Consider the following 72,089-nt stretch of genomic DNA (forward strand, 5'->3'; position numbering starts at 1 on the left):
ACTGACCCCCTGAGGAACACCACTAGTCACTGGCAGCCAACTAAAAAAGGGCTCCTTTATTACCAATCGCTGCCTCCTGCCTGTCAGCCATTCCTCTATCCATTCCAGTATCTTTCCTGTAACAACATAGGATTTTATCTTGTTAAGCAGCCTCAAGTGAGGCATCTTATCAAATGCCTTCTGAAAATCCAAGTAAATGACATCCACTTCCTCTCCATTGTCCACCCTGCTTGTTGTTTCCTCAAAGAACACTAACAGATTTCTCAGGCAAAATTTCCCTTCACAAAAACCATGCTAACTTTTGACTTATTTTACCATTAATCTCTAAGTACCCCAAAACTTCTACCTTAATAATGGACTCTAGGGTTTTCCCAACCACTGAGATTAGGCTAACTGACCCATAATTTCCTCTCTTTTGTCTTTCTCCCTTAGAGTGGAGTGATATTTGTAATCTTCCATTCCTCCGGGGCCATGCCAGAATCAAGTAACTCTTGAAAGATCGTGACCAATGCATCCATTATCTCTTCCCAATCATCCTAGTTTCCACTCACTTTTGCTGCATTATATGCCCTTTCTTTGGCTTTTATACAGTCCCAAACTTCTTTTGTCAGCTATGGTTGTTTAGCCCTGCATTTGAGAACTTCTTCAGTGAGCATATCTACCTGTGCCTTGTGAACTATTCCCAGAAACTTCAGCCATCTCTGCTCTGTCGTCATCCCAGCCAGAATCCTCCTCCAATCCATTTGGGCAAGCTCCTCTCTCATGCCTCTGTAACTCCCTTTATTCCATTGTGATACTGATACATGTGAGTTATGCCTCTCCCTCTCAAATTGCAGAATGAATTCAAACGTATTATGATCACTGCCTCCAAGGGTTCCTTTACGTTAAGCTCCCAAAAAAAGATCTGGCTTATTACACAACACCCAATCTAAGATGGCCTTTCCCCTACCCGGCTCGAGCACAAGATGCTCTAAAAAGCCATCTCACAAATGTTCAACAAATACCCTCTCTTATGATCTGATACCAAACTGATTTTTGCTGCCCCCCATTGTAATTGCGACATTATCCTCATTACATGTCCTTTCCAGCTCCCTTTGCATCTTGGCTACTATTTGGAGGCCTATATATGATTCCTATAATGGGTTTTTTACCCTTGCAGTTTCTTAACTCCACCTACAAGGATTCGACATTCTCTGACCCTAGGTCTCCTTGTTCTGAAGATGTGATTCCATCTCTTACCAACAGATCCACACCACTGCTTATGCCGTCCTGCCTGTCCTTTGGATACAAAGTATATCCTTTGATGTTAAGCTCTTTCAGCCATGACGAAGTGATGTCCACAACTTCATACTGACCAATCTCTAAGTGCTCCATGAGTTCTACACCTTATTCCAAAATGCTACATGCATTTAAGTACAGCACATTCAGTCCTGCATTCTTCACCCTTAGAATTTTACTCTTTGCTCTGTCTACAGTTGTACCCAATCATTGGCTTGTCCTTCCTTACATTCATATTACATATTACATAATCCATTTGTAAACCTGGCGCTCCTCCTCATTCTATCATACTGTTTTCCATCCTCCTGCCACTCCCAAGAGCTCTAGCAAACTTGTCCCCAATGGTAATCATCCCCCCTTGGGTCACACCTGCCCAATGATCAAGAAATTGATACTTTCTTACATTCTACTTGGTCTTGTTTTAAAATTCAACCCTTTTGGATAAATTTAAGAGTCTTACTGGAACAAATTACTGGAACTCAACTTCCACATAACCCTGTATTATTTCTATTAGGTGATATTGAAGGGATAAAGCCGAAACTTAAATTGAATAAATATCAGAAAGAATTTATAAAAATTGCATTGGCAGTAGCTAAGAAGACTATAGCAGTTACTTGGAAATCTGATTTGTATTTAAGTATGAATCGTTGGAATAATGAAATGGCTAGTTCTATTCCACTCGAAAAAATTACTTATAATTTAAGAGATAAATATGTAACATTTTTGAATATTTGGCGCCCTTATTTACAAAAGATAGGATGGCATATTTAAGTGCTCCGATAAAGATCTTGGTCCCTTGGGGAAAGTAACGAATAAGTATACCAAATTTATTTTGAATTCCATGAAGCATGTGGAAACCTTCCAATACCCAGGCGGTTCTTCTTTTTTTTTCTTTTCTTCTTTAGGTAGGACTATATATGGGGGGGAGGGTAGATATTATCTTTTCATGTATTCTTTTTGAAAACTCAATAAAAATTATATTAAAAAACAAAGAAATCTGAAGCAAGGCCCCCTGCTCGAATTCTTCAGCCATGCATTTATCTACCACCACATTTTATTCCTATCCTTACTGTCACATGGCACAGGCAACATTCCCAAAGATTACTACCCTTGAGGTCCTGCTTCTCAACTACCTTCTGAAGCCCCTGTAGTCTGTTTTCAGGACCTCCTCCCTTTTCCTACCGAGTGGTTGGTGCCGATATGTACCATGACTTCTGGCTGCTCACCTTCCCCTTTCAGGATATTGTGGACACGTTGCGGACTCTGGCACCTGCTAGACAAACTGCCATCTGTGTTTCCTTTTCCCATCTACCTGTCCCTATATTCTAGAGTCCCTATTACTGCTGCCATCCTCTTCAGTTTCCTGCCCTTCTGAACCACTGGACCAGACTCAGTGCCAGACGCATGGCCACTGTTGCTTCCCCCAGGTAGGTGGACACAGGCTTAAGTTTCCTCCACGCTGTCCCATCTTCGGAATCAACTACAGAGTGAATCTCCCTCGACACGTTAGAGTCAAGTTCCTTGTGTTTCTGTCCTACTGTAGAGACCAGGAGACCCTCAAGGAAGAACAAATCAAGAAGGCATCGGATCGTTTCATTCTTTGATGCCATCAAGCAAGCTCTGTACCATTGTCGATGTTTGTTGGTGAGTTCTCTACCAAGAATAAACCTTGTGGGAATTAAGAGTGAGGAAGAAATTGACCCCATGAACCTTTTCCCACTAGTGACTCCCCCCTCCTGCACTCTCACCACCCCCCACCCCTTTCTGTAACTTCAATGCCTCTAGAGAATTAATCATACTCAGGCAGGGATCCCTAACACATCTTGACTGATTTCTACCAACTCTGTGAAGCCTGCCTCTCCGGAGTTCTGTTCTTACTTTGGGCTCCCTGAATGTGCTGCTCCTGGGAAATTGTGCCCCACCCTCCTACAACCAGTCTGCTGTTGCTGCACCATGACCTAATTCTGCATTTATATACAGTATCCTTCCAAATTCTTTCTTTAATCTTCTGTTGTGATTCTTGGGATAATAACAGACTTGTAGAAACATGGAAAACCTACAGCACAGTAGAGGCCCTTCGGCCCACAAAACTGTGCTGAACATGTCCCTACCTTAGAACTACCTAGGCTTTACCCATAGCCATCTATTTCTAAGCTCCATGTAGCCATCCAGGAGTCTCTTAAAAGACCCTATCATTCCCGCCTCCACCACTGCTGCCGGCAGCCCATTCCACGCACTCACCACTCTCTGCTTAAAAAAAAAACTTACACCTGACATCTCCTCTGTACCTACTTCCAAGCACGTTAAAACTATGCCCTCTCTTGCTAGCCATTTCAGCCCTGGGGAAAAGCCTCTGACTACTCACACGATCAATGCCTCTCATCATCTTGAACACCTGTATCAGGTCACCTCTCATTCTCCATCGCTCCAAGGAGAAAGGGCCGAGTTCAATCAACCTATTCTCATAAGGCATGCTCCCCAATCCATGCAAGATCCTTGTAAATCTCTTCTGCACCCTTTCGATGGTTTCCACATCCTTCCTGTAGTGAGGAGACCAGAACAGAGCACAGGACTCCAAGTGGGGTCTGATCAGAGTCCTATATAGCTGCAACATTACCTCTCAGTTCTTAAACTCAATCCCACGGTTGACAAAGGCCAATGCACTGTATGCCTCCTTAACCACACAGTCAACCTGCGTAGCAGCTTTCAGTGTTCTATGGACTCGGACCCCAAGATTCCTCAGATCCTCCTCCACACTGCCAAGAGTCTAACCATTATTTATTTGGCGTATTCTATTGGCTCCCTGGTAGCGGTAGAGATACCGAGGAGCAGACTGGGAGGCAGATTTTGGAAACGTGCAAAAATAACAGGGTTGTTAACTTCCCTAATATTGATTGGCACCTGATTAGTTCCACTGGTTTAGATAGGGAACAGTTAAGTGCGTCCAGGACGGATTCCTGTCACTGTATGTTGACAGACTGACTGGGGGAATGCTATACTAGATCTAGTATTAGGTGAACTGGGTCAGGTCACAGATCTGTCAGTGGGTGAGCATCTAGGGGACATTGACCACCGCTCCCTGGCCTTTAACATTATCATGGAAAAGGGTAGAATCAGAGAGGACAGGAAAATTTTTAGTTAGGGAAGGGCAAATTATGAGGCTATAAGGCTAGAACTTGCGGGTGTGAATTGGGATGATGTTTTTGCAGGGAAACGTACTATGGACATGTGGTCAATGTTTAGGGATCTCTTGCAGGATGTTAGGGATAAATTTGTCCCAGTGAGGAAGATAAAGAATGGTAGGGTGAAGGAACCATGGGTGACAAGTGAGGTGGAAAATCTAGTCAGGTGGAAGAAGGCAGCATACATGAGGTATAGGAAGCAAGGATCAGATGGGTCTATTGAGGAATATAGGGAAGCAAGACAGGAGCTTAGGAAGGGGCTGAGAAAAGCAAGAAGGGGGCATGAGAAGGCCCTGGCAAGTAGGGTAAAGGAAAACCCCAAAGCATTATTCAATTATGTGAAGAACAAAAGGATGACAGGAGTGAAGATAGGACCGATTAGAGATAAAGGTGGGAAAATGTGCCTGGAGGCTGTGGAAGTGAGCGAGGTCCTCAATGAATACTTCTCTTTGGTATTCACCAATGAGAGGGAACTTGATGATGGTGAGGACAATATGAGTGAGGTTGATGTTCTGGAACATGTTGATATTAAGGGAGAGGAGGTGTTTGAGTTGTTAAAGTATATTAGGCGGATAAGTCCCCGGGGCCTGACGGAATATTCCCCAGGCTGCTCCACGAGGCGAGGGAAGACATTGCTGAGCCTCTGGCTAGGATCTTTATGTCCTTGTTGTCTACGGGAATGGTACTGGAGGATTGGAGGGAGACAAATGTTGTCCTCTTGTTCAAAAAAGGTAGTAGGGATAGTCCAGGTAATTATAGACCAGTGAGCCTTACGTCTGTAGTGGGAAATCTGTTGGAAAAGATTCTTGGAGATAGGATCTATGAGCATTTAGAGAATCATGGTCTGATCAGGGACAGTCAGCATGGCATTGTGAAGGGCAGATCGTGTCTGACAAGCCTGATAGAGTTCTGTAAGGAGGTGACCAGGCATATAGATGAGGATAGTGCAGAGGATGTGATCTATGTGGATTTTAGTAAGCATTTGACAAGGTTCCACACGGTAGGCTTATTCAGGAAGCCAGAAGGCATGGGATCCAGGGAAGTTTGGCAAGGTGGATTCGGAATTAGCTTCCCTGCAGAAGGCAGAGGGTCATGCTGGAGGGAGGACATTCGGAATGGAGGGTTGTGACTAGTGTCACTCAAGGATCGGTTCTGGGACCTCTCTTTTCGTGATATTTATTAATGACCTGGACGTGGGGGTAGAAGGGTGGGTTGGCAAGTTTGCAGACGACACAAAGGTTGGTGGTGTTGTAGATAGTGTAGAGGATTGTCGCAGATTGCAGAGAAACATTGATAGGATGCAGAAGTGGGCTGAGAAGTGGCAGATGGAGTTCAACCCGTAGAAGTGTGAGGTGGTACACTTTGGAAGGACAAGTTCCAAGGCAGAGTACAAAGTAAATGGCAGGATACTTGGTAGTGTGGGGGAGCAGAGCGATCTCAGGGTACATGTCCACAGATCCCTGAAAGTTGCCTCACAGGTAGATAAGGTAGTTAAGAAATCTTATGGGGTGTTAGCTTTCATAAGTCGAGGGATAGCGTTTAAAAGTTGCGAGGTAATGGTGCAGCTCTATAAAACTCTGGTTAGGCCACACTTGGAGTACTGTGTCCAATTCAGGTGTCCTCACTATAGGAAAGATGTGGAAGAATTGGAAAGGGTACAGAGGAGATTTACCAGGATGCTGCCTGGTTTAGAGAGTATGCATTATGATCAGAGATTAAGGGAGCTCGGGCATTACTCTTTGGAGAGAAGGAGGTTGAGAGGAGACATGGCAGAGGTATACAAGATATTAAGAGGAATAGATAGAGTGGATAGCCAGCGCCTCTTCCCCAGGGCACCACTGCTCAATACAAGAGGACATGTCTTTAAGGTAAGGAAGTTCAAGGGAGATATTAGAGGAAGGTTTTTTAGTGGAGGCAGATACACTAGTGAAATTTAAGACACTACTAGACAGGTATATGGAGGAATTTAAGGTGGGGGGTTATATGGGAGGCAGGGTTTGAGGGTTGGCACAACATTGTGGGCTGAAGGGCCTGTACTGTGCTGTACTATTCTATATTCTATGTTCTATTATATTTGATCTACCAAAATGAACCACCTCACACTTATCTGGGTTAAACTCCATCTGCCACTTCTCAGCCCACTTTTGCATCCTATCAATGTCCCATTGTAACCTCTGACAGCCCTCCACACTATCCACAACACCCGCAACCTTTGTGTCATCAGCAAATTTACTAACCCATCCAAACGCTTTCTCATCCAGGTTATTTATAAGCATTACAAAGAGTAGGGGTCCCAGAAGAGATCCCTGAGGCACACCACTGGTCACCAGCTCCATTCTGTGGGCAAGCCAGTTCTGGATCCACAAGGCAATGTCCCCTTGGATCCCATGCCTCCTTACTTTCTCAATAATCCTTGCATGGGGTACCTTATCAAATGCCTTGCTAAAATCCATGTACATTACATCTACGGCTCTACCTTCATCAATGTATTTAGTCACATCCTCAAAAAATTCAATCAGGCTCGTAAGGTACGACCTGCCTTTGACAAAGCCATGCTGACTATTCCTAATCATACTTTACCTCTCCAAATGTTCATAAATCCTTCCTCTCAGGATGTTCTCCATCAACTCATCAACCACTGAAGTAAGACTCACTGGTCTATAATTACCTGGGCTGTATCTACTCCCTGTCTTGAATAGGGGAACAATATCCGCAACCCTCCAATCCTCCAGAACCTCTCCTGTCCCCATTGATGATGCAAAGATCATTGCCAGAGGCTCAGCAATCTCATCCCTTGCTTCCCACAGTAGCCTGGGGTACATGTTGTCCGGTCCCTGTGACTTATTCAACTTGATGCTTTCCAAAAGCTCCAGCACATCCTCTTCCTTACTATCTACATGCTCAAGCGTTTCAGTCCACTGAAGTTATCCCTACAATCACCAGGATCCTTTTCCATCGTGAATACTGAAGCGAAGTATTCATCAAGTACCTCTGCTATTTCCTCCAGTTCCATACACACTTTTCCACTGTCACGCTTGATAGGTCCTATTCTCTCACATCTTATCCTCTTGCTCTTCATTTATGCCACACCTCTGCTTCTGACAACACTGTGCACGGTTCTGGTTCCTGTGTCTCTGGGTCGGATAACATCAGGATTGCATTTGCAATTGCACAGAGCAATTTTTCAGGAACCTCGCTATCTCTTTCCATAGGGTTCTCAGCCCCGCAGCAGGTGTGACTCTCCACTTGCGATTCCAGTGGATGAGCAGCAGGGGAAGGAATTGCATATGACCAGAACACAAACAAGCCTTTATTCCTTGCTGGAAAACTCCAACCATCCACATACTAACAAGGAATATGGAAGAAACTCGTGTTGCTCTGGAATGTCAGTTGCAGGTCAAGACAGTTTGGGAGTGGGACTGTCAAACATAGAGAGGCCTGAATCAGACCTACAAACAGGAGTATTGTCCACGATTGCTATATACGTATCCCTGGATCAGACCCACACGAGGAGCACCATGTAAGGCTCCCTGGTCAGACACACTTCAAGAGCATTCCTGCCACCCTGTCCCTGGGTCACTCATACTGGGAACACTGTACACTGTCCCTGTCACCCGATTCCTGGGTCACTCACACTGTTGTTGACATCCTGTCCCAGGCTCACTCATACCGAGTGTACTGTGCACAGTTCTTGTTACTCTGCCACTGGGTCACTCACACTGGGAGCATTGTACACAGTCCCTGCCACCCGATTCCTTGGTCACTCACTCTGGGAGCACTGTACACAGTGCTTGCCACCCTGTACCTATGTCACACCAATGCCAGGAGCAAAATGCACTGTTCTCTCTCTGCCTGGGTCAGACACACACCAGGAGCACAATGCATTTGTGGGAACTTGGAAGACTTTTTCTAAAACTCCTAATCTCTCACCTGTCTCTCTGCCTCTCTAGGATATGAACCAACTATCTCCGACCCCCCTCATCAGTCCTCAAGTAGGTCCAGAGTGCGGCATCCTGCTGCTATTGTACCAACCATTGTTTCTGGGCCATCGCCAGACGTCACTTTCATCGGCAGGTCCACCATTGTGCCACTGGTGAAGACGTCTCTGGTGGTGATGGAGTCCCAGCCTCCGAACACCAGCAGACTTGTTTTGATCCTCACTACCATAGCGTATGGCCGCGCTCATGGAGTTTGGGAGTCAGACCTTGCGCCTTTCCATGTTGACGTCAGCTCCCCATCATTGTGGCAACTGTCCACTATAGAGGCTTCCCCCTTGCTCTCTGGGCGCAGGACAGGATTCACCCTCAGTACCCCCCGTTCAGTTGAAGAGGTCCACATGTGTCTCAGGTACAATGTGGAGAGTAGAGACTCTGGGCTGGTGGAAGACAAGTCCAGAGATGGTGATGGGGACTTTGGCCAGGACAAAGAAAGCATTGCATGCCCCATTGAGATGCCGCCCCTGGATTTCGACTTCTCCTCCTGTACAGGAGAGGAGGAGGAGGGTGTCGATGAGGATATTAAGGAGGAAGAGAAGTGGGTAGGGGAGGAGGAGGTTGTGGAAGAGGTGAATCAGCCCCCAGCTGAGCCTTTTGATGAGGGTCTGGAGGCTGAATCTACCTCCACCCCCAGCCTCAGTTCCTCCCTCTGGGTCCAGGTGCCTTGGAATTCTGGCAAAAAATTGGGGTCATCCCAGGAGAACAGCGTGTGGGAATCAGAGCCCACCTTGCAGGAGTGGAGCACGGCGTCCAACACAACCCTCTGGGTGTGGGAGCACTTCCTCAATCCGCACCTGGACCACTGTCGGCCCGATTCCCAGTCCCATGGTGAGCAGTGTGGAGCAGAAGGCATGCTGAGCTTCAAAGAGGATGGGGTGGTGGAGGGTTCTCAGTCCTGCCGCAGGTGTGACTCTTCACCTGCGATCCCAGTGGATGAGCAGCAGGGGAAGGAATTGCATATGACCAGATCACAAACAAGCCTTTGTTCCCTTCTGGAAAACTCCAACCTTCCACATACTAGCAGGAAATATGGAAGAAACTCATGTTGCTCTGGAACGTCAGTTGCAGGTAAAATCAGTTTGGGAGTGGGACTGTCAAACATAGAGAGGCCTGAATCAGACCTACAAACAGGAGTATTGTCCACGATTGCTATATACGTATCCCTGGATCAGACCCACACGAGGAGCACCATGTAAGGCTCCCTGGTCAGACACACTTCAAGAGCATTCCTGCCACCCTGTCCCTGGGTCACTCATACTGGGAACACTGTACACTGTCCCTGTCACCCGATTCCTGGGTCACTCACACTGTTGTTGACATCCTGTCCCAGGCTCACTCATACCGAGTGTACTGTGCACAGTTCTTGTTACTCTGCCACTGGGTCACTCACACTGGGAGCATTGTACACAGTCCCTGCCACCCGATTCCTTGGTCACTCACTCTGGGAGCACTGTACACAGTGCCTGCCACCCTGTACCTATGTCACACCAATGCCAGGAGCAAAATCTCTCTACCTGGGTCAGACACACAACAGGAGCACAATGCATTTGTGGGAACTTGGAAGAGTTTTTCTAAAACTCCTAATCTCTCACCTGTCTCTCTGCCTCTCTAGGATATGAACCAACTATCTCCGACCCCCCTCATCAGTCCTCAAGTAGGTCCAGAGTGCGGCATCCTGCTGCTATTGTACCAACCATTGTTTCTGGGCCATCGCCAGACGTCACTTTCATCGGCAGGTCCACCATTGTGCCACTGGTGAAGACGTCTGTGGTGGTGATGGAGTCCCAGCCTCCGAACACCAGCAGACTTGTTTTGATCCTCACTACCATAGCGTATGGCCGCGCTCATGGAGTTTGGGAGTCAGACCTTGCGCCTTTCCATGTTGACGTCAGCTCCCCATCATTGTGGCAACTGTCCACTATAGAGGCTTCCCCCTTGCTCTCTGGGCCCAGGACAGGATTCACCCTCAGTACCCCCCGTTCAGTTGAAGAGGTCCACATGTGTCTCAGGTACAATGTGGAGAGTAGAGACTCTGGGCTGGTGGAAGACAAGTCCAGAGATGGTGATGGGGACTTTGGCCAGGACAAAGAAAGCATTGCATGCCCCATTGAGATGCCGCCCCTGGATTTCGACTTCTCCTCCTGTACAGGAGAGGAGGAGGAGGAGGAGGGTGTCGATGAGGATGAGGATATTAAGGAGGAAGAGAAGTGGGTAGGGGAGGAAGAGGTTGTGGAAGAGGTGAATCAGCCTCCGGCTGAGCCTTTTGATGAGGGTCTGGAGGCTGAATCTACCTCCACCCCCAGCCTCAGTTCTTCCCTCTGGGTCCAGGTGCCTTGGAATTCTGGCAAAAAATTGGGGTCGTCCCAGGAGAACAGCATGTGGGAATCAGAGCCCACCTTGCAGGAGTGGAGCGTGGCCTTCAATACAGCCCTCTGGGTGTGGGACCACTTCCTCAATCCGCACCTGGACCACTTTCGGCCCGATTCCCAGTCCCATGGTGAGCAGTGTGGAGCAGAAGGCATGCTGAGCTCCGAAGGGGATGGGGTGGTGGAGACTCACCACAGAATCCAGAGGCAGGTACAGGCTCTGAGTTTGTTTCCAATGGAACAGGCCTCTCCTTTGCCAATCCGGGTTTCTCAGATGATCAGTGTGCCTCACACTGATTTTGAGTACTGGACCAGCTTCTACTTTGAGGGAGTGGAGGCGGCAAGTAGGCTGCTGATGCAACGCCGGGTGAGACTGAGGATGGACTGAATTGTCCTTCTTGTCTACATAATATTTCAGTAATATTGTAAATATATTTGAAGAGCATTATTTAATATTTCAGTAACATTTGAATAATATTGTTTGATTAAACATTTTGTTTACATCATTCATTCTGTACGAAGTACATGAATGGCAGACGTCATTACGTCACTGCATCATATGTGAGCGCCTCACTATCAAAAAAACGAAAAAAAAAACAAGTAGACATGTTATCCCGGCTCCTGTGTTTTTCTTTCAATTAATTTCTCGAGTTTCAAAATGTATCTCAAAAAGGATGCGTTGTCATTGGAGAGAGTCCAAAGGAGGTTCACAAGGATGATTCCGGGAATGAAGGGGTTAATAAACGAGCATTTGGTAGCTTTGGCCTGTACTCATTGGAATTTAGCAGAATGGTGCCGGGGTGGGGGGGGGCGGCGGTCTCATTGAAACCTACTGAATGTTGGAAGGTCTCGATAGTGGATGTGGAGAGGATGTTTTCTATGGTGGGGGTATCTAGAGCTGGAGGGCACAGCCTCAAAACTGAGTAACTCTTAGAACAGAGGTAAACATAGAAATATAGGAAATCTACAGCACAATACAGGCTGTTTGGCCCATAAAGCTGTGCCGAACATGTCCTTACCTTAGAAATTACCTGGGGTTACCCATAGCCCTCTTCTTCTAAGCTCCATGTACCTATACAATTGTCTCTTAAAAGACCTTATCATGCCCATTCCATGCACTCACCACTGTCTGCATTTATTAAAAAAACACTAACTACTTACCATGTACTTACTCCTGACATCACCTCTGTACCTACTTCCAAGCACCTTAAAACTGCCCTCTCGTACTAGCCATTTCAGCCCTGGGAAAAAGCCTCTGACTCTCATCATCTTATACACCTTTATCAGGTCACCTCTCATCTTCCATTGCTCCAAGGAGAAAAGGCCGAGTTCACTCAACCTATTCTCATAAGGCATGCTCCCCAATCCAGTCAACATCCTTGTAGATCTCTTCTGCACCCTTCCTATGGTTTCCACATCCTTCCTGTAGTGAGGTGAGCAGAACTGATCAAGGTAGTCCTAGTTTGGTCTAACCAGGGTCATATATAGCTGCAACATTACCTCTCGGCTGCTGAACTCAATCCCACAATTGTTGAAGGCCAATGCACCCTATGCCTGCTTAACCACAGAGTCATGCTGCGCAGCAGGAGGAATTTTTTTAGCCAAAGACTGGTGAACCCGTGGAATGATCCGCCACAGACTGAGGTGGAGGCCAAGTCCGTGGGTATATTTAAGGCAGAAATTGATAGTGACCTGATGGGTCAGGACATCAAAGGCTATGGTAAGAAGGCAGGTTTGAATGAGATCTGCAATCAGCCATGATAGAATGGTGGAGCAGACTTGATGGGCTGAATGGCCTAATTCTGCTCCAATGTCATTTGCTTCAAAAAGGCAATAATTATAGCAGTGCCTAAGAAGAATAATATGAGCTATGCCTGGTAGCACTCACATCTACAATGATGGAATGCTTTGAGAAGTTGGTCATGACTACACTGAACTCCTGGACCTGGACCCATTGCAATTTGCCTATCACCACAATAGATCAACAGCAGACACAATCTCAATGGGTCTTCACATGGCCTCAGACCACCTGGACAATACAAACCCCTATGTCGGGATGCTGTTCATGAACATTCAGCACAATCATTCTCACAGTCCTAACTGAGAAGTTATAGAACCCGGGCCTCTGTACCTTCCACTGCAATTGGATCCTCAACTTCCTAACTGGAAGACCAGAGTCTGTGCAGATTGGTGATATCTCCTCCTTGCTGACAATCAATGCTGGTTCACCTCAGGGGTGTGTGCTTAGCCCACTGCTCTACTCTCTGTAGACCCATGACTGTGTGACTAGGCATAGCTCAAATATCATCTATAAATTTGCTGACGATACAACCATTGTTGGTAGGATCTCAGATGGAGACGAGAGGGTGTACAGGAGTGAGATATACCAACTAATGGAGTGGTGTCAGGGCAACAACCTTGCACTCAACGTAAGGTGAAAGAGGTGATTGTGGACTTCAGGAAGGTTAAAACATGAGGAACACTTACCAATCCTCATAGAAGGATCAGAAGTGGAGACAGTGAGCAGTTTCAAGTTCCTGGATGTCAAGATCTCTGAGGACCTAACCTAGTCCCAACATATCAATGCAGCTATAAAGGCGGCATGACAGCGACTATACTTCATCAAGAGTTTGAAGAGATTTGGCATGTCATCAAAAACTTCTATAGATGTACAGTGGAGAGCATTCTAACAGGCTGCATCACTGTCTGCTATGGAGGTGGGGAAGGGAAGTGCTGCACAGGACCGAAAGAAGCTACAGAGGGTTGTAAATTAGTCGGCTCCATCTTGGGTTCTAGCCTACGAAGTATCCAGGACAACTTCAAGGAGCGGTGTCTCAGAAAAGCGGAGTCCATTATTAAAGGCCCCCGGCACCCAGGGCGTGCCCTTTTCTCACTGTTACCTTCAGCTAAGTGATACAGAAGCCTGAAGGCACACACTCAGCGATTCAGGAACAGCTTCTTCATCCGATTCCGAAATGGACATTGAACCCATGAACAGTACCTCACATTTTTAATATATGTTATTTATTTTTGCACAATTTTATCTATTCACTATACGTATACTGTAATTGATTTACTTTTTAAATTATTTTCTTCTATATTATGTATTGCATTGAACTGAGGCTGCAAAGTTACATTTCACAACACAGCCGGTGATTCTGATTCATCACTGTCATCCACACTGAGTCGCTAGGGGCCGCTGTAGAGTCAATGTCATGTCCACCCTGTCATTCAGATGGTGTCGCAGTTTCGGAGGACTGTCCCATGTAGGCTGTAATTCTCTGGAGTTCTGATGGTGCCACTGTTTTCAGCGGCCGATACAATTTTCCGGATTTGCATGGTGGCACTGTAAAGGTAAATTAGAGAGAAGCTTGAGAAGTAGGTGCCACCCCGGCCGGAGCACCAGCATGAGTGTCATTGCAACGTTACCCATCGAACAGCCCACTTGAAACCGCGCCTGCGCTGTTTGCCATTGTTTTAGTTTGTTTGAGCTTCGGGCAAAGGATATAGTTAAAGAACAAATATTTGCTGTTTAAACCTTTTACCCTATGATGCTGTTGTTGTAGTTTATTTCGTTCATGTTTCTTTCCATTTGTAAAATGCTTTACTCTTACCGTTAACATTTTCACTTGCTCACACATTCGATCAAACTGACCACCAGGCTTACCTCTAATCATCAGCAGTCATTATCCTGAGTCTTATCCCAGACTTTCACAATATCATCTAGAAGCCACGTTTTACTACATTCAACATTGACGGGATATTTCAATACTGTACCCTTATCAAAATTGGCTGATTTAAGTGTTTAAATCCATGGTTTTATTTTAGAGGGCACGAACGAGGCATAAAACTTGCTGCTTCACTATCGATCGTTTTAGTCAGTTGATAGAACAGGAACAGAGCAGCGACTGGGGTCTGCTACTTGAAGAGTGAGAAACTAAAGATGGCGTCTAACATTAAACAGTTACTTCTATATCCAAAGATATTTTAAAAATCCATTCAAATCTATAGATAATAATAATCCAGTTAGAAAGTACTTAGTCAATACTGCAGTAAAAATTAACCAGTGAGAAAACACTCACTTTATTAAGTACAAAGAAACTTACAGAAATATACATTATACAGCCATGAGAGGCTTCTGCACCACAAGGTTCAATGACACAGTCTGAGCAGGTAAATGGCCTCTCCGCAGTGTGAACTGTCTGGTGCGTCTGTAGGCTGGGTACCCACTGATGTACCTTGAGCTAAGATTACTGAGCAAATCGCTCCACATAATCGGTGACTGGCCTCTACTATGTGTGAACTCGCTGGTGTACCTTTAGATGAGATAACTGACTAAATCCCTTCCCACAGTCTGAGCAGGTGAATGGCTTCTCCCCAGTGTGAGTTCGCTGATGCACCTTCAGAGAAGATGACCGAGTGAATCCCTTCCCACAGTCTGAGCAGGAGAACGGCCTCTCCCCAGTGTGAACTGTCTGGTGTGTCTGCAGACTGGATGCCCGAGTGAACCCCTTCCCACACACAGAACAAGTGAAAGGCCTCTCCCAAGTGTGAACTGACTGGTGTGCTAGTAGGTCAGATGACCGAGTAAATCCTTTCCCACAATCTGAGCAGGTGAACGGCCTCTCCCCAGTGTGAAAACGCTGATGTACTTTCAAATCAGACGACTTAGTGAATCGTTTCCCACAGTCTGAGCAGATGAACGGCCGTTCCCCAGTGTGAAATCGCTTGTGTACTATCAGATCAGATGCCCGAGGAAATCCCTTCCCACAATCTGAACAGGTGAATGGCCTCTCCCCAGTGTGAACTCGCACATGTCTCTGTAGGTTGAATGAGTAAGTAAATCCCTTCCCACAGTCTGAGCAGGTGAACGGTCTCTCCCCAGTGTGAATTCGCTGATGTACCTTCAGTTGAAATGACCAAGGAAATCCCTTCCCACAGTCTAAGCAGGTGAACGGCCTCTCCCCAGTGTGAACTGGCAGGTGTGTCTGCAGGCCGGATGCCCGAGTGAACCCCTTCCCACACACAGAACATGTGAACGGCTTCTCCCCAGTGTGAACTCGCTGGTGTCTCTGTAGGTTGGATGAGTCAGTGAATCCCTTTCCACATTCAGAGCAAGTAAATGGTCTCTCACCAGTGTGAATGTGTTGGTGTGCCAGTAGGTCAGGTGACTGAGTGAATCCCTTCCCACAATCTGAACAGGTGAACAGCTTCTCCCCAGTGTGAACTGACTGGTGTCTTCTTAGATGGGATAACAGAGAGAATCCCTTCCCACAGTCTGAACATGTGAACGGCCTCTCCCCAGTGTGAACTGTCTGGTGTGTCTGCAGGCCGGATGCCCGAGTGAATCCCTTCCCACACACAGAACAGGTGAACGGCCTCTCCGCAGTGTGAATTCGCTGGTGTCTCTGTAGGTTGGATGAGCCAGTGAATCCCATCCCACAGTCTGAGCAGTTGAATGGTCTCTGCCCAGTGTGAACACACTCGTGTGCCAGTAGGCCAGCTGACTGAGTGAATCCATTCCCACATTCAGAGCAGGTGAATAGCTTCTCCTCAGTGTGAACTTGCTGGTGTCTCTGTACATTGGATGAGCCAGTGAATCCCTTCCCACTCTCTGAGCAAGTAAATGTCCTCTCACCCATGTGAATGTGTTGGTGTGCCTGTAAGTCAGCTGACTGAATGAATCCCTGCCCACAGTCTCAGGAGGTGAACAGCCTCGTATCAGTGCGAGTTCTAGTGTGTGTCTGCCGGTGGGATGAGTGAGTGAATCCCTTCCCACAGTTCTCGATCAATTGATCGTCAGACGTCAGAGGCAGTCAATCAATGCAGTTGAAGGACTGATCTCTCGTGAACAAATGGTGGTGTGTTCTCAGCACCCCGGTTCCAGGGGATTTCACGGAGTTACAATAGAAAACATTTCAGACACAAAGCACCTTTCCAGCTGGGACGAGATACTTCTTCATCTCCTAGGGTCAACAACAGATACATCGGTGTTACAAAGGAAATACCTGGTCACTCCTTAATTATCTGCAGACACAGCAAAACTGACGTTTGAGATTCCCATACAGACACTTTGCTGTTTCTACCCCATAAAAATATTTACAAAGATCATCAGTGGGTGAAGGACAGCATTTCAGATGAGATGATTTTAGTCTCTATGCTGAGCTCTGACATCACACTGTTACAGCGAGCTTCAATCCAAGTCGGAGGAAGAACTCCTCAACTTCTAACTGGGCACGGATCAGGCATCCGGACTGACTGTCAAATTATCTGACAGTCTGCCTATCTGTATCAGATTGGGCTACTTCTGCCCGCCTTCAATATTTCACTTGGCACAGTATAACACTCTCCATCAGTTTTACTCACTGCTTCCTCTGAGGTGTGTAGCCACACAGTACCTGAAACGCTCCCACCCACATAGCCGCTGTTGCCTTGTTGCTGGATTTTCATTTATATCATGTCAATTTAAAGAGCTGCACAGTTTTCAGGCCATGTAAAAAATTCTTGCTCAGACCAATGGTTGGAAAAAAAATTAGATGGAGTATTGGTATTATTTCAAGTTCTGGTCATGTCCCACAGTGGTACAAAGAGCTCTGACCCCTCCCCAACACCAGATGATTGACAGTGATTAATTCATCAATGGAAATGCCAAGGAATAGGAAGGAGAGAACAGTAGTCTTTCTCATCGGAGTGTGGCACGTTTGTGTGTGAAAGCCCCAGGTCACTTGTTACCCGGGACAAAGGTGTTTGATATCTTTATATACCCAGAGAGAATGGGACAAAACATGTTCTCAGAGGTATAAAGGTCCAGAAAAAGAGTAGGTAGAACAAAGATAATTAAAGCTGACAGAAGGATGATAGTGTTTTTTTTTTCCCGAGCTCCTAATGCTTGGGTTAAGACCGCTGGAGCTCGGCTGTGTCTGAGAAATCCATCCGCCCTCGCTGATCAACAGAAAACTCCCCGGAGCCCCAGTATTGATCGTGAGGCTGAGAGAGGGAAAAGACCGGGGCTGTCCCAGGGTGCGGGGCCACGATGTGTCTGGGTTCAACAACAATTGTCCTTGAGTCGAGGGGATGAATGCCAGTGCTGAAGAAACCCCCACACGAACACCCACTCCTACCTGCTGCTGATCCTCCGACCTCCAGTCTTTTTTGTCCACTGAGCGCATGCGCGACTTTCCGGATCTGCCTATTTAATCAATGGTCACCGACAGACGCGCAACACGAAAGGTTCATCAGATGCTGGAAATACAGAGCAACACACACACACACACACACACACACACACCCCTGAAGGAACAGCAGGTCAGGCAGCATCTAAGCAGAGGGATAAACAGTGTAGGTATAGGCAGTCGACGCCATCAATGACCTTATCCACTTTGGAGAGCTCCCAGCAACTGCCACCACACATTGCTCTCTGACCCCGCACTGTTCATTTCCACCTTCTACCCAAGATTCTCAAACCGGACCGTCGGTGTAGGCCGATTTTCTCTGTCTGCTCCTGCCCCATTGAATTTGTGCCCTCGTAACTAGGTGTCATTCTATCTCCTTTGGTTCAGTCCCTTCCCACCGACATCCGTGGTGCTTCCTTTGTCCTTCATCTCCTCAGTAACATTCAATTCCCTGGCCCTGATCCCCTCAAATTCACCATGGAATCCAGTCCCTATATACTTCTACTCCCCCATCAAGAAGGTCTCAAAGCTCTCCAGTTCTTCCTTGACAAAAGAACCAACCAGTACCCCTCCTAGTCCTACACCACCCTCCTCTGTCTGGAAGAACTGGTCTTCACCCTGAGCAATTTTTCCTTCGGCTCTTCCCACTTTCTCCAAACTCGAGGGGTAGCTATGGACACTCGCATGGTCCCCACTATGCTTGTCTCTTCGTTGGCTACGTCAAAGTCTTCCCCAGTAATGCTCCCCAACTCTTTCTCCACTACATTGACAACTGTATTGGTGCTGCTTCATGCACCCATGTAGAGCTTGCCAATTTCATCAACTTTGCGCCTATCTTCCACCCTGCCCTTAAATTCACTTGGCCCTTCTCTGACTCCTCCCTCCCCTTACTTGATCTGTCTCCATCTCTGAAGACAAACTGTCAACTGACATCTTTTATAAACCTACTGATTCCCAGTTATCTTGACTATTTCTCTTTCCACCCTGCTCCTGCTTCCTGTAACAATGCTATTTCCTTGTTTTAGTTCCTTCTCTCCACTGCACCTGTTCCCACAATTTGGCTTTTCAGAGATGCCCTACTTCCTTAAAGAATGAGGTTTGCCTCCCTCCGCTACTGATACTGCCCTGAACTTTATTTCTCGTACAGCCACGCTCACCCCATTTTCCAGCCGCCTTCATAGTGAGAGAGTCCCTCTTGTCCTTATCTACCACCCCATCAGGCGCTGCATCCAAAACACTATCCTCTGGAACTTTCGCCATCTTCAAAGGTTACCCACACGCCCTCCCACCCTGGTTTCCGCAGGAACAGTCTTTCCATGATTCTTTTGTCCATTCATCCCTCTCCAATAATCCCCCTCCAGGCACTGATTCCTGCATGCAGCCTAAGTGCTACACCTGCCCATTCACCTCCTCCCTCACAGGGCCCCAATACTTCACCTGTGAATCTGCTGGGGTCATCTATTGTGTCCAATGCTCCTGATGTGGCCTCCAAACTGCATCAGGAGGAGGTGTAGGGGCAGGTGTATCACTTGTTCCGCTTGCAAGGATAAGTGCCAGGAGGGAGATCAGTGGGGAGGGACAAATGGACAAAGGAGTTGTGTAGGGAGTGATCCCTGTGGAAAGCAGAAAGTGAGACAGGGAGGGAAAGATGCTTAGTGATGGGATCCCGTTGGAGGTGGTGGAAATTTTGTAGAATTATGGGCTGGACACGAAGGCTGGTGGGGTGGTGGGTGAGGACAAGGAAGGAAGTTTCTTATCCTCACCTATCACCCCACCAGCCTCCTCCCTCACTACTATTCAAGGCTGTAAACAGTCCTTCCAAGTGAGGCGACACTTAAATCTGTTGGGGTCATATACCGTGTTTGGTGCTCCTGGTATGGCCTCCTGTATACTGGGGAGACCCAATGTAGATTGGGAGACCACGTCACCAAGCATCTATGCTCCGTCTGCCAGAAAAATCAGGATTTCCTAGTGCCCAGCCATTTTAATTCCACTTCCCATTCCCATTCTGAAATGTCCATCCGTGGCCTGCTCCACTGCCATGATGAGGCCACACTGAGGTTGGAGGAACAACACCTTACATTCCATTTAGGTAGCCTCCAATCTGATGACGTGAACATCGATTTCTCAAGCTTCTGGTAATGCCCCCTCCTTATTATTTCCCATCCCCTTGTTCATTATTTCCCATCCCCTTGTCTCCTTGCCCACCCATCGCCTCCCTCTGGTGCTCCTTCCCCCTTTTGCTTTCTTCCAGGGCTTTCTGTTGCTTTCACCATTCAACTTCTAAGCTCTTTACCTCGTCCCTCCCCCTCAGAGTTTTACCTATCACCTGGTGTTTCTCTCCCCGCCCTTTTAAATCTATTCCTCAGCTCTTTTTCTCCAGTCCTGCCAAAGGGTCTCGGCCCATAACGTCGATGGTACGCTTTTCCATAGAGGCTGCCTGGCCCGCTGAGTTCCTCCAGCATTTTGTGTGTGTTGCTCAGATTTCCAGCATCTGCAGATTTTATCTTGTCTGCTGAGTTTTACCAGTGCTTTGTGAGAACTGCTTTGGATTTCCAGCATCTGTAGGTATCTTATGTTTGTGATATTCCAGGCATGATGAAGTGACTTGGCCTGAAATGTTAACTGTTTATTCCTCTCCAGAGATGCTGTCTGACCCCCTGAGTTCCTTCTGCATTTTGTAGAAATAAACATGTTTTCAGTCAGTTTCCAACTGTTGCTGATCTTTAATTTGTATCCACACCCTCCTGATCCAGTTCCTTCATTCTCCTCCCCGTAACCTCTAGCTTCCAACAGTATCTGCAGCCCCAAAGTCATGAGTTGTATTAGCCTCTCTTTGGTCTCTGACCCTGCTCCACAAAAGATTTACTCACTATTCTTCTCTCATACATCAGAGGAGAATCAGTATTGCAACAACTGAGCTATGTGAGGCACAGCCATTTGAAGTTAAGTGAAAGTATCCCATGACATTGTAAAGAGCAGGAAAGGAGGAGTTTAAACACTCACAACAATTTACTTTGGCCAAAAGCTCTGAGGAACGAAGAATGCCTGAGACAAAACCAGAACAAGCTCATCATCTTATTCAGCCTATAGAAAGTCATTCAAGGAAACCTCTTCACCCACAGTGTAACCTGTTATCACAGAGAGAGTGAGAGGCGAACAGCAGGGATAGATTTAAAAATACTGATATGGAACAGAATTCCTTTCAAAAGGAGAGCCAGTGAATGACATCTCACTGCTATCAACTCTATGCCGATTTATCAGTTCAGATTACAGACATATATACTGTATGTATTCGGGTTATCCTTGCTATGATTGTTGTGCTGTCTTCTCAAAGGCTCTTCTCCACATTCAAATGCTGATGACTGACAGACAGCAGAACTGACGTGCTGTTGTCTATGAGATTCCCACACACAAATCCTTTCTACTCTGTAAAAATAATTGTAAAAAAAATCAATGGGTGAGGAATAACATTTCAGCTGAGATAATTTTAGACTTTTTGGTGAATTTGAAGCAGCAACGCTTCATCTTCTAACTGGACGCAATTTAAGCATCCGACACAAAATCAAATGCTCTGTCTTCCTGTCTGTATCTACCCTTCATCAACCTGTGATTTGGCTCAGTTTGTCTCTCTCCATTAGTACAAATTCATGTTCTGGGCATGTCGCACAGATCGACTGACAACATACTGTATTTGCACAGCTGCTTCTGGAGTCTCTCTGATACTGTGACCTTGACCTTCCCGATAAACAGAGAGCAATGCCACTGAACCTCAAGATGAGGGAATTAGGCTTTCTCATTTGACGTTGACAAGTGAGGTTTTGTGTGTGGCTGGAATAAGTAGGTTGTTTTCAGACTGGAAGAGGAAACTTTAGGAATACCCCAGCAGGAGGGAATGACCAGGGAGTGCAGTAAAGGTCAAAGTGTCGTCTCCCTTCTGAACCACTTGATGCAGAATCACAACGTCGTCATCAGATTTCCTTCCACTGTTTCTGTCTCATCAGCAGACTTGGGCAGTTCACATCTCATTCCCTTCTCCTAGTCATTAAACAGTGAACAACTGTGACCAAGAACCGATCCCTGAGGTACTCCTAAAGTTACCTCTTCCAGTCTGAAATCCTAATTACCTCATCTTGAGGTTAAATGGCATTGCATAATGAAAGGCCTACATAGAGTGAATCTGAAGTGGATGTTTCCTGTAATGGGTGAGTCCAGAAACAGAGGGCACAACCTCAGAGTAGAATGAAGTCCATTTAGAATGCTTGGCATTTGCATGTCCAGGTAATCACTGCTCCATTATGCTGATATTTAACTCCCTTCTTTTCTTTGTAGTCTTGATCAAAAGCACAGTAACATTACACTCCCTGCTTAGCCGTACACATTGAATAACCACAAGGCAATAAGACAGAGGGGCAGAATTAAAACATTCATCCCATCGAGTCTGTTCCACCATTACATCATGGCTGACTTATCCTTCTCAATCCCATTCTCCTGCCTTACTAATCAACAACCTATCAGTCTCTGCTTTAGATACCCCATGTCTTGGCATCCACAGTCGTCTGTGGCAATGAATTTCACAGATACACAATGCTCTAGCTAAATAAATTCTTCCTCATCTGTGTTCTAAATGGATTTCACTCTACTCTGAGGTTGTGTCCTCTGTTTCTAGACTCCCCCATTACAGGAAACATCCACCTCAGATTCACTCTATCTAGGCCTTTCATTTTTCAAGATCTCCACCCCCACAAATTCTTTTAGACTCCAGCAAGTGCAGGCCAAGGGCCAAAGCACAACGTGCCTCAAATCTTAATCCTTTCGGTCCTAGAGTGATTCCCGTGAAACTCCTCTTAACCCTCCCCAATGACAGCACATCTTTTTCTAAGATAAGGAGCCCAAGACTACTCCAAGTACAGTCGGACCAATGACTTATAAAGCCTCAGCATTGCTTTTATATTCTAGTCCACTCGAAATTAATGCCAGCAAAACGCTTTATCATTTCATGTACAAACAATCAGTCTACAAATATAAGCTAATCTTATGCATTTGTATTTATTGTGATTTTTATTGTTTTCATTATGCTTATTGTGTTTTTCTTGCTGTGCTGGGCCTTGAATAACAATTATTTCACTCTCTTTTACAATTGTGCACTGAACAATGACAACAAACAGACTTGAGTTTGGAATCTGGAATCTTGAGTCTACTATTCCTCTCAAATTGAATTAATGTATTTGCTTTCTTACGACCAAATCAGACTGCAAGCTAACCTTAAGGGAATCCTGCACTTGGACACCCAAGTCCCTTTGTACCTCCAGTTTCTGAGTTGCCTCCCTATTTAGAAAATAAACTATGCCTTTATTTCTCCTACCAAAGTGCATGACCATACACTTGCCTAAAATATATTCCATCTGCCACTTCTTTACCCATTCTGTTAATCTGCCCAAGTTATTCTGCTGATCGCTGCTTCCTCAATACTACCTGTCCCTCCACCTGAATATAGAACACAGAAATCTACAGCACATTACAGGCCCTTCGGCCCACAATGTTGTGCGGACTATGTAACCTACTCTAGAAACTGCCTAGGAATTCCCTAGCACATGGTCCTCCATTTTTCTAAGCTCCATGTACCTACCTAAGAGGCTCTTACTAGACCCTATTGTATGCACTTCCACTGCCACCAGCAGTGCACTCCACACACCCACCACTCTCTGTGTGAAAAACTTACCCCTGACATCCCCTCAGTACATATTTCCAAGCACCTTAAATCTGTGCCCCCTCATGTTAGCCATTTCAGCTCTGCGAAAAAGCCTCCGGCTATCCACGGATCAATGTCCCTCATCATCTTATACACCTTATACACCTTTACAGTCACCTCACATCCTTCATTACTCCAAGGAGAAAGGGCCAAGTTTAGCTGCCTTTGTGTTGTCCCCAAACATGGTCACAAAGCCATCAATTCTATGATCCAGCTCATTGACATATAACGTGAAAATAAGTGGTGCTAATACCGACCCCTGTGGAACATCACTAGTCACTGGCAGCCAACCAGAAAGTGCTCGCTTTATTCCCACTATTTGCCACCTGCCAGTCACCCAAACTTCTAGCCAGGGTAGTATTTTTCTTGTCATACCGTATCATGTGCTTTTATCTTGTTTGCCAGCCTCATGTGTAGCACATTGTCAAAGGTCTTCTGAAAATCCAAGTAAACAACATCCATTGATTGCCCTTTGTCAATCCTGCCTGTTATTTCCGTAAACAATTTCAACAGATTTGTCAGGCAAGATTTCCCCTAAAGGAAAACAGACCTTCTGGTCAAGATGGTGGAGACAAACAACAATTCCTTGGGTGACATCTTCCAGGTAGTCAATCATTTCAGTTTTTTTATTTCTTCTACTTATTCTTCTCATCTTAATTTTGGTTTTGAAACCATTTGAGTCTGGGACTTACAGTCTGCAATTCGATCAAGTGAGCTAGTGCTCTGCACATCCCCGAGGAAACTCCAGGAGAGAAATGCAAGCACAAGCTACCATGAAGAGAAGTTCAGAGACGAAGCGAAGGGCCGTGATTGATGACACCAATTAAAGCATTGAGGGAGATTGAAACATTGAGGCAAATGTGGAGGAGAGCGAGTGGTTTGTGTTGCTTCCCTCGGAGAGCCCACTGGAAGGGCTGGGGTTTGTGTCGCTGCCCTTGCAGGGGCCACTGGTTCGAGTTGCTACCCTCAAGGACATTCACACAGTGGGCTAATCAGTCACTGTGAAATATTCCCCCAGTGTGTGGGTGATGCATGGAATCTGCGTTCAGCTGATGAAAATAAGATGGCATCTAACATTAAAGACCCCCATCACCCTGGACGTGCCCTCGTCCCATTGTTACATAGAAACATAGAAACATAGAAAATAGGTGCAGGAGTAGGCCATTCAGCCCTGCGAGCCTGCACCACCGTTTATTATGATCATGGCTGATCATCCAACTCAGAACCCCGCCCCAGCCTTCCCTCCATAACCTCTGACCCCCGTAGCCACAAGGGCCATATCTAACTCCCTCTTAAATATAGCCAATGAACTGGCCTCAACTGTTTCCTGTGGCAGAGAATTCCACAGATTCACCACTCTCTGTGTGAAGAAGTTTTTCCTAATCTCGGTCCTAAAAGGCTTCCCCTCTATCCTCAAACTGTGACCCCTCGTTCTGGACTTCCCCAAAATCCGGAACAATCTTCCTGCATCTGGCCTGTCCAATCCCTTTAGGACCTTATACGTTTCAATCAGATCCCCCCTCAATCTTCTAAATTCCAACGAGTACAAGCCCAGTTCATCCAGTCTTTCTTCATATGAAAGTCCTGCCATCCCAGGAATCAATCTGGTGAACCTTCTTTGTACTCCCTCTATGGCAAAGATGTCTTTCCTCAGATTAGGGGACCAAAACTGCACACAATACTCCAGGTGTGGTCTCACCAAGGCCTTGTACAACTGCAGTAGTACGTCCCTGCTCCTGTACTCGAATCCTCTCGCTATAAATGCCAGCATACCATTCGCCTTTTTCACCGCCTGCTGTACCTGCATGCCCACTTTCAATGACTGGTGTATAATGACACCCAGGTCTCCTTGCACCTCCCCTTTTCCTAATCGGCCACCATTCAGATAATAATCTGTTTTCCTATTTTTGCCACCAAAGTGGATAACTTCACATTTATCCACATTAAATTGCATCTGCCATGAATTTGCCCACTCACCCAACCTATCCAAGTCACCCTGCATCCTCTTAGCATCCTCCTCACTGCTAACACTGCCACCCAGCTTCGTGTCATCCGCAAACTTGGAGATGCTGCATTTGATTCCCTCATCCAAGTCATTAATATATATTGTAAACAACTGGGGTCCCAGCACTGAGCCTTGCGGTACCCCACTAGTCACCGCCTGCCATTCTGAAAAGGTCCCGTTTATTCCCACTCTTTGCTTCCTGTCTGCTAACCAATTCTCCACCCACGCCAATACCTTACCCCCAATACCGTGTGCTTTAAGTTTGCACACTAATCTCCTGTGTGGGACCTTGTCAAAAGCCTTTTGAAAATCCAAATATACCACATCCACTGGTTCTCCCCTATCCACTCTACTAGTTACATCCTCAAAAAATTCTATGAGATTCGTCAGACATGACAAATCCCTGCTGACTTTGTCCGATCATTTCACCGCTTTCCAAATGTGCTGTTATCACATCTTTGATAACTGACTCCAGCAGTTTCACCACCACCGACGTTAGGCTAACCGGTCTATAATTCCCCGGTTTCTCTCTCCCTCCTTTTTTAAAAAGTGGGGTTACATTAGCCACCCTCCAATCCTCAGGAACTAGTCCAGAATCTAACGAGTTTTGAAAAATTATCACTAATGTTACTGTCAGGAAGGAGATACAGAAGCCTGAAGGCACACACTCAGTGATTCAGGAACAGCTTCTTTCCCTCTGCCATCAGATTCCAAAATGAGTTTTGAACCCATGAACACTACCGCCCTTTCGCACTTTTTAAAATATTATTTGTTTTTGCGCTATTTTAATTTAACTATTATATATACATACATACACACACACATAATGTAAATGACTTATTTTTTTCTGTATTATCATGTATTGCATTTTACTGCTGCTACCATTAACAAATTTCATGACATATGCCAGTGATATTAACCTTGATTCTGATGTACATGGTCTGCATACTTTGATAATAAATGTACTTTGAACTTTCAAAATGCCGTAAATTTGAGTCCAGATTAAAGATGGTTTTCTGTCACTCTTCAATGAAAAGTATAAAGGGAACCATTAGCTGAATGTTCAATGGAGCAGAGACAGGGTCAACACAGGGCACTGTTTGGGGTTCTGGAGAGTGGTAGGGTAGGGATAAGAGCATATGATGAGCTGGGAAACAGAGCTAGGATGTGGCAATGAATGACAGAATAACAACATTGTAAAGTATTACACACAGAGAGTAGAAACATTAGATATAAATATACAATGGGGGGGGTCTTGAGTTATGAGGAAGGATTTGGATGTCCTTGTAGACTCATCACCATCAACATCTGGACAATGCACAGAAGTGATTAGGAAGGCTAATATACAGTTGGGCTATATAATGCACTCAGTGGAGTTCAAGTCCAGAAACAATTTCCTTAAGCTGTATGATGCACTTGTGAGGCCCCACCTTGAATACTGTGTACAGTTTTGGTCTCCATATTGTGCGGGATGTGACATCACTGGAGATACTCAAACGCACTTAGATTAACACTAGCTAAGACAGAACGAGGAAGAGGAATAACAGATATAAAATTTAGACAACAGTCAGATAAAAGTCCTAATGATATATTTTCATCAAAACAGGATTCAGCATTCCATGTGAGCATATGCAATTCTGATAAGAAATATACAGCAGTAGACTTTAATGAAAGCATAACCCAGGTAAATGAAGAAATTATCACTACTGAAGGAAATGTTAAACAATGCAAGAGTATGACCCTCCATGGAAGACATCCCCATGAGTTGAACAGACTGGACATCAACAAGGAAGCCTGGCTCAAAGCTGGACACCTCTTCCCAGAAACTGAGGCATTTCCTGTGGCAATACATCATTGTAATGTGGTTAACACAAAAATTATCAAAAACACATCATGAAAGTCCAACAAATTCAAGATGATAAATGTGGAAAATGTCAAGAGAAACTTAAAATATCCAACACTTTATAGGATCCTACAGCAGTTTAACTGCAGTATGTTGTCCATTAACTTTAACTTTCTCCTCACATTCTGCTTGTTTTACATTACCATACTTACAATCATTAATCATTATCATTATCATCATCATCACACCCCCGCCCCCGTACCTTTAAAGATTCAAGTACATTTATTTACAAAGATTGTATGAATAATACAATCTTGAAATTGCTTGCTCACAGGTAGCCACAAAGCAAGAAACCCGAAATTAAAGAACAAAAAATAAAGACCAACACCCCATGCGTCAGAGAAAGGAAAATAAATACAAATGATGCTAACAATTGAAGTGAACAACAATATTTGGAACCAAAATTGAGTCCCCAGATCTGAACCCTGGAGCAGCTCAGAGTAGACCCAAAGCCTCTCTGATCAGTTTATCACATTAGTGGGCACGGAGCACAGAAGCCGGAACAATCTTCATAGCCTCAGCACTATGGAAAGAGAAGTGATCATCACGGAGAACCAGCGAAGTTGGCTCTTGCCCCAAATCCTGACAGTTTTGAGTTTTTAGATTTATGGAATCTGAGCTCCGCTTTTATGAATATTATCCAAGTGAGATAATGGAACAAAGATCAAAATTTGCCCTGGTAATGAAATAAGCATATGATAAAAAAAACTTTTTCCATCTTTGAGGTACCCGACAAGAATTAAAATTTTTCCTGCTAGTTCTCCTCGTACTTCTTTTGATCCAAAAGCTGCACTGGACTTTGTTCAGGCTATACCTGCCGCTGTTGAATGATCTATCTGAAAGGCTGTTTAGCTATCTGCATATTATTCGCATTTTAGAAAGAAGAGCTTTGAAGGTCATTTGTATATTTCACTGAGAGACTAATTAAAGAAGACAAGGAGAGTTGTTCATCATTGCATATTGTTGGTTTTCCTTTGGAAAGATTTATGGCTTAAGTATCTCTGTCTAAATGATCTTTAAACATTCTACGACTGAGAGAAGATAAGGGGATTCTTTTAATTTAAAAGAATCTTTAATTTAATACTTGGTTTGTTTCTTTTTTTTTAATTAGCTAATTGGTAGTTTTTTTCCTACTAATAGGGCTTTTAATATATTTTTTCTGTTTTATTATAGCATTTTATAATTGAATTTAAAGCTTTTATAGGGAATTAATATTAAACTTAAAGATGACACGGGTTTTTCTCTCTAAGAGATAACATTATTTTGGTACTTTCTTGTTTATTAGTCGATGGAATGTAAATACCTTTTTTTGCTGAGACTTTATTGTTTTTTTCACAAGGTCACTCTATTTTTTTACTAACCGGGGAGAGGGAAAGAAAACACAGACAGGGCAGTCAGTAGCTTTGAATTCTATCGTAGATCGCTTGCCTTTTTCGGGTTTCTGGGTGTGGGTGGGTGGGTTTAGAATTAGGAGTTTTTTCCCATTGGGTGGTTCCAGAGTATGCGTGTTTTTTATCTGGCTGTATTCTTCATCACTGCCATTTTTGATTATCCCGTATTGGTATGTGCTCTGTGCATGTATAAAGTAGAATAAAATTATAGTTTGGTATTTAAACGGATTAAAATAATAAGTTGGAATGTACATAGTTGGAATCATCCTATTAAACGAAAAAAGACTTTTAAAATTATTAACTGATTCCCACCTGATATAATTTTTGCTCAAGAGACACATATCAGGGCAGGAGATCAAAATAGATTTTTTAGATGGTGGAATAGTTTGCAATTCCACTCTACTTCTCAGAGTAAAACAAAAGGCGCGTCTATTTTTACTAAACCCAATATATTTATTCAAGAGGATATTGAATCAGATTCTAATGGTAGATTTTTAATTGTTAAAGGAGCAATCTGTAATAGAAAAGTTGTTTTGGTTAATTTGTATGGTCCTTTTTTTAAAAAGGTATTTGCTTTACTGCCTGGTTTAAATGAATATATGCTGATAATGGGTGGGGATTTTAATTGCTGCCTAAATCCTATGATTGATAAGAGCTCAACCAATCAGTGACTTCCAAATCGACCCACGTCATTTATTAATTCTTTTTTGATTAATTTTGGGTTGATTGATTTGTGGAGGTATCTTCATCCTGATAATAGAGAATATTCTTTCTTCTCACATGTTTATAAAAATATTCAAGGATCGATTATTGCTATATCTGATCATGCGCCTCTGAGTTTGTCTTTTGAATTTGATGATGTCATTCTTGCCCGCCCACCTTGGCGCATGTCTCAGACATTATTGCGAAACTCTGACTTTGTCAGTTTCATTGAAACCCAGATAAAAGAATTTTTTCTTTTTAACGATATAGGGGGTATGTCTAAATTAGTTATATGGGATACATTTAAAGTATTTTTACATGGTCAGATTATTTCTTATTCAGCTAAACTTAAAAAACAAACTAAAGCAGAATTAGATAGAATTTCAAAACAAATTAAAGATTTAGATAATATCTATGCAATTTCCCCCAATACTGATTTATTTAAACAAAGGGTGGAACTTCAATCACAATATAACCTGTTATTAACTCATCCCATTGAAGGATATTTGCTTAAGTTAAAGAGCCAATTTTATATGTTTGGAGATGAAAATAATAAACTGCTTGCATCTCAGTTAAAAATGGCTACAGCCAAAAGGCAAATCATGAAAATTTGTAGGAAAGAAGGTATCTTAGCTCAGGAATATGAAGAAATTAATAAGATTTTTCAAGATTTTTATGCTGAGCTTTATAAATCTCAATGTCCGTTAGATTCCTCTGAAATGAACGCTTTTTTACGAAAGATTGTTTTTCCTAAAATCTCGGCTGAGGATCAAAAAACTCTCGATGCTCAAATTACTGAAGCCGAAATTCATAAAGCTATTTTTTCAATGTAATCTGGTCAGTCCCCAGGACTTGATGGCTATCCTGTAGAATTTTATTAAAAATGTGGAAAGTTGCTTTCTCCGTATATGTTGGAAATGTTTAAGGATTCTTTTGTGAAGGGTGACTTACCTTCTACTTTTTATGAGGCTTCTATTTATTTAATTCTTAAAAAAGATAAAGATCCTACTGACTGTGCTTCATATAGACCTATTTCATTACTGAATGTCGACGCTAAGATTTTGTCAAAGATAATGGCCAATCGTTTGGAGAACATTTTGGGTAAAATTATTTTTAAAGATCAAACAGTCTTTATAAAGGGTCGCCATTCTTTTTCAAATGTTCGGAGACTATTTAACATTATATATTCGTCCTCTTTTAAAACTCCACAATGTGTTGTATCTTTGGATGCTGAAAAAGCTTTCGATTGAGTGGAATGGAAATATTTATTCAATGCTTTAGAGAAATTTGGCTTTGGTGCTAATTTTAATTATTGGATTAAAATGATATATAAAGCCCCTATTGCTACTGTTGTCACTAACAATTGTAGATCTCCTATTTTTCAGCTTTCACAGGGGACAAGGCAAGGCTGTCCATTAAGTCCTTTGCTGTTTAATTTAATATTAGAACCCCTTGCTATTGCTCTTCGTGAGGCTAAAAATATCCATGGGATTTTTGTGAATGAGACCATACATAAGGTCTTTCTTTACGCTGATTTATTGGTTTATATATCTAACCCTGACAAATCCATTCCTGCGTTGCTAAAATTATTTAATGAATTTGGAGGTTTTTCAGGATATAAAATAAATTTTAATAAAAGTGAATTGTTTCCTTTAAATGATTCTGTCTCTATATATGATAATACTCCTTTTAAAGTTACAGACTCTTTTAGATATCTAGGTATTATAATTACTAAAAAATATAAGGAGCTTTATAAAGCCAATTTTGTTCCCTTAGTAGACTCCATGAAGTATTTATTTAGTAGATGCAGTCCACTTACATTTTCACTTGTTGGTCATATTTATATAGTTAAAATGATGATTTTTATCGAGATGTTTATATTTATTTCAGAATATTTCTGTCTTTTTGACTAGGGAGTTTTTTGATCGGATTGATTCTATTATTTTATCTTTTATTTGGAATAATAAAAGACCAAGAATTAGTAAATGTCATTCACAAAAATTGAAAAAGGATGAAGGTCTTGATTTGCCTAATCTAAGTATGTATTATTGGGCTGTTAATGAGCAATGTATGTCTTTTTGGTTATACTGGGTTGATAAGAACGATCAGACAATTTGGGTAGACCTGGTACTGAAAGTTGTAAAACAGTTTATTTAACCTTGTTATTGGGAGCTCCTTTACCTATGCAATTAGTTAAAGTTGTTAATTTAAACCTATATCCTGTGATTAAGTATTCTTTACAAATTTGGCTCCAATTCCGCAATTTTTTTAATCTTAAAAAATTTAAACGTTGTAGTTTAATTTACCGAAATTACTTTTTAAGCCTTCTTTGAGTGATCCAATTTTTTTACTTTGGAAAAATAAAGGTATTAATTCTTTTTTGGATTTATTTAAAGAAGATAGATTGATGTCTTTTGACCAATTGATTGATAAATATTCTCTTTCATACTCACACTTTCTGCAATACCTTCAAGTTAGACATTTTTTACAAAAATATTTAAGCAATTTTCCTTACATATTGGAGGCTGACCTGTTAGATACTATTATGAGTATGAATCCTTTGATTAAGGGTTCTATTGGTAGAATTTATAATTTATTATTACAATGGGATAAGCGGCCTTTATCTAAGATTAAACAGGATTGGGAAAAGGAACAATTTGACTTTTATGACGGAGGATTGGATGTGGATATTGAAGTTGGTTAACTCTTCTTCAATTTGTGCTAGCCATTCATTGATTCAATTTAAAATTGAACATTGTTATCATTTGACAAAGGAGAGACTTTCTAAAATCTTTTATGATATTGATAGTCATTGTGATAGATGTAAAACTGAGATAGCTACACTGACACATCTGGTTTGGTCTTGTTCTATATTGGAACAGTTCTGGAAGCTGGTTTTTTCAACAATTTCTAAAGCACTTAAAATTAATTTACAACCTAATAAATTAACTGTGCTTTTTGGAATAATTCCTCAAAATATTCATGGTATTTCTGTGTCTGACCAACATGTTATTGCACTTGTTACATTGATAGCTAGGAGGGCCATTTTGTTGAAGTGGAAGGATACATCAGCTCCCACTTTGTCACAATGGTTCTCTCAAGTGATGCTATGTCTTAGTTTGGAGAAAATTAGAAGTCGAACCTTTGAACCTTTATTTGACTTTGAGAAAAGATGGGGCTCATTTGTTCGTTATTATCATTTGAGTTAATTGATATAATTTTTCCACGATCTAATTGTAAATTTTTTAGTATATTTTCTTTTCTTGCCAGTGGTTTGATGTTTATTTTTAGAAGCTTTTTGTATGATGCATGATTCTGGGGTTGTACACCTAATGGGTCCTTTCTTTTTCTCTCACTTTTCTGCTTAGTAGGTTTTTTTTTGTTATCACAGAATTTTTTTTCAATTTTTAAGATAATGTTTTTTTGAGGCATTTGCAGTGTTGTTACTTCTATGTACTCATGTTATTTTCCCTGTATAACAATAAAAAGATTTGAAAGAAAAGGAAAGAAGGAAGAGAAGTGGTTGAGGCAGGTTGTATGTTGTTGTTTAAAGTTAAATTGGATAGATATACAGACAGGAAAGGAATGGAGGGTTATGTTCTGAGTGCAGGTCGGTAGGGCTAGGTGAGAGTAAGAGTTCAGCACGGACTAGAAGGGCAGAGATAGCCTGTTTCTGTGCTGTAATTGTTATATGGTTATATGATAGTGACAAAGGCAAATGTAACTCTTGGCTTCTTCAGTCAGTCATTCAATATGAGATTTGGGATGTATCGATTCAACGGTACAGGTCATTGGTGTGACCACTCGGTGCACAATTCTGGTCTCTGAGCTACAGGAAGGATGAACTTTTGCTGGAAAGGGTGCAGAAAAGATTCCCAATTATGTTAGCAGAGTTGGAGAACTCGAGTTATAAAGGAAAGCTGGATAGGCTGCAGCAGTTCTCCCTGGAATGTAAGAGGGAGAATGTGTCGGAGCATATAAAATCATTAGCTGGATAAATAAGGTAAATGGTCACAGTCTTTTTCTCAAAGTAGGGGACGTCTGTTGATATTTTGAGCAGAAGACCCTTCAACATGCCGAGACTGTTTATTCCCCTGCTTAGATGTTGCCTGACGGGCTGAGTTCCACTTTGTGTGTATTGTACTATACTTCCAGCACCTGCAGAATCTCCCGTTTTATATCTGCGTTTTAAGTGCACTGGACTTCTGACATTTGACACACAGAATCAGAAGTCCAATGCATTTAAAACGCAGATATAAAACTGGAGAGATTCTGTCGGTGCTGGAAGAATAGTTGATATTGAGTATACTGTTTATGGTAGCTTGCTGCGTTAAAGTAACGCTGAGTTTTCTACATAAAAACATTAACTGTGTTTGAAGCATGTGGCGTGGAACTGACGCTTACAAGAGCATTTTCAAAAGCACCTTAAGCCTCTGTATTTCAGAGATCGGCAACCACTACCCGGCGATGGAGTGCGCATGCGTAAAGGGTGCGGTCAGTTCCGGAAATCGCGCATGCGCTCAATGGACAAAGGGGGTTCCGGAAGAGCGGGTCTTTGGGTCGGTGTTTCATTTCTATCGGCGTCTGCACCTCGATGTAGGGGCATTTGTGACACTGTCCCCGGGATAGTGCTAGTCTTTTTTTTCTCTCTCTCTCTCAGCCCCACGATCTTTACCCGGGCCTTGAGGAGTTTGCGACTGATGAACGAAGGTAAGTGGTAAGTGTCGGTACAGAGGCCTAAACGCAGCAGCAAATAAAAGGAAGGTAGGGTCAGTCTGAGCGGTCATTGTCAGAGTGTGCCATTGTTAGAGTGGGAAGGCTTTGGCACAACAGGTAGAAGTGCAAGTAAGAGGTAAGGTTTTTCTCCTGTTGACTAAAGTTTTGTTTTTTTTTTGAAGTACAGTGTAGTTAGGATGCAGTGCTCCACCAGAAGTGGATTAAGCAGTCAATGCAGTGGTTCCCTGTGACCAGTCCCCTCATTAACAAGTATACCTCTTTCGATAGTGCTGGTAGGGGATAATGACTCATCAGGGCCACAACAACAGCAGCCAGACTATGTTGGCACTGTAGCCTCCTCAGGCTCAGTAGGGAAGGGTAGTGCAGTAGTGATAGGGGACTTGATAGCTAGGGGCTGGACAGGAGATTTTGTGGCTGCAAATGAGACATCAGAATGGTGTGTTGCCTCCTGGGTGCTAGACTCCAGGATGTAGTGTAGTTGCTGAAGAATACTCAAGGAGGAGGGTAAACAGCCCGAGGTTGTGGTGCAAGCTCTTGGATCACTAACCTTTTCTGGGGAAGGGATGACCTGTACAAGAGGGATGGGTTGCACTGGAACTGGAGGGGAACCAATATCCTAGCTGGGGGTTTGCTAATGCTACTCAGGAAGATTTAAACTAGTTTGGCAGGGGGCTGGGAACATGACCACCAGGTCAGTAAGTGAAGAATTGATCGGACAGGAAGATAGATATCAGAGAAAGTATTGATAGACAGAATTTTCACGTGGGGGTTGTTTGTGTGATTTGTTTTTCTTTTGGGGAGGATTGATATTTTCCTTTCTTTGTTTCATGGCTGGAGAAATCAAATCTCAGAGTTGTATACTGCATACTTTGATAATAAATGTACCTTTAAAATAACAGGTATGATGGGACAGATAGTTTAAAGTATGTGTATTTTAATGCTAGGAGTATTATGGGTAAGAGTGCTAAACTTAACAGCATGGATCAGTACATGGAACTACAATGTTGTGACTATTACAGGGTTACAGGGACTTGGCTGAGAGAGGGGCAGAGGAATGGGTGATTAATGTACCAGGGTTTTGAACTTTTAGAAAAGATAGAGAAAGAGGTAAGGGGGGTGGTGGAGGGAGTTGCACTACTAATTAGGGACAATATCAAAGCTTCACTCAGGTGAGACATAATAGAGGGTTCAGACAGTCCATTTGAATAGAATTTGAAAAATTGGAAGGGTGCAAAGACAGACCTGATAGCCACCAGGCCATTGAGAAACAGATATTAAACCGATTAATGACGTTTTTTTTAGAAAAAAGGTAAAATGGGTTGTTGTCATGGGGTATTTCAATCACCCTTAATATAAGCTGGGACCTTTTCAGTGCAAGGAGTTTAGATAGGGCAGAATTTGTCAGGCGTATCCAGGAAGGTTTCTTAAATCAATACGTGGATGGTCAAATGAGCAGAGGAGCAGTACTGGACCTGCACAGGTGACTGATCCTTCAGGTGGTGAACAGTTAAGAAACAGTGACCACAACTCCCTAACTTTCAGGATAGCTCTAGGTGAGCATTGGACAGTCCATGTGGGAGAGTCTTAAATAAGAGTAGGGCAAATTACGAGGGTATTAGGCAGGAACTAAGAGTTAATTGGGAATACCTTTTCCCTGGCAAGTCCACATCAGACATGTGGAAGGTATTTAAAGATCAATTGCACAGAGTACAGGAAAGGTATGTTCCGGTTAGAAGGAAGGGTGGAGACAGAAAGATAAGAGAACCTTGAATGTCCAGAGAGGTGATTAATTTAATTAAGAAGACAAAAGAAAAGTATGTAAAGTTTGGAAGTTGGAATTAAATGGATCAATCAGAATCAGGTTTATTATCACCAGCATATGATGTGAAATTTGTTAACTTAGTAGCAGCAGTTCAATGCAATGCATAACATAGAAGAGAGAAAAAAAATAAGTCAATTACAGTATACGTATATTGAATAGATTTTAAAACGTACAAAAAACAAATACTGTATATATTTTAAAAAGTGATGTAGTGTTTGAGGGTTCAATGTCCATTTAGGAATTGGATGGCAGATGGGAAGAAGCTCTTTCTGAATTAACAAATAAATAAGCCAGGAAAGAACTAAAGAAAGAAATTAGCAAGGGCCATGAAAAGTCCTTGGCAAGTAGGATTGTGAATCCCAAGGCGTTCCATATGTATATAGAGCAAGAGGATAGCTAGAAAGTGGGTGGCACCACTCAAGGGTAAAGAGGGGAACATTTGTTTGGAATATGAGTATTGTACTCTATTACTTACCAAGGAAAATGACATGGAGGACCAGGAGATTAGTGCTGAATGCATAAGTATATTAGTGTTTATGCAGTCAAGGAGGAGGAAGTGTTGGGTCTCCTGATGAGTATTAAGGTGGCAAACAAGAGAAAACCTGCGGATGCTGGAAATCCGAGCAACATGCACACAATGCTGGGGGAACTCAGCAGGCCAGATAGCATCTACACAATAGTCGATGTTTCTGGCCAAAACCAGAACCAAGTACAGTCAACGTTTCTGGCAGGACTGGGGAAGATTTAAAAGGTGGGGGGGGGAGGGGGGAGAAAAACACCAGGTGATAGGTGAAACCTGGAGGGGGAGGGATGAAGTAAAGAGCTTGGCAGTTGATTGGTGAAAGAGACAGAAGGCCATGGAAGAAAGAAAAAGGGGGAGGAGATGAGGTGAGAGAGGGAAAAAGGAATGGGAAATGGAGGAGGGGTGGGGGCATTACCAGGAGATTGAGAAATCAGTGCTCATGACATCAGATTGGAGACTGCCCAAATGGATGTTCCCAATTAACCCTTAGTTCCTGCCTAATGGCCTCGTAATTTGCCCTACTCCATCCTAAGTGTGGCCTCATCACGACAGTGGAGGAGGCCAAGTATGGACATGTCGGAATGGGAAGTGGAACTAAAATAGGTGCCCAGTGGGAGATCCTGCTTGTTCTAGCGGATGGAGCATAGATGCTCAGCGAAGCAGTCTCCCAATCTACTCAGGTCTCACCAATATACAGGAGGCCACGCTGGGAACACCAGATATAGTATGTGACCCCAAAAGACTCTCAGAAGAAGTGTTGCCTCACCTGGAAGGACTATTTAAGGCCCTGGATGATGGTGAGGGAGGAGATGTAGGGGCAGGTATAGCATCTGTTCTGCTTGCAAGGATAAGTGCCAGGTGGGAGTTCATTGAGGAGGGTTGTGTGGACAAGGAGTTGCATAGGGAGCAATCCCTCCAGAAAGTGGCAGGGAGGGAAAGATGTGCTTGGTGGTGGGATCCTGTTGGAGGTGGCGGAAGTTTCGGAGAATTGTGTGCTGGATGCAGAGGCTGGTGGGATCGTAGGTGAGGGCAAGAGGAACCAGGTTACAGAGGGAGACGAGAGATTAGATGGCTGGGGCCTTGACCAGTATCTTTATGTCCTCTCTGGGCACAGGAGAAGTCCCAGAGGACTGGCGAGTGGCTAATGCTGTACCTTATTTAAGAAGAGATTAAGGGAAAATCCTGGGAACTATAGATCAGTGGGTCTTGCATTAATTGTAGGGAAATTGCTGAAGAAAATTCTTAGGGATAGGATTTATGAACATTTGGAACCCAATGGCTTACTTGGAGGATAAGTTGTGTCTTACTAAGTGACTTTTTTGACAAGGTGATGAGTGAGATTGAAGAAGGGAGAGCAGTGGATATTGCCTATATGGATTTTAATAAGGCATTTGACAAAGTCCTCCATGGGGTGCTAATCCAGAAGATTAGGGTGCATAGGGTCCACGGTGAATTGGCTGTTTGGATTCAGGACTGGCTTGTGCATAAGACAGAGGGTAGTGGGTGGAGGGGCATTCGAGTTGGAGGTCTGTAATCAGTTGTGTTCTGCAGGGATCTATACTCTGTTGGTTGTGATGTATACTGTATAAATGACCTGGATGAAAATGTAGATGTGTGAGTTAGTAAGTTTAGACCATAAGACTTAGGAGCAGAATTAGGCCATTTGGCCCATCAAGTGTGTTCTCCCACTACATCATGGCTGATCCATTTTCCTTCTCAGCCCCAGTCTCCTGCCTTCTCCCCGTATCCCTTCATGTCCTAACTATTCAGCCAGTTGTCTTCGTACATGTTGGTACCAATGACATAGATAGGACAAGGGAGGAGGTCCTGAAGAGAGATTACTGGGAGTTAGGAAGGAAGCTGAGAAGCAGGACCTCCAGGGTAGTAATCTTGGGATTGCTACCTGTGCCACGTGCTAGCAAGGGAAAGAATAGTAGGATCAGGCAGATGAATGCATGGCTGAGAGACTGGTGCAGGGGGCAGGAGTTCAGATTCTTGGATAATTGGGATCTCTTCTAACTTGTTCAAAATGGATGGGATACACCTGAACCTGAAGGGGACCAATATCCTGGCGGGAAAGTTTAATAGAGCTGTTAGGGAGGGTTTAAACTAATTTGGCAGGGGGATGGAAACCAGAATGATAGAGCGGAGGAAGGGCAAAACAGAAATAAATCTAAGATACTGAGCAGTAAAGATGTCAGGAAAGACAGGCAGGTGATGGGGCAAATTTGTAGCCATTGGGATGAGTTGCAGTGAAATCAAAGTGAGAAGTACCAAATATGGTTCTTAAGGTGTTATACCTAAATGCACACGGCATAAGGAATAAGGTGGATGATCTTGTCGTACAGCTACAGATTGGCAGGTATGATATTGTGGCCATCACTGAGACCTGGCTAAAGGATGCATGTCTGTGGGAGCTGAACATCCAAGGATACACGGTGTATCGGAAGGATAGGAAGGTAGGCAGAGGGGGAGGCGTGGCTTTATGGGTAAGAAATGATATTAAATCATTACAAAGAGGTGATATAAGATCGGAAGGTGCAGAATCTTTATGGGTTGAGCTAAGAAATCGCAGGGGTAAAAGGACCCTGATGGCAATAATTTATAGGCCTGCAAACAGCTGCAGTGATGTGGGCTACAAATTACAACAGGAAATAGAAAAGGCTTGTCAGAAGGGCAGTGTTATGATAATTGTGGGGGATTTTAACATGCGAGTGGATTGGAAAAATCAGGTCGGCACTGGATCTCGAGAGAGAATTTATAGAATGTCTGCGAGATGGCTTTTTAGAACAGCTTGTTGAGCCCACTAGGGGATCGGCTGTACTGGATTGGGTATTGTGTAATGAACTGGAGGTGATTAGAGAGATTGAGGTGAAGAAACCCTTAGGAGACAGTGATCATAACATGATTGAGTTCACTGTGAAATTTGAAAAAGAGAAGCCGAAATCTGATGTGTCGGTATTTCAGTGGAGTAAAGGAAATTACAGTGGCATGAGAGAGGAACTGGCCAAAGTTGACTGGAAAGGGACACTAGCGGGAAAGACGGCAGAGCAGCAGTGGCTGGAGTTTATGCGAGAAGTGAGGAAGGTGCAAGACAGGTATATTCCAAAAAAGAAATTTTCGAATGGAAAAAGGATGCAACCGTGGTTGACAAGAGAAGTCAAAGCCAAAGTTAAAGCAAAGGAGAGGGCATACAAGGAAGCAAAAATTAGTGGGAAGACAGAGGATTGAGAAGTTTTTAAAAGCTTACAAAAGGAAACTAAGAAGATCATTAAGAGGGAAAAGATGAACTATGAAAGGAAGCTTGCAAATAATATCAAACAGGATACTAAAAGCTTTTTCAGGTATATAACGAGTAAAAGACAGGTGAGAGTAGATATAGGACTGATAGAAAATAATGCTGGAGAAATTGTAATAGGAGATGAGATGATGGAGGAATTGAACGAGTATTTTGCATCAGTCTTCACTGAGGTATTAGCAGTATTCCGGACACTCAAGGGTGGCAGGGAAGAGAAGTGTGCGCAGTCACAATTACAACAGAGAAAGTACTCAGGAAGCTGAATAGTCTAAAGGTAGATAAATCTCCCGGACCAGATGGAATGCACCCTTGTGTTCTGAAGGAAGTAGCTGTGGAGATTGCGGAGGCATTAGTGATGATCTTTCAAAAGTCGATAGATTCTGGCATGGTTCTGGAGGACTGGAAGATTGCAAATGTCACTCCGCTATTTGAGAAGGGGGCAAGGAAACAAAAAGGAAATTATAGACCTGTTAGCTTGACATCGGTGGTTGGGAAGTTGTTGGAGTCAATTGTCAAGGAAGAGGTTACAGAGTACCTGGAGGCATATGACAAGATAGGCAAACTCAGCATGGTTTCCTTAAAGGAAAATCCTGCTTGACAAACCTATTACAATTTTTTGAGGAAATTACCAGTAGGCTAGACAAGGGAGATGTAGTGGATGTTGTATATTTGGATTTTCAGAAGGCCTTTGACAAGCTGCCACACATGAGGCTACTTAAGAGCCCATGGAATTACAGGAAAGTTACATACGTGGATAGAGCGTTAGCTGATTGGCAGGAAACAGAGAGTGGGAATAAAGGGATCCTATTCTGGTTGGCTGCCGGTTACCAGTGGTGTTCCACAAGGGTCCGTATTGGGGCCGCTTTTTACATTGTACATCAACGATTTGGATTATGGAATAGATGGCTTTGTGGCTAAGTTTGCTGATGATACGAAGATAGATGGAGGGGCCAGTAGTGCTGAGAAAACAGAGTCTGCAGAGAGACTTGGAAAGATTGGAAGAATGGGCAAAGAAGTGGCAAATGAAATACAAAGTTGGAAAGTGTATGGTTATGCACTTTGGCAGAAAAAATAAACGGGCAGACTATTATTTAAATGGGGAAAGAATTCAAAGTTCTGAGATGCAACGGGACTTAGGAGTCCTCGTACAGGATACCCTTAAGGTTAACCTCCAGGTTGAGTCGGTAGTGAAGAAGGCGAATGCAGTGTTGGCATTCATTTCTAGAGGAATAGAGCATAGGAGCAGGGATGTGATGTTGAGGCTCTATAAGGTGCTGGTGAGACCTCACTTGGAGAACTGTGGGCAGTTTTGGTCTCCTTATTTAAGAAAGGATGTGCTGACGTTGGAGAGGGTACAGAGAAGATTCACTAGAATGATCTTGGGAATGAGAGGGTTAACATATGAGGAACGTTTTTCCGCTCTTGGACTGTATTCGAATGTTGAAAGGCATGGACAGAGTGGATGTGGCAAAGTTGTTTCCCATGATGGGGGAGTCTAGTATGAGAGGGCATGACTTAAGGATTGAAGGGCACCCATTCAGAATAGAAATGCGAAGAAATTTTTTTAGTCAGAGGGTGGTGAATCTATGGAATTTATTGCCATGGGCAGCAGTGGAGGCCAAGTCATTGGGTGTATTTAAGGCAGAGATTGGTAGGTATCTGAGTAGCCAGGGCATCAAAGGTTATGGTGAGAAGGTGGGGGAGTGGGACCAAATGGGAGAATGGATCAGCTCATGATAAAATGGCGGAGCAGACTCGATGGGCCGATTGGCTGAGTTCTGCTCCTTGGTCTTATGGTCTTATTCAATAACCTATCAACCTCTGCCTTAATTATACCCAATGACTTGGCCTCTATTGCAACATGTGGCAATGAATTCCACAGATTCAGTCCACTCTGGCTAAAGAAATTATTGGTCTCTGTTCTAAAAGGACACAGCACTATTCTGAGACTGTGTCCTCTGGTCTTAGACTCTCCCACCATTGGAAACATCCTGTCCACATCCATTCTATTTAGGTCTTTTATCACTCGAAAGTTTCAATTAGGTCACTCCTCATTCTTCTAAATTCTAGTGAATATAGGCCCAGAGCCTTCAAATGCTCTTTGTATGACAAGCTGTTCAATCCCAGAATCATTTTTGTGAATCTTCTTTGAACCTTCTCCAATTCCTTTCCTTGATAAAGGGCGAAAACTGCTCACAATACTCCAAGTGAGGCCTCAGCAGAGCTTTATAAAACCTCAATATTACATCTTTTTTATTCTGGTCCTTGAGATGAATGCTGACATCGCATTTGCCTTCCTCACCGCTGACTCAGCCTGCAAATTAACCTTAATGACTCCCAAGTGCCTTTGTACCTCAGATTTTTGAATTTTCTTTCCATTTACTAAATAGTCTTCTTTTATTTCTTCTCCAAAATGCATGACCATACACTTCCCAATGCTGGATTCCATCTGCCACGTCTTTGCCCATTCTCCAAGTCAGTCTAAGTCCTTCTGTAGCCTCTGTACTTCCTCAAAATTGCCTGCCCCTCCACCTATCTTCGTATAGACATGAACCTGTCCACAAAGCTCTCAGTTCCGTCATCCAAGTCATTGATATAGAAACATAGAAAATAGGTGCAGGAGTAGGCCATTCGGCCCTTCGAGCCTGCACCGCCATTTATTATGATCATGGCTGATCATCCAACTCAGAACCCCGCCCCAGCCTTCCCTCCATACCCCCTGACCCCCGTAGCCACAAGGGCCATATCTAACTCCCTCTTAAATATAGCCAATGAACTGGCCTCAACAGTTTCCTGTGGCAGAGAATTCCACAGATTCACCACTCTCTGTGTGAAGAAGTTTTTCCTAATCTCGGTCCTAAAAGGCTTCCCCTCTATCCTCAAACGGTGGCCCCTCGTTCTGGACTTCCCCAACATCAGGAACAATCTTCCTGCATCTAGCCTGTCCAATCCCTTTAGGATCTTATACATTTCAATTAGATCCCCCCTCAATCTTCTAAATTCCAACGAGTACAAGCCCAGTTCATCCAGTCTTTCTTCATATGAAAGTCCTGCCATCCCAGGAATCAATCTGGTGAACCTTCTTTGTACTCCCTCTATGGCAAAGATGTCTTTCCTCAGATTAGGGGACCAAAACTGCACACAATACTCCAGGTGTGGTCTCACCAAGGCCTTGTACAACTGCAGTAGTACGTCCCTGCTCCTGTACTCGAATCCTCTCGCTATAAATGCCAGCATACCATTCGCCTTTTTCACCGCCTGCTGTACCTGCATGCCCACTTTCAATGACTGGTGTATAATGACACCCAGGTCTCGTTGCACCTCCCCTTTTCCTAATCGGCCACCATTCAGATAATAATCTGTTATCCTATTTTTGCCACCAAAGTGGATAACTTCACATTTATCCACATTAAATTGCATCTGCCATGAATTTGCCCACTCACCCAACCTATCCAAGTCACCCTGCATCCTCTTAGCATCCTCCTCACTGCTAACACTGCCACCCAGCTTCGTGTCATCCGCAAACTTGGAGATGCTGCATTTAATTCCCTCATCCAGGTCATTAATATATATTGTAAACAACTGGGGTCCCAGCGCTGAGCTTTGCGGTACCCCACTAGTCACCGCCTGCCATTCTGAAAAGGTCCCGTTTATTCCCACTCTTTGCTTCCTGTCTGCTAACCAATTCTCCACCCACACCAATACCTTACCCCCAATACCGTGTGCTTTAAGTTTGCACACTAATCTCCTGTGTGGGACCTTGTCAAAAGCCTTTTGAAAATCCAAATATACCACATCCACTGGTTCTCCCCTATCCACTCTACTAGTTACATCCTCAAAAAATTCTATGAGATTCGTCAGACATGATTTTCCTTTCACAAATCCATGCTGACTTTGTCCGATCATTTCACCGCTTTCCAAATGTGCTGTTAGCACATCCTTGATAACTGACTCCAGCAGTTTCCCCACCACCAACGTTAGGCTAACCGGTCTATAATTCCCCGGTTTCTCTCTCCCTCCTTTTTTAAAAAGTGGGGTTACATTAGCCACCCTCCAATCCTCAGGAACTAGTCCAGAATCTAACGAGTTTTGAAAAATTATCACTACTGCATCCACTATTTCTTGGGCTACTTCTTTAAGCACTCTAGGATGCAGACCATCTGGCCCTGGGGATTTATCTGCCTTCAATCCCCAGGGCCAGAACATAAAAAGTAGTGGTCCCAACACAGATCCTTGTGGAACACCACTAATCACTGCAGTCAACCAATAAGGGCTCTCTTTAATTCCACTCTTTGCGTCCTGTCTATCAGCCACTGCTTTATCAATGCTAGTATCTTTCCTATAATACTATGAGCTGTTAATTTGTTAAGCAGCCTTGTGTGGCATCTTGTCAAAGGCCTCTTAAAATCCAAGTATACAACATCCACCAATTCTCCTTGTCTAAACTGCTTGAATTCCAACAGATTTGTCAGTCGAGATTTTTCTTGAAGGAAAACCATGCTGACTGTGGCCTATTTTATCATGTGCCTCCAAGAACCCTAAAACCGCATCCTTAACAATCAGCTTCAACATCTTCGCAACCACTGAGATCAGAGTAGCTGGTCTATTCTTTCTTTTGCTTCTCTCCCTTTTTGAAGAGTGGGTGACATTTGCAATTTTCTATTCCTCTGGAACCATGCCAGCATCAATTGATTCTTGAAAAATCATTACTAATGACTTTACAATCTCTTCAGCCACTTCTTTCAGAATCCTGGGGTGTAGATTACCTGATCCAGGTGACCTTCTACCTTCAGACCTTTCAATTTCCCAAGAACCTTCTCCTGAGTAATGGCAACTCCACACACTTTTGCTCCCTAACACTCTCAAATTTCGAGCATACTGTTCCACTGTGAAGACTGATGCAAAATGCTTTTTAAGTTCATATGCCATTTCCTTGTCCCATTACTACCATTTCCCTGCAGTCTGATATCCACTTTTGCCTCTTGTACACTTTATGTATCTGAAGAAAGTTTTGGTATCCTCTTTAATATTATTGGCTAATTTGCTTTCATATTCCATCTTTTCCTCCTTAATGACTTTGTTGAACCTTTCTGTTGGTTTTTAAAGGCTTCAAAATCCTCTAACTTCCCACTATTTTTCACTCTACTCATTGGTGCTTATGCTGGCTTTGATTTCTCATGTTAGCCATGGCTTTATCATCTTGCCTTGAGAGTACTACTTCTTTAGGATGTATATATCTTACATCTTCCAAATTGCTTCCAGAAACTCCTGCTTATGCTGCTCTGCTGTCATCCCTGCCTGTGTTCATTTCCAATCAATTTTGACTAGCTTCTCACTCGTGCCTTTGTAATTCCCTTTCCTTCACTGTAATACTGATACATCTGATTTTTCAAATTGCAGTATGAATTCTATGATATTTTGATCACTTACCCTAATATTTCCTTTACCTTAAGCTCCCTATCAACTCCAGTTTATTGCACAATATCCAAGCCAGAACAGCTAATCCCCTAGTGGGCTCAACCATGGGCTGCTCTAAAAAGCCATCTTGTAGACATTCTATAAATTCACCCTCATGGGATTCAGCACCAGCCTGATTTTTTTCAATATACCTGTGTAGGGCTCTCAGTAATACTAGATGGACTGTTAACTGTAAATTGCTTATTACCAAAATGGCTTCTCTGAAGTGTTATATTAAAATGGCTTCTCGTACTGTTAACTGCTGAGCAAGGGGTTTTCTGTAACAGCAATGTTTGGGTCATACAATGTGATAATGGAAATTGTATTCATTTGTTAGCCAATGGAAGTCATATTCGGTTATCTTGCAGAACGAGGGGTCACAGTTTGAGGATAGAGGGGAAGCCTTTTAGGACCGAGATTAGGAAAAACTTCTTCACACAGAGAGTGGTGAATCTGTGGAATTCTCTGCCACAGGAAACTGTTGAGGCCAGTTCATTGGCTATATTTAAGAGGGAGTTAGATATGGCCCTTGTGGCTACGGGGGTCAGGGGGTATGGAGGGAAGGCTGGGGCGGGGTTCTGAGTTGGATGATCAGCCATGATCATAATAAATGGCGGTGCAGGCTCGAAGGGCCGAATGGCCTACTCCTGCACCTATTTTCTATGTTTCTATGTTTCTATATGTGTGCTGGGTTGAGGAGCGCGGGCTTTTTCGGGAGGCGAGCAGAGAGGACGGACTTGTGGGGAATGGACAGCAGTTCTAGGGCTGCGGACACTGAACCTGGGGGGTTCAGATGGTGGCCAGAGTCTCGGAAGGACGTTGTGGATGGAATTGGAGGTGTGAGCTCGAACGTATTAAACTATTATGTGCACAAGACTGATAAGTTACTTATGTGGCGCCTTTTCGTTTAGTTGTTGCTACTAACCCATCACCAAAATTTGCTATAAAGTATAACTCTTTACTCACACTTTGTATATTGTTTCATATTTGTGTTGCTGATCATTGGGCGACTCACACTGTATCCGCACCTAAGCATTTGCACTGTTTGGCAGGGTCAACGGCTATTCACCCGAGGCAACGGGAGTCAGCTGGGGCAAGGGCCATTACACCTGCATAAAATCCCCTATGACTCAGTGTAACATTTGCACTTTCGGCAAGCATTTTCTATCTCCTGTTGTAATTTATAGAGCACATCCTTGCTTGTGTTTGGGTTCTGCATATAATTCAGATCAGGGTCATTTTACCCTTGCTGTTCCTTAGCTCTACCCACAATGATTCACCTTCTGACCCAATGTCACCTCTTTCTGATGATTTGATATAATCTTTTATCAACAGAGCCACCCCACCCCACCTGCAGATCTGCCTGTCCTTTCAATACAAAGTGTATCCTTGGACATTAAGTTCCCAGTCACAATTCAGTGATACCCACAAAGTCATACAAGTTCATCGACCTGATTCAGTATATTGCATGTATTCAAATACAACACATTCAGTCCTGTATTCACTCTTTTTAATTTTTTGTTTTTGCCTTTTGCATTGCAACATAGCCATCTCACTACATACTGCCTCTGTAAACCTCATTCTCAGCATTATCACTCTGGTTCCCATCCCCCTGTCAAATTAGTTCACACTCTCTCAAAGAACTCCAGTAAACCTGCCCAGAAGGATGTTGGTCCCCCTTGGTTTCAAGTGGGGCCCTTCCCTTTTGTGTAGGTCATTCCTGCACCAGTTCCACAGCCACACATTCACCTGCCAAATCGTCCCATTCTTGCTCTCACTGGCAAGTGGCATGGGCACCAATCAAGAGATTACTTTTTGTGGAGCTCTTGTTTTTCAGCTTTCTACCTAGCTCCCTAATATATCTCCAGACCCCCTCACCTTTTCTAACTATGTCATTGGTTTGTGCATGATACCAAGATTGGTGGAGTTGTGCGTAGTATCAAAGACAGGCAAAGAATACAGTACATTATAGATCAGTTGCAGATATGGCTGGAGAAATAGGAGATGGAGTTTAACCCAGATAAATACGAGACATTGCAAGACCCTTAACAGTGTTGCTGAGTAGAGTTCTTGGGGTCCAAGTTCATAACTCTTTGAAAGTGGCTATGCAGGTTGATACAGTGGTTACAAAGGCTTATGGAATGCTTGCTTTTATTTGTTGAGGCATTGAATTCAAAAGTAATTTTTTTGGAACTGGTTAGGATGTTGAGACTTTGAGGGTGCATCAGGATATTGCTTGGTTTAGAGGGCACGTGCTCTCATGAGAGGCTTGACAAGTTTGTGTTGTATTCTCTGGAGTGGCAGAGGCTGAGATCTGTTAGAGGTTTGTAACATTATTCGGGGATAGATAGATGAGATAGTGAGTATCTGTTTTCCTCAGTAGAAATGTCTAATACCAGAGGGCATGCATTGAACGTGAGAGAAGATGAAAGGGGATGCAAGGAGTAAGTTTTTTTTTAAACTGAGTGTTGAATGCCTGGAATGGTATGGTGGTAGAGGCAAATGCATTGGAGGCTTTGAGGAGTTGTTTGGAGAGGCACATGAATATGAGGAAGATGGAGGGATATGGGCTTTGTCCAGGTAGGAAGAATTAGTTTTTGGGGTTTTTGAAGTAGTTTTTAGCTGATTTGACACAACACTGAGTTGTGCGCAACATGTTCTATGTCCTGTGGTGCATGTACATTGTTGGGATCATGTTGGATAGATGGGGATCTCATTGGGGATTAGTAGGTTTACAGACAGCCATGAGTAACACTTCCACATCCTGCCCAGCTTCAGTTAACTAAATCAGATAATATCACTGGCATATGTCACAAAATTTGTTGTTATTCAGAAGCAGTACATTGCAAAACATTATAAAAATGTGAATTATAGTAGTGTATATAAATATGGAAAAAAAATAGTAGTGAGGTAGTGTTCATGGGTTTAATGTCCCTTCAGATATCAGATGGCAGAGGAGAAGAAGCTGTTCCTGAATCAGTCAGTGGATACTTTCTGGCTCCTGTACCTCCTACCTGATGGTAGCAATGAGAGGAAGGAATGCCCTGCGTAATGAGGGTCCTTCATAATAGATGCTGCCTTTTTGAAGATGCTCTGGATGCTGGTGAGGCTAGTGCCCATGTTGGAACTGTCTTTAGTGATTAGGAACTCAGAACAAAGATAAACTTCTGAGTTAATCTTGGGATGAAGACTCTACTTTCTAGTACTGAATGGGAAAAATTGAACAAAATCCTTCCATCAGCTTCAATTCTTGAGAAAATTGCCTTTGCTGTATCTGCTCTTGTTCTCGGATAGAAATGCCCAGAATATGTTTTGTCTTATTCTCTGTGGGTACATAATAATAACAAACACGTTTGTCTTGGGTAACAAGTGACCTGGGGCTTTCACACACAAATGTGCCACACTCCAATGATAAAGACTACTCTACTCTCCTTCATATGCATTGGTATTTCCATTGATGAATTAATCACCATCACTCACCTGATCTTGGGGAGGGGTCAGAACTCTTTGTACCACTGTGGGACATGACTAGAACTTGAAATAATACTAATGCTCCATCTATTTTTTTTTTCACAGCTGTGTGACCCAACCGTTGGTCTGATCAAGAAACTTTTACACGGCCTGAAGACTGTGCAGCACTTTAATTAACATTATATGAATGAAAATCCAGCTACAAGGCAACAAAGGCTATCTACGTGGGAGCATTTCCATTACCGTGCAGCTATGCACCCGCACACCTTGTTGACCCTAGGAGATGAAGAAGTATCTCATCTCAGCTAGAAGGTTGTTTTGTGTCTGAAATGAAGTTTTCTGTTGTAACTCAGTCAAATTGTTGGAACCGGGCTGCTGAGAACGCGCCAGCATTTGTTCACGAGTGATCAGTCCTTCAACTGCATTGATTTTCTGTGCCTGACATCTGACTTGATGAATTCATAGAGAAATGTGGGAAGGAATTCACTCATTTATCCCACTTGCAGACACGCACTTGAGTTCACACTGAGGAGAGGTTGTTCACCTGTTCTGTGTGTGGGAAGGGATTAGCTCGGGCATACAGCCAACAGAACACATCAGATCAGTTAACGCTGCAGAGATGCCATTCACCTGCTCAGACTGTGGGAAGGGATTTCCTCAGTCTTCTCAATTGAAGATACATCAGCAAATTCACATTGTGGAGAAGCCATTCACCTGTTCAGAATGTGGGATGACCTTCACTATCTCATCCAAACTACAAAGACACCAGCAAGTTCACACTGGGGAGAGGCCATTCACCTGTTCAGTGTGTGGGAAGGGATTCACTCGGTTATCCAGCCTACAGACACACCAGACAGTTCACACTGGGGAGAAGCCGTTCACCTGTTCAGACTGTGGGAAGGGATTCGCTCAGTCTTCTCATCTACAGACACATCAAGCAGTTCACACTGGGGAGAGGCCTTTCACTTGCTCAAATTGTGGGAAACGATTTACTCGGTCATCTGAGCTACTGGCACACCAATCAGTTCACACTGGAGAGAGGCCTTTCATCTGCTTAGACTGTGGGAAGGGATTCACTCGGTCATCTCAACTTAAAGTACATCAGCGAATTCATACTGGGGAGAGACCATTCACCTGCTCAGACTGTGGGAAAGGATTTATTCGGTCATCTGATCTACTGGCTCACCAGTCCATTCACACTGGGGAGAGGCCATTCACCTGCTCAGATTGTGGGATGGGATTTACTTATTTATCCAAACTACAGAGACACCAACGAGCTCACACTGGCGAGAGGCCATTCACCTGTTCTCTGTGTGGGAGGGGATTCACTCGGCTATCCAGCCTACAGATACACCAGTCAGTTCACACTGGGGAGAGGCCGTTCAGCTGTTCAGAATGTGGGAAGGGATTCACTCAGTCATCCCATCTACAGAGACACCTATCAGTTCATACTGGGGAGAAGCCGTACACCTGTTCAGACTGTGGGAAGAGATTTGCTTCATCATCTGAACTGATGGTACACCAGCGAATTCACACTGAGGAGAGGCCGTTCACCTGCTCAGATTGTGGGAAAGGATTTACTCGGTCATCTGACCTACTAGCACACCAGCGAATTCACACTGGGGTGAGGCCATTCACTTGCTCAGACTGTGGGAAGGGATTCACTCAGTCATCGCAACTGAAGGTACATCAGCGAGTTCATACTGGGGAGAGGCCGTTCACCTGCTCATTCTGTGGGAAAGGATTCACTCGGTCATCTCACCTATATACACACCAGTCAGTTCACACTGGGAGGAGGCCGTTCACCTGCTCAGACTGTGGGAAGGGGTTCACTCACTCATCCAATCTACAGAGACACCAGCGAGTTCACATGGGAGAGAGGCCATTCACCTGTTCTGTGTGTTGGAAAGAATTCACTCGATTATCCAGCCTGCAGACACACCAGGCAGTTCACAGTGGGGAGATGCTGTTCACCTGCTCAGACTGTGGGAAGGGATTTGCTCAGTCATCCCAACTGCAGACACACCAGTCAGTTCACAGTGGGGAGATGCTGTTCACCCTCTCAGACTGTGGGAAGGGATTTGCTCAGTCATCCCAACTGCAGACACACCAGGCAGTTCACAGTGGGGAGATGCTGTTCACCCTCTCAGACTGTGGGAAGGGATTAGATTATGAGGACGCTCAGTCCTCGTTCATTGTCATTTAGAAATGCATGCATTAAAAAATGATACAATGTTCCTCCAGAAAGATATCACAGAAACACAGGACAAACCAAGAAAGTGACAAAACCACATAATTATAACATATGGTTACAACAGTGCAAAGCAATACCGTAATTTGATAAAGAGCAGACCATGGGCATGGTTAAAAAAAAGTCTCAAGTCCCATTAGCCCCATCATCTCATGCAGAAGGAAGCGCCGCAAACTTGCCGATGCATTGGAAGCAGCCAACTCTGAGTCCGTCTGAAAACTTCGAGCCTCCGACACTGAGCACCATCTCTGCCGAGCGCTTTGACCCTGCCCCGGCCACCGAGCAACAAGCAAAGCCGAGGATTCGGGGCCTTCCCCTCCGGAGATTCTGGATCACACAGTAGCAATGGCAACGAAACAGGCATTTCAGAAGTTTCACCAGATGTTCCTCCGTGCTCTCACGTCTGTCTCCAGCAAATCAGGATTGTGCTACTTGACAGATAACATATTCACTGGAGTGGCTACTGCAAGCTGCGTCGTGCCGCCATCTTCTCCTCCTGTGGGAAGCGATTCACTGAGTCTTGTGACCTGCAGACAAGCCAGTCAGTTCATACTGGGAGAAACCATTGTGGGAAGAGTTTCACTCAGTTATCCAGCCTTACGACACACGGCTGAGTTCACAGTGGAAAAGGTTTAGATGAGCTGCATGCAGGATATTTAACCTTCACGGCTGCTGAATCCAGAGGCTGACGTGGTGTCAGACTCTGAAAATATTGCTGCTGCTCATCACATCCAGTTCTGCAGTTCTCAGTTTCTCTTGCTAAAGTTCACCTTTATTCAGACTGGAGTTTAATATTCTGGATCTGTGACTAATAAATCAGTTCTAAACTCTGTTTCCGGTACATAGTGTATTTAAGACACACCCTGTGATAAGGGGGGAGTCAACTCAACCATGCAAAGATAATGTGCAGTCAGACTATCAGGAAGCGCAGGCAGATGATGACAAGATTACATTAGGGATGCAGAATCAAAAAGGGAAGCAAAAGAAGAAGTCAAAGTGTTGTATCTCAATGCACAGAGAATAAAAAATGAGGTGGATGATTTTGTTGCACTATTAGAGATTGTCATCTGTAATGTGGCAGTCACTGAATCATGATTGAAGGACAGTTGTGGTTGGAAGCTGAATGCTGAAGGATACACATTGTATTGGAGGGATAAGAAGGTAGGCAGAGAGGGTGGCATAGCTCTGCTGGTAAAGAATGACATCAAATCAGTAGAAAGATGTGAGAGGATTGAAAGATGTTGAATCCTTGTTGGTTGAGTTAAACTGCAAGGGTAAAAGGACTCTGATGGCAGCTATATACAGGCCTCCCAACAGTAGCTGGGAATGTGGACCACAGATTACAACGGGAAATACAAAAGGGCAATGTTATGATGGTCATGGGAGATTCTAACATGCAAGTCGATTGGGAAATCTCAAGTGAGTGAGTTTGTTGAATGCCCACAAAATGGCTTTTTAGAACAGATGTCATTGAGCCTACTAGGAGATCAGCTATGCTGGATTCGGTGTTATGTAATGAAGGTGATCAGGGAGCTTAAGGTAAAATGACCTTTAGGAGACAGTAATCACAATATGATTGAGTTCAACTTGAAATTTAATGGGGAGAAAATAAAGTCTGATGTAGCAGTATTTCAGTGCAGTAAAGGAAATTTCAGTGGTATGAGAGGAGGAATTGGCCAAAGTAAATTCGAAGGATATGCTGGCAGGGCTGACAGCAGAGCATCAATAGTGAGAGTTTCTGGGAAAAAATGAGAAAGGTGGAGGATAGATGTATTCCAAAAATGAAGAAATACTCTAATGGCAAAATAGTACAACCATGGCTGACAAGGGAAGTCAAAGTGAATGTAAACGTAAGAGGGCATAGAACAAAGCAAAGATTAGTGGGCAGTTAGAGGAATGGGAAACTTTTAAAACCTACAGAGAGCAACTACAAGAATCATTACGAGGGAAAGATGAAATATGAAAGCAAGCTGGCAAACAATATCAAAGTGGATAGTAAAAGTTTTTTCAAGTATATATAAAAAAAATGAGAGTGAACATAGGATCATGAGAAAATTATGGCAGAAAAATAATAATGGGGTACAAGGATATGGCAGATGAACCAAGTGAGTATTTTGCATTGGTCTTTACTATGGAAGGCAATAGCAGTGTGCCAGACACTGAAGGGTGTGAGGGAAGAGAAGTGAGTGAGTTACTATTACAAAGGAGAACATGGCTCAAAAAGCTGAAAGACCCAAGTCATCCGCACCAGATGAACTGCACCCTAAGGTTCTGTAAGAGCGGTAGAGATTGTCGAAGCATTAATAATGATCATTCAAAAATAATTGGATATTGGCATGGTGCCAGAGGACTGGAAAATTGCAAATGCCATTCTATTTTTTAAGAAAGGAGGAAGAACATACAAATCTACAGCACCTTATAGGCCGGTCGGTCCACGGTGTGCTACTATGTAACCTACTCTAGAAACTGCCTAACATTTCTCTAGTGCATAGCCCTCTATTTTTCTAAGCTCCCTGCACCTATCTCAGAGGCTCTCAAAAAACCCTATTGTATCTGTTTCCTCCACTGCTGCTGGCAGTGCATTCCACACACCCACAACTCTGTGTGAAAAACTTACCCTCGGTACCTATTTCCAAGCACCTTAAAATGATGCCACCTCATGTAAGCCATTTCAGCCCTGGGAAAAAGCCTCTGACTATCCACACGATTAATGCCCATCATCCTCTTATACACCTCTATCAGGTCACCTTTTATCCTCTGTTGCTCCAAGGAGAAAGGGCGGAGTTCACTCCACCTATTCTCATAAGGCATGCTTCCCAATTCAGGCAGCATCCTTGTAAATCTCCTCTGCACCTTTTCTATAGTTTCCACATCCTTCCTGTAGTGAGGTAAACAGAACTGAGCACGATACTCCAAGTGGGGTCTGACTAAGGTCCTATATAGCTGTAACATTACCTCATTGCTCTTGAGCTCATTCCCACGGCTGATGAATGCCAACACTCCGTATGCCTTCTTAACAACACTGTCAACCTGTGCAGCAGCTTTGAGTGCCCTACAGACATAGACCCCATGATCCCATGATCTCTCAGATCCTCCACACTGCCAAGAGTCTTACCATTAATACTATATTTTGCCAACATATTTGACCCACCAAAATGAACCACTTCACACTTATCTGGGTTGAACTCCATATTCAACTTCTCAGCCCAGTTTTGCATCCTATCAATGACCCGCTGTAACCTTTGACAACCCTCCACACTATCCACAACCACCCCAACCTTTGTGTCATCGGCAAATTTACTAACACACCCTTCTGCTTCTTCATCCAGGTCATTTATAAAAATCACAAAGTGGAGGGTTCCCAGAACAGATCCCTACAGAACACCACTGGTCACTAACCTCCATGCAGAATACGAACAATCTACAACCACCTTCTGTGGGCAAGCTAATTCTGCATCTACAAAGCAAGATCTCCTTGGATCCCATGCCTCCTTACTTTCTGAATCAGCCTTGCATGGGGAACCCTATCAAACAGAATCATAGGAAAACCTACAGCACAGTGCAGGCCCTTCGGCCCACATTGCTGTGCGGAATATATACTTACTTTAGAAATTACACATAGCCCTCTATCTTTCTAAGCTCCATGTACCTTTCCAAGAGTCTCTAAAAAGACCCTATTTTATCCACCTCCACCACCATCACTGGCAGCCCATTCCACACTCTCACAACTCTCTGCATAAAAAAACTTACTCCTGACATCTCTGTACTTACATCCAAGCACCTTAAAACTGTGCCCTCTGGTGCCTTACTGAAAACCATATACACTGCATCCACTGCTCTACCTTCATCAATGTGTTTTGTCACATCCTCAAAAAATTCAACCAGGCTCATAAGGCATGACCTGCCCTTGACATAATTGGATTATGTCTCCCCAAATGCTCATTAAATCCTGCCTCTCAGGATCTTTTCCAACAACTTGCTCACCACTGAAGTCAGACTCACTGGTCTCGAAATTCCTGGGTTATCTTTACTCCCTTTCTTGAACAAGGGAACAACATTTGCAACCCTCCAATCCTTCAGTACTTCTCTTGTCCCTATCAATGATGCAAAGATGATCACAAGAGGCTCCGCAATCTTCACAGTAGCCTGGGGTATATCTCATCCGGTCTTGGTAACTTATCTAACTTAATGCTTTTCAAAACTCCCAGCACATCCTCTTTCATAATGTCTATATGCTCCAGAGTTTCAGTCATCCCCACAGTTGCCACGGTCTTTTTCCCTGGTGAATACTGAAGCAAATTATTCATTAAGTACCTCTGCTACCTCCTCCGACTCTACGCACATGCTTCCACTATCGCACATGATTGGTCCTATGGCTTGTCCTCTTGCTTTTCACATACTTGTAGAATGCCTTGGGGTTTTCCTTAATCCTGCTCACCAAAGCCTTCTCATAGCTGCTTCTGGGTCTCCTGACTCCATTCTTAAGCTCCTTCCTAGAAACTTTGTAATTTTCTAGAGCTCTAACAGTTCCTAGTCTCTTGAACCTTCCATAAGCTTTTCTTCTTAACTAGATTTTCTTCTTCCTTTGTACACCATGGTTCTTTAACCCCACCATCCTTTCCCTGCCTCAATGGAACATACCTATGCAGAACTCCATGCAAATGTTCCCTGAACATTTGCCACATTTCTGCCGTGCATATCTCTGAGAACATTTGCTCCCAATTTATGTTCCTAAGTTCCTGCCTAATAGCATCATATTTCCCCCTACCCCAATTAAATGTTTGCCCAAATTGTCTGCTCTTATCCTCTCCAGCACTATGGTGAAGGAGATAAAATTGCGATCACTACTTCCAAAATGTTCTCCCACTGAGAAATCTGACACCTGGCCAGGTACATTTCCCAATACCAGATCAAGTACAGCCTCTCCTCTAGTTGGCATATCTCCATATTGCATTAGGAAACCTTCCTGAACACACCTAACAAACTCCACCCCATCTAAACACCATGTGCCAATATGTACCACAACCTTTGGCTGCTCACCCTCCCATTTTGGGATATTGTGGACGTGCTCAGAAACATCATGAACCCTGGTACCTGGGAGGCAAACTACCATCAATGTTTCTTTTTCGCACCCACAGAATTGCCTATCTGTCCCCCAATCTGCTGCCATCCTCTCCAGTTCCCTACCCTTCTGAGCCAGAGGCACGGCCACAGTTGCTTCCTCCAGGTAGGGCATCACCCTTCCCAACAGCACTCAAAATGGAGTACTTATTGTTAAGGGAGACAGCCACAGCGGTGTTCTCCACTCTCCATCACCTGGCGCCCTCCCTTCCCTCTCCTGACAGTTACCCACTTATCTGTTAACTGGGCCCTGGTTGCTCCCGTCTTATCACCTTCTCACTCTCCCTCACAAGCCAAAAGCCATCAAGCTGCAGCTCAATGCACCTAGTGCAGATGTGGCCATCAGGGAAACTGGAAGTCTCCCGGACATCCCACATCTGACACCCAGAACAGAAAACTGGCCTTGCAGTCGTTCCCACTACTCTTGTTAGGGGAGGAAAAAAGTAACTTAACTCGCCTAGGCCCATCCTCACTGCACGATGATGAGCTACTGCTGTTCACTTCCGGACCTGTGCGAAGCTCACTCTCTCTCTTCGAACTGATTGATCCACCGCTAATGTGCTGAGTCCACGAAATGCTCCTTTTTAAACTTCTAACATACCTGTGCAAAGCTCTCGCTCTCTCTTCAAATTGATTGGTCTGCTGCGAATGCAGCAGAAAGGAAATTATCGACCAGATAGACTTGTTGTAGCGTGGATGAAATTACCGGAGAGACAGAGTCACTGGTAGATACAAAGCAGCTTCTGTATTCGACACAACAAGCAAGCATCATACCGACAGAGAGGTTTTCCGCAGAAAGGTCTGTTACCTCGATGTGGCTCGATATTTATATGCTAAACACAAAGGCAATTACTACTTAAAAGTTATAGACAATGCTTAGACAATAGATATGTAAAAAGGAAAAGACTGGTAAAGACAAATGTAGGTCCCCTGCAGACAGAAACACGTGAATTGATTATGGGGAGCAAGGACATGGCAGACCAATTGAATAATTACTTTGGTTCTGTCTTCACTAAGGAGGACATAAATAATCTTCCAGAAATAGTAAGGGACAGAGGGTCCAGTGAGATGGAGGAACTGAGTGAAATACATGTTAGTAGGGAAGTGGTGTTAGGTAAATTGAACGGATTGAAGGCAGATAAATCCCCAGGGCCAGATGGTCTGCATCCTAGAGTGCTTAAGGAAGTAGCCCAAGAAATAGTGGATGCATTAGTGATAATTTTTCAAAACTCGTTAGATTCTGGACTAGTTCCTGAGGATTGGAGGGTGGCTAATGTAACCCCAATTTTTAAAAAAGGAGGGAGAGAGAAACCGGGGAATTATAGACCGGTTAGCCTAATGTCGGTGGTGGGGAAACTGCTGGAGTCAGTTATCAAGGATGTGATAACAGCACATTTGGAAAGCGGAGAAATGATCGGACAAAGTCAGCATGGATTTGTGAAAGGAAAATCATGTCTGACGAATCTCATAGAATTTTTTGAGGATGTAACTAGTAGAGTGGATAGGGGAGAACCAGTGGATGTATATTTGGATTTTCAAACGACTTTTGACAAGGTCCCACATAGGAGATTAGTGTGCAAACTTGAAGCACACGGTATTGGGGGTAAGGTATTGGTGTGGGTGGAGAATTGGTTAGCAGACAGGAAGCAAAGAGTGGGAATAAACGGGACCTTTTCAGAATGGCAGGCGGTGACTAGTGGGGTACCGCAAGGCTCAGTGCTGGGACCCCAGTTGTTTACAATATATATTAATGACTTGGATGAGGGAATTAAATGCAGCATCTCCAAGTTTGCGGATGACACGAAGCTTGGCGGCAGTGTTAGCAGTGAGGAGGATGCTAAGAGGATGCAGGGTGACTTGGATAGGTTGGGTGAGTGGGCAAACTCATGGCAGATGCAATTTAATGTGGATAAATGTGAAGTTATCCACTTTGGTGGCAAAAATAGGAAAACAGATTATTATCTGAATGGTGGCCGATTAGGAAAAGGGGAGGTGCAAGGAGACCTGGGTGTCATTATACACCAGTCATTGAAAGTGGGCATGCAGGTACAGCAGGCGGTGAAAAAGGTGAATGGTATGCTGGCATTTATAGCGAGAGGATTCGAGTACAGGAGCAGGGACGTACTACTGCAGTTGTACAAGGCCTTGGTGAGACCACACCTGGAGTATTGTGTGCAGTTTTGGTCCCCTAATCTGAGGAAAGACATCTTTGCCATAGGGGGAGTACAAAGAAGGTTCACTAGATTGATTCCTGGGATGGCAGGACTTTCATATGAAGAAAGACTGGATGAACTGGGCTTGTACTCGTTGGAATTTAGAAGATTGAGGAGGGATCTGATTGAAACGTATAAGATCCTAAAGGGATTGGACAGGCTAGATGCAGGAAGATTGTTCCCGATGTTGGGGAAGTCCAGAACGAGGGGTCACAGTTTGAGGATAGAGGGGAAGCCTTTTAGGACCGAGATTAGGAAAAACTTCTTCACACAGAGAGTGGTGAATCTGTGGAATTCTCTGCCACAGCAAACTGTTGAGGCCAGTTCATTGGCTATGTTTAAGAGGGAGTTAGATATGGCCCTTGTGGCTACAGGGGTCAGGGGGTATGGAGGGAAGGCTGGGGCGGGGTTCTGAGTTGGATGATCAGCCATGATCATAATAAATGGCGGTGCAGGCTCGAAGGGCTGAATGGCCTACTCCTGCACCTATTTTCTATGTTTCTATGTAATGCTTCCTTTTGAAGCTACATACAAACATCACACCTTCTGACTTCATCCTTTCCTTCTGACGCCAACATGTCTGGGTTGGTATCCACAGCCTTTAGTTCAATCCACAATACATTTATTTGGCATTTTATGTGCTAACATAGAAGACAATTAATATTTATAATGTATAGATAATACTGTCTTTGAAACCACAGCATCAGGTCAAAACTACGGTGCCAGAAACATCTGGTATTCACACAGCCCATTGTGGTGGACTCAATCCACAGTCCTTTGTCAAACAGTTAAAATAGAAGTCTGGTGGCCAAAGTCATTTAAGTGTAAACAAATCTCTTACCCAAAAAAATCCACTCTAACAGACTGACCAAAGTGGTTCGGAAGATGTTGGAGTTAATTGTTAAGGATGAGATTATGGAGTACAGGACAAGGCAGGACAAATCAGCATGGTTTCCTTAAAGGGAAAATCTTGCCTGATGAAACTATTGGAAATATTTGAGGAAATTACAAGCAGGGTAGATGAAGGAGATACTGTGGATGCTGTATATTTGGACTTTCATAAGGCCTTTGATAAAGTGCCATACATGAGGCTGCTTAAGAGCTCATGGTATTACAGGAAAGTTACTGACATGGTTAGAGCATTGGCTGATTGGTAGGAGGAAGTGAGTGGGAAAAAAAGGATCCTTTTCTGGTTGGCTGCCAGTGACTGGTAGTGTTTTACAGGGGTCGATGTTGGGACCACTTCTTTTTATGCTGTATATAAATGATTTAGATGATGGAATAGATGGTTTTGTTGCCAAGTTTGCAGATGATACGAAGATTGGTGGAGGGGCAGGCAGTGTTGAGGAAATAGGTAGGATGAAGAAGGACTTAGACAGATTAGGAGAATGGGTAAGAAAGTGGCAAATGAAATGCAATGTTGGAAGATGCATGGTCATGCACTTTGGTAGTAGAAATAAATGTGCAGACTATTTTCTAAACAGGGAGAAAATCCAAAAAAATCTGACTTGCAGAACACCACAAAGGTTAACTTGCAGATTGAGTCAGTGATGAGGAAGGCAAATACAATGTTAGCATTCATTTCAAGAGGTCTAGAATGCAAGAGCAGGGATGTGATGCTGAGGCTTTATAAGGCACTGGTGAGGCCTCACCTTGAGTATTGTGAACAGTTTTGACTCTTCATCTAAGAAAAGAGGTGCTGGCATTGGAGAGGGTTCAGAGGAAATTCTCAAGGATGATTCGGGGATGAAAGGGTTATCATATGAGGAATGTTTTATGGCTCTGGGTCTGCACTTGCTGGAATTTAGAAGGATGGGGGACAGCGTGGAATCTCATTGAAACTTTTAGAATGTTGAAAGGCCTACACAGAGTAGATGTGGAAAGGATGTTTCCCATGGTGGGTATATTTAAGGCAGAGGTAGATATGTTCTTGATTGGACACGGCATCAAAGACCGGGAAGTGGGACTGAGGAGAGGAAAAAGGATCAGCCATGATTGAATCGCAGAGCAGACTCAATAGGCCAATTGGCCTAAATCTGCTCCTACATCTGTGATCTGATGGTGATGGGTTCCAAACAGTTGCCACTCACAAAAAGAAGATGAGTTGACTGTAGTGATGTCTGACATATTCTTTGTCCCTCAAATCTCTGGGTTGAGGAAGAATGACATTGGTAGTTAACTTCCTTATTCCCTGCTTATTTCAACGGAATGGGTCATTTTCACGGCATCTAAGGGCTGTGTTTCACACAGCTGGGTTGTTACTCCTCAAGTCTGAAAGCAGACAGAACTATTAGTTGGATGTTAAATGGAGCTGAGTTAAAAACTAGGGATAGGTTAGCACAGGACAGAGTTTGAGGCTCTGGATAGTGGTACGGATAAGAGCATATGATGAGCAGGGAAGCAGAGCCAGGGACGTGGCAACAAATGACATTCATTTCAGGAGGACGAGAATATAAAAGTAAGGATATAATGTTGAAACTTTATAAAGCACTGGTGAGGCCTCACTTGGACGATTCTGAGCAGTTTTAGACCCCTTATCTAGGAAAGGATTGGAGAAGGTTCAAAGGAGATTCATGAAAATGATTCCAGGATTGAAAGGCTTGTCATATGAAGAGCGTTTGATGGTTCTGGGCTTGTACTCACTGGAATTCTGAAGAATGAGCTGTGACCTCATTGAAACCTATCAAATGTTGAAAGGCCTTGACAGAGTGGATGTGGAAAGGATGTTTCCTTAGGTAGGAGAATCTAAGACCAGAGGACATAGCTTCAGAATAGAGGGAGACCTCTTAGGACGAATATGAGGAGGAGTTTCTTTAGCCAGGGAATGGTGAATCTGTGGTATTTGTTGCCACAGACGGCTGTGGAGGCCAAATCATTGGGTATATTGGGTGAGATTCTTGAATAGACAGGAATAAAGGCATATACTTTATACTTTATACTTCATTGTCGCCAAACAATTGATACTAGAACGTACAATCATCACAGCGATATTTGATTCTGCACTTCGCGCTCCCTGGGGATAAGGCAAAGATTTGGGGCTGAGAGGGAAAATAGATCAGCCTTGATTAAATGGCAAAGCAGACTCAACAGGGCTAATGGTCTAACTCTGGTTCTATTTTCGGCATATTGGCTTTCATAAATCGATATGCTGAGTACCAGAGATAGGATGTTATGCTGAAGTTGTATAAGACATTGGTGAGGCCTAATTTTAAATTTGCAGTTTTGGTCTCCTAACTACAGGAAAGCTTACAAGAATACAGAGAAAATTTATAAAGATTTTGCTGGGTCCGGACACCTGAGTTATAAGGAAAAATTGAATAGTTTGGGACTTTATTCCTTGAAACATAGAAGATTGAGAGGAGATTTTATAGAAAATCATGGGGGATTATATATAGGGTAAATGCAAGAAGACTTTTTCCACTGAGGTTGGGTGGGACTACAACTGGAAGTCACAGTCATGGGTTCTGGGTGAAAGGTGAAAAGTTTAAGGGGAACATGAGGGGAAACTTCTTCACTCAGAGGGTTGTGAGAGTGTAGAATAAGCTGTCAGCAGAAATGTTGCATGCTAGCTCAATTTCAACATTTAAGAGAAGTTTAGATAAGTACATGGATGGTAAGGGTATGGATGTCTATGGTCGATGAGAGTAAGCAGTTTAAATGGTTCAGCATGGACTAGATGGGCCAAAAGGTCTGTTTCTGTGTTGTACTTTTCTGTTACTCTCTCTAATTAGAAGACTTGGCTATCTCAAGTAACTCATCGATACTATTGTTAGGAATGTACAGGGAAAGGGATAGATTTAGCAAAATACCATCAAGTGAGAGAGCACTGGGCTTGCCCACAAGAAATGACAAGACAGAAATTTATGAATTGTGGTTTCAGTACATGAAAATTGTTCTATTTTGCCTATAAATAATGAATCTTTATTGCAGAATGCATTGGTGGGACAGATACACTACATTACAACAGCAGCCAAGGGATTGAAACAATATCCTTTGCAAAGTTCAAATGTCACCATTTGGAGTGTGACTTTCGATCTGACTATTGGAAGACAAACTTTCACTCAGCATCAGTAGCCATGGTAACAAAGGAGAACCTCACAATCCAACACATTAATATTGACGCAAACAACAGGAATTCTGCTGTGTGTTACATTAATATTGATCAATATTTGTGGAACTATGTTGTTCCTGAGTTGCTACCAATTCCTTATTTGAGTTGTGGAGGAGGCAAAGGAGAGAATTAATTCAGCATTGGACTAAGCTTACAAAATTATGGCATACTGATAAAGCAAATGAAATATGGAGTTATTCAGACTCTTGAGATGTCTTGGAATTGGGGATCAGTTACATCCATGGGTGGGAGTAGTATTGCATGCTGATAATTATATTGTTCAATGTGTATCAACAGATGGAAGGTTGAAATTATTCATAAGGTAGAGGATAATATTTTTGTAAAACAGAAAAGTATTAGTATTGTTATGTACCCCTAGGGTTCCTTTTTGCTGTGGGCTGCCACTTTAAGGCACAAGAGAGAACTGCGACTAACTTTTTCTGCTGAGAGAGAGAGGGGCAGATTCTGCCTTTCAGCTCGTGTTTACACTTTTACAAGGACACTGACTATTACTGTCAACTTCTGGGTTACCATGGAAAGAGAGAAAGAGAGAGAGAACAGCGAGCAGCTCGTGAGTCGTCATGGTGACCGAGGGCGGCGTTATGTGATGGAGAGCTGGTGTTCAGCATGCTGAGATAAATACAAGGTCAGCTGTTTGTTAGACAGACACACAGACACACATGGCTTTGGACACTGGATGAGCTTTGTGTGCCCACAGAAAGGTGGGTTTTGGAGGATTGATCAGGAGAATCAATCAGTGGCTCTCACAGTGTGGAAAGGGTGTGACCGGTGGGAGGTTATCCGTGTTGCCAACCCTTGCCTGGGTTGATAACTTTGCCACAGAAGACAGTCTCCTTTTTGAGGTCACAGTCGGTGACTTTAAAGGAAGAGAAGAGTGGAGAGGAAGGTTTGAAACAGAAGAAACCTAGTGACGAAGGGGTCACTGTTTGGACTCTCCTAAGTAGCCCGTAAGGGTGAGTCTGAGTTCCATTCGAATACGAAGGTGTGACTGTCACATAGTTAATCCACAGGAGTGGGTTCTCTGGTGAGGGGAGTACCTTTGTGAATACCACTTGTGTGTTACCCTTGTTTGGGTGGGGTAGTTCACTGAAGAAAGGCACCCCTGTGACAAATCACTGTTGGAGTTATTTCTTATGTCGTGGTACTGGATAAGTGGCTATCACGTTGCGTGTTTGGGGTAACCTTGTGTGGAAACTACCTGTGTGTGATAATCCTTGCCTGGGTTGGTAGTTTTACCACTTGAAGAAGATCCCCTTTGTGATAGGCTACTGTTGGTGATAATCCATATGTAGATTCTGTTGGAGTATAAAATCTCCAGCCCTTGTTATCTTGTATTGCTGTCGTGGAATCTGTGGACTATCTCTCATTAACTAACCTGTGCATCTGAACTGAACTTTTCTGACCTACCATTCTAAGGCTGTATCAATTACCACCTACGCTTAAAGAAGCTTGGCTTTTATATTTACACACATATATACATGAAACACTGTTAACCTGTTTGATTTATCTGGTTATATATTACTGTATTGCATAGTTACTAATAAAATAGCTTATGTTAACAGCAATACCAGACTCCAACTGTTTTCCATTTTTGCTGGTTCTTTAACCCGTTACGGGGTACGTAACAGTATGAATTCAGTAAGTAAATGTTACCTTTATCCTTATATTCTGCAGGCGTAGCACACCTGCTGGGGATCATGGCAGTCCTAAGGGTAGTCAACAGAATGAGAGCATGATAATGATCCTAGGATCAAGAGGAGGAAGATGTTGGCCAGAAAGAACTACAGCTGTATTGACTGACTACAGTCACTCACAAATACACACATGTTCCTCAACCAACAGACAGCCTCACAACAGGCATTATATGTGTCAACAATCAAAATCAATCAATCAGCTTCTCTTCAGAAGCGACAGAGTCCGATGGATCCCGGGATGGCAGGCGAAACGAGATGTGTGCCCCCACTGGAGAACCTGAGACCGAACAGAATCTGGGTCAGGTTGAGTCCGCTGGGCCTCTTTGACTACGGCCTCAATCTCCCAGGTGAGGGCAGCCACTACACAGGATGGTTTCAGGGTTGGGAAGGCCTTCCTCGGAAATGTGTTGATGGGAAAGAGCATCGGGCTTCCCGTTCTTGGACCCTGGACAATAGGTGAGTGTAAATCCGAACCAGCCAAAAAATAATGCCCAATGGGCTTGACGGGAATTCGGGCGTTTGGTGGTTTGGATATATGCGACATTCTTGTGATCAGTCCAGACAATAAATGGATGCTCCGCTCCCTCCAGCCAGTGCCTCCACTCCTCCAAAGCAAGTCTGACCGCCAGTAACTCCCGGTTCCCTATGTCGTAATTTCGTTCAGCGGGGGATAGCTGGCAAGAGAAGAAGGTACAGGGATGAAGTTTTTGATCAGGGCCTGAACGTTGGGAGAGGACTGCTCCCACCCCAGAGTCAGAGGCGTCGACCTCCACAATGAATTGATAAGAGGGGTTTGGTTGAACCAGGATGGGAGCGGAGGTGAAACGCCTCTTCAGCTCCGAGAAAGCAGCGTCGGCTTTGGGATTCCAGTGAAAAGGGGTCTTAGAAGAGGTGAGTCGAGTAAGGGGCGCTGCCACCCGGCTGTAATCCCTGACGATAAAAGTCTGCGAACCCCGGAGATCGCTGGAGTTGCTTGAGTGTCGTGGGTGTTGGCCACCGCCCGGATCTTTTCGGGATCTGCCTTCACTTGCCCGCCTTCACTTACATCTCAATGATGTATCCTAAGAAACTGACTGAAGGAACGTGAAACTCACACTTCTCAGCTTTTACGAATAGTTTGTTCTCCCAGAGCCTCTGCAGAACCTAACGGACATGGTGGGTGCATTCCTGAAGGCTGTTGGAGAAGATTAAGGTGTCATCCAAATAAACAAACATGAAGCGGTTAACAAAATCTCTAAGGACATCGTTTATCAGGGCTTGGAAACGACGGGGGCATTGGTGAGGCCGAATGGCTTGACCAGGCATTCAAAGTGACCATGAGGGGTGTTGAATGCGGCTTTCCACTCATCTCCCTCCCTTATCCTGACCAGATGATAGACACTTTGTAGGTCCAACTTGGAGATGATGGTGGCTCCATGAAGTCGTTCGAAAGCAGAGTTGAGAAGGGGTAGTGGATATTTGTTCTTTACGGTTATGCTATTTAGGACTCGGTAATCAATGCAGGGGCTCAGTGAACCATTTTTCTTCCCCACGAAGAAGAAACCTGCGCCAGCAGGGAAAGATGAGGGTCAGATAATGCCCGCCGTGAGAGTTTCATTTAAGTAAGCCTCCTTTGCTTCCCTTTCTGGCCGGGACAAGTTATACATTTGGTGGGTAGAGGGGCTCCGGGGAGAAGGTCAATAGCACAATCATAAGGGTGCTGCAGAGGCAGGGAAAGAGCCCGTTGTTTACTGAACACTTCTCCCAGATCGTGGTACTCTACTGGAACCTTGGATAAGTCGGGGGTTTCAGCGGCAGACGAGGTCACGGTGACTTTCACAGGGGAAAGAGCCGATTGAAGACAAGTGGAGTGACAGAACGGACTCCAGCTGGCTATCTTCCCAGTGGACCAATCAATATGGGGATTATTAGATTAGATTAGATTATTAGGACATGCAGTCCTCCTTTATTGTCGTTTAGTAATGCATGCATTGAGCAAGGATACAATGTTCCTCCAGTACAATATCACAGAAACACAAGACAAACCAAGACTGAAAAACTGACAAAAACCACATAATTATAACATATAGTTACAAAAGTGCAAAGCAAGACCATAATTTGATAAAGAACAGACCACGGGCATGGTAAAAAAAAGTCTCAAAGTCTCTCAAAAGTCCCATCATCTCACGCAGACAGTAGAAGGAAGAAAAACTCTCCCTGCCATGAACCTCCAGCACCGCAAACTTGCCGATGCAGCACCCTGGAAGCACCTGACCACAGCCGACTCTTGAGTCCGTCTGAAAATTTCGGGCCTCCGACCAGCCCTCCGACGCCAAGCACCGAGCACCATCTCTGTCGAGCGCTTTGACCCCGGCCCTGGCCGCCAAGAAATAGGCAAAGCTGAAGATTTGGGGCCTTCCCCTCCTGAGATTCTCGATCGCACAGTAGCAGCGGCAGTGAAGCGGGCATTTCAGAAGTTTCTCCAGATGTTCTTCCGTGCTTCTCACATCTGTCTCCATCAAATCAAGATTGTGCACGGTACCTACTTAACAAATACCGCTATCATTCCGGAGCGGCCGCATGCGCTGTGTTGTGCTGCCATCTTCTCCTCCCCTCAATACAATTATTATTATTATTATTAAACCAGGGGTACCCTTAGAATGATAAGAGTTTGAGGAGAGGAAATTAGGTTAAATTGTACCTGCTGCCAATAGTTCCCAGACAGAGTAAAAGACTGTGTATGCAGTGTGTGACCTGGGCCAGAAGTCCACTGTCTAGTGCCCGGGCTTCAAGAAGGGTACTGAAAGGCTCCCGAGGAATTTCAGCCCGGGAAGCAATGTCTTCTTCCAGATGGTTCCCCTCAGCACCGGAGTCCACTAGAGCTGACAGAAGCAGGGATTGTTTGTTGTAACATACAGTTGCCGGCACCTGCATCCGGATTTGGGGGACGGAAGGGAATGTTGTTTGGCTCACCAGGGTCCCCCTTTCTACTGGTGCCTTCCCTTTTGGCCGAAGGGTACAGGTAGCATGGAAGTGGCTGGACTGGCCGCAATAGAGACATTCCCCCGCTCTGAATCTCTGAAGTCGCTCTGTGGGAGAAAGGCAGTTCCATCCCAGCTGCATGGGTTCCTTTCCTGGGACAGTGGAAACAGCCGGGCTGGGAGCTATTCTAGGGGCAGGATGAGAAGAGAGGCTTATGCTGGTGGGAGACAGTAATGAGTGCCGTGGAGCGACCAAAGGTGGAGGACGACCAGATCTTTCCCTATGACGTTCTTGGAGACGATTGCCCAACTTGGTGGCTATCGAGATTAAGGAATCCAGGCTGTTGGTGTCATATAACCAGATAACCATATAGCAATTACAGCACTGAAACAGGCCATCTTGGCCCTTCTAGTCTGTGCCGAGCTCTCACTCTCACCTAGTCCCACCAACTTGCACTCAGTCCATAACCCTCCATTCCTTTCCTGTCCATATATCTATACAATTTAACTTTGAATGACAACATCAAACCTGCCTCAACCACTTCTGCTGGAAGCTCGTTCCACACAGCTACCACTCTCTGAGTAAAGAAGTCCCCTCTCATGTTACCCATAAACTTTTGCCCTTTAACTCTCGACTCATGTCCTCTTGTTTGAATCCCCCCCACTCTCAATGGAAAAAGCCTATCCACGTCAACTCTATCCAAGCCCCTCATAATTTTAAATATCTCTATCGTCCCCCCTCAACCTTCTAAGCTCCAAAGAATAAAGACCTAACTTGTTCAACCTTTCTCTGTAACTTAGGAGATGAAACCCAGGCAACATTTTAGTAAATCTCCTCTGTACTCTCTCAATTTTATTGACATCTTTCCTATAATTCGGTGACCAGAACTGTACACAATACTCCAAATTTGACCTCACCAATGCCTTATACAATTTCAACATTACATCCCAACTTCTATACTCAATGCTCTGATTTATAAAGACCAGCATATCAAAAGCTTTCTTCACCACCCTATCCACATGAGATTCTACCTTCAGGGAACTATGCACCATTATTCCAAGATCCCTCTGTTCTACAGCATTCTTCAATGCCCTGCCATTTACCATGTATGTCCTACTTTGATTAGTCCCACCAAAATGTAGCACCTCACATTTATCAGCATTAAACTCCATCTGCCATCTTTCAGCCCACTCTTCTAACTGGCGTAAATCTTTCTGCAAGCTTAGAAAACCTACTTCATTATCCACAACGCCACCTATCTTAGTATTATCTGCATACTTACTAATCCAATTTACCACCCCATCATCCAGATATGACAAACAACATCGGTCATCTCTTGCCGCCAACTTGTCTTTCATCTTGTCGCTGAGACCATCCTGAAATATCTCTTGGTATGCCTCATCGTTCCACCCCGAGTCAGCCGCTAATGTCCGGAACTCCACGGAATACTCAGCAATGCTGCGTGAGCCCTGACGGAGAGAGAGCAAACGCTTAGCGGCATCTTTACCACAGACAGGGTGGTCAAAGATTTCTCTCATTTCCATGATAAAGTTGGGGAAAGAAGAGCAGATCTCTGGTTGATTATCCCAGACAGCTGTAGCCCACTCTAAGGCACTTCCCCGCAACAACCCCATGATATAAGCTATCTTTGACTTATCTGTGGAGTACGTGGATGACTGCTGTTCGAACATCAAGGAGCATTGCAGCAGAAAGGCCTGGCACTTCCCCAAATCCCCAGCGTAGTGTTCTGGTTCAGGTATGTGCGGTTCTCTTGGCGGGGATGTTGCTGACACATAGTGGGTTGCCACTACAGGCGGTCTGGACTGGTTTGATGGAGTCCCAGCAGTGGATGGGGTAAGATTAGTGGACACACAGTCCACCTGGTCACCGATCTTCGTTATATTCGCGGACAGGGAACAGAGGTTCTCCACGACATCCCGGAGAAGTTGATCGTACAGACTCTGTTGGGAGCCCTGGCTGGTGAGGGCTTATTGCAAGGTCTTTGTCACCACTGGGTCCATTTGGGCCAGTTTGTTCTGTTGCCATGAGCAAAGGAAGCGAACCCAAGTGCAGGACACAGGCACAGAGATTGAGTTTGGATGCTTACACGGGCGCAAATGCCAAACAGCGAACAGGAGGGATCTTGACATGGAGCCCTGATGTGGAGCCTTGACATGGAGAGTTGACTCAGAGACTAGACATGGAGCCTCATAGGTAAACCTTGAAACCAGAACTAATCTTACAGCAAACGGTTCTAAGCGGTCGGGAATGTAGTTATCTCAGAGGAAAAAGACCAACGAACTGGCGACTAGTGGTTGTGATGCTGGGGTTCTTATACTGCAGTTCTTGATGGAAACCAGGTGTGCTGTTATCAAAGCGAACTAGAAGCAATTGGGAATTTAACGGTTGGAACCGTGGCACAATCAAAGGAAATTAAGAACAAGATAGGGAATTAATGATCGGGACCATGACAGTGTTTGACTTGGCAGGGGAAGCTTCCACCCATTTCATAAAGGTATCTATTACTACCAGAATATATTTGTACCCTCCTGGAGTGAGTGGGAAGGGACCAACACATCTATCTTCAAATTAGTCCAAGGCCCTTCCACTGGTCTGGAGTGTCGAAGGTTTCCTTTCTTTACATTTCTGTCAGGATTGTATTGTACATAAATCATGCAATTCCTGACATGGTGCTCCACTTCTTCTTTCATCTTAGGCAACCAGCCCACTTCTTTGATCTTTTCCAGGGTGCTTTTGCACCCCTGCTGTCCCCATAGATCATGGGAACAATGGATCATCTGGTTTTTTCCTCCCTCCGGAACCACAAGCTTTCCTTGATGAAGGGCAACTCCATCTTTGACAAACATTCCCTTGTGCTCTTTGTATATTTCAGACCCTGCTCCTTCAATTTTTTTAAAAATTCTTTATCTTTCTCCTGTTTCTCTGTTAAATGCAAAGTGATTTGGAGTCCATGTGCAGAACAGCCCAAAAGTTAACTTGCAGTTTGAATTGGTGGTGAGGAAGACAAATGCAATGTTAGCATTCATTTCAAGAGGTCTTGAATACAAGAACAGGCTTTATGAGGCAGTGGTGAGGCCTCACCTTGTGTATTGTGAACAGTTTTGGGATCCTCATCTAAGAAAAGATGTGCTGGCATTGAAGAGAGTACAGAGGCGATACACAAGGGTGATTTGGGGAATGAAATGAGGAATGGTTTGATGGCTCTGGGTCTATATTGGTTAAGGTGGGGGGGGGTGGGTGGGTCTCACTGAAACCTTTTGAATGTTGTAAGGCCTAGACATAGTAGATGCGGAAAGGATGTTTCCCATGGTGGGTAAGTCTAAGAGAGAGGGCACAGCCTCAGGATAGAGGGGTGTCCATTTCAAACAGAAATGCGGAGAAATTACTTTAGCCAGAGGGTGGTGAATTTGTGAAATTTATTATCACAGGCAGCTGTGGAGGCTAGGTCATTGGGTGTATGTAGGCCGAGATTGATAGGTTCTTGATTCGACATGGCATCAAAAGTTATGGGGAGAAGGCCAGGAAATGGGGTTGAGAAGGGGAAAAAAGGATCAGCTATGATTGAATGGGGAAGCAGACTCAATGGGCCAAATGGCCTAATTTTGTCTCTATATCTTATGGTTTTATCCTTAGCAATATCTCTAACCTGCTGTATCCTGAACGTGTGGTGTGTTATATTTTTAGTTTTGATTTCCTGTCCCAGCTCCCCACCTCTCGGATAGTAACTCGGGGAGCCAATCGTGCAGATGGTTGTACAGGCTCCTGTTGGTAGGGTGTTGATGGGAATTCCTTGGAAAATAGTAATTTGTAATTATCCATAGCCATATCTAGTAGCTTCATCTGCTAAGTCATTCCAATCAATTCACCACGATCCCCTCTTTCAGATCTAAAAGCACATATTATTCCTTGCTGTGCAGCAAGTTGGTCCTGCAGCTTTTGAATCTGCTTTAAACACTTTGCATGATCGCCAGTGTTACTATTCCTTTCCTGTGGTGATTTCTGAATCACATTTAAATCGCTGTACTGTTTCCTTAATCCTTTCACTTCATTCAGGATTAAAGGCAAAGTGAATAGGAATAAGGAACCTTGGTTCTCAAGGGATATTGCAACTCTGATAAAGAAGAAGAGGGAGTTGTATGACATGTATAGGAAGCAGGGAGTAAATAAGGTGCTTGAGGAGTATAAGAAGTGCAAGAAAATACTTAAGAAAGAAATCAGGAGGGCTAAAAGAAGACATGAGGTTGCCTTGGCAGTCAAAGTGAAGGATAATCCAAAGAGCTTTTACAGGTATATTAAGAGCAAAAGGATTGTAAGGGATAAAATTGGTCCTCTTGAAGATCAGAGTGGTTGGCTATGTGCGGAACCAAAGGAAATGGGGGAGATCTTAAATAGGTTTTTTGCATCTGTATTTACTAAGGAAACTGGCATGAAGTCTATGGAACTAAGGGAAACAAGTCGTGAGATCATGGAAACTGTACAGATTGAAAAGGAGGAGGTGCTTGCTGTCTCGAGAAAAATTAAAGTGGATAAATCCCCGGGACCTGACAGCGTGTTCCCTTGGACCTTGAAGGAGACTAGTGTTGAAATTGCAGGGGCCCTGGCAGAAATATTTAAAATGTCGCTGTCTACAGGTGAGGTGCCG

The 72,089-nt window shown here is 43.9% G+C and overlaps 2 protein-coding genes across 4 annotated transcripts; one reads left to right on the forward strand and one right to left on the reverse strand.

Moving 5' to 3' along the window:
- Window positions 1-13,844: 13,844 nt before the first annotated feature.
- On the reverse strand, window positions 13,845-17,995 carry LOC134350210 (zinc finger protein 226-like). 2 transcript variants are annotated; one of them, XR_010018847.1, is made up of 2 exons: window positions 17,943-17,975; window positions 13,845-14,167 (listed from the first exon to the last, which is right to left on the reverse strand). XR_010018847.1 is itself a non-coding variant. In XM_063055197.1 (2 exons), the coding sequence occupies exon 2, from the start codon at window positions 16,461-16,463 to the stop codon at window positions 15,114-15,116; it is 1,350 nt and encodes a 449-aa protein (XP_062911267.1). In that variant the 5' UTR covers window positions 16,464-16,787; window positions 17,943-17,995; the 3' UTR covers window positions 15,000-15,113. The 2 variants fall into 2 exon arrangements, 1 of the variants encoding a protein (XP_062911267.1); XM_063055197.1 differs by lacking the exon at window positions 13,845-14,167 and adding an exon at window positions 15,000-16,787 and having other exon boundaries at window positions 17,943-17,995.
- A 16,298-nt stretch (window positions 17,996-34,293) lies between these two features.
- LOC134350211 (gastrula zinc finger protein XlCGF26.1-like) lies at window positions 34,294-52,152 on the forward strand. 2 transcript variants are annotated; one of them, XM_063055199.1, is made up of 2 exons: window positions 34,294-34,463; window positions 49,160-52,152. In XM_063055199.1, exon 2 carries the CDS (start codon window positions 49,674-49,676, stop codon window positions 51,258-51,260), a length of 1,587 nt encoding a protein of 528 aa, XP_062911269.1. In that variant the 5' UTR covers window positions 34,294-34,463; window positions 49,160-49,673; the 3' UTR covers window positions 51,261-52,152. The 2 variants fall into 2 exon arrangements, with proteins under 2 accessions (XP_062911269.1, XP_062911268.1); XM_063055198.1 differs by having other exon boundaries at window positions 34,294-34,456.
- Window positions 52,153-72,089: the final 19,937 nt, after the last annotated feature.

Source organism: Mobula hypostoma, chromosome 8 (assembly GCF_963921235.1).
Source record: "Mobula hypostoma chromosome 8, sMobHyp1.1, whole genome shotgun sequence".
Taxonomy (NCBI): Eukaryota; Metazoa; Chordata; class Chondrichthyes; order Myliobatiformes; family Myliobatidae; genus Mobula; species Mobula hypostoma.

Coding starts and splice junctions, on each gene's coding strand:
- LOC134350210 (XM_063055197.1), bottom strand. CDS start 16,463: ATGGGTGAGAGGACATTTACTTGCTCAGAGAGTGGGAAGGGATTCACT.
- LOC134350211 (XM_063055199.1), top strand. CDS start 49,674: ATGCCATTCACCTGCTCAGACTGTGGGAAGGGATTTCCTCAGTCTTCT.